The 53,576-nt window shown below is 40.9% G+C and overlaps 2 protein-coding genes across 2 annotated transcripts; one reads left to right on the forward strand and one right to left on the reverse strand.

The window, feature by feature from the left end:
- Nucleotides 1-529: 529 nt before the first annotated feature.
- On the reverse strand, nucleotides 530-7,784 carry SSMEM1 (serine rich single-pass membrane protein 1). The gene is made up of 3 exons (XM_019750136.2): nucleotides 7,602-7,784; nucleotides 2,800-2,854; nucleotides 530-1,258 (listed from the first exon to the last, which is right to left on the reverse strand). The coding sequence occupies exons 1-3, from the start codon at nucleotides 7,782-7,784 to the stop codon at nucleotides 765-767; spliced, it is 732 nt and encodes a 243-aa protein (XP_019605695.2). The 3' UTR covers nucleotides 530-764.
- A 2,219-nt stretch (nucleotides 7,785-10,003) lies between these two features.
- On the forward strand, nucleotides 10,004-35,708 carry TMEM209 (transmembrane protein 209). Its single transcript, XM_019751254.2, has 15 exons — nucleotides 10,004-10,107; nucleotides 11,063-11,199; nucleotides 11,327-11,385; nucleotides 12,282-12,413; nucleotides 12,895-13,133; nucleotides 14,044-14,245; nucleotides 20,645-20,820; nucleotides 21,448-21,519; nucleotides 23,555-23,651; nucleotides 26,358-26,483; nucleotides 28,511-28,608; nucleotides 29,437-29,551; nucleotides 29,647-29,744; nucleotides 31,481-31,554; nucleotides 33,984-35,708. Exons 1-15 carry the CDS (start codon nucleotides 10,105-10,107, stop codon nucleotides 34,036-34,038), a joined length of 1,683 nt encoding a protein of 560 aa, XP_019606813.1. The 5' UTR covers nucleotides 10,004-10,104; the 3' UTR covers nucleotides 34,039-35,708.
- The last annotated feature ends 17,868 nt before the right edge of the window (nucleotides 35,709-53,576 follow it).

Here is a 53,576-nt window from a genome sequence, read left to right on the forward strand (position 1 = left end):
TACTCTTTGGCTATAAATCATTGCTTGTCCTTGCTGTATTGGAAGTTGAGCTTGATTTCTCTCCTCCGGTGCAACAGATTTGACCCTTATTACAATAGTCTTGAATAAAGTTTTTAACAAATGTCAGAATAATTTTTACCCTTTTAACAAATGTCAGAATAATTTTTTCTTTAACATTTGCCATGCACTTTGCACAATAACCATGGACAGCCCCCTGGGTCTGCTTTCCTTCCGTGGTCTACTCTAGGAATAAGAGATCTTACTTCAGGCTCTTGAGCTCCTCTCCTCCTCACCAGCCTCTAGCTGAGACCTGTGCAGCAGCAATGCAGCTCAGGTAGTCAGTCACCTGGTAATATGAACCTGGAGAATATGGGCCAATTCTAACCAACTTTATCAGGTAATTGAAACATAGGAATAAATGTAAATGGTTTCTGAACATAAATATATTTTCAAAGAGCTTTCTTATTAGTATTACAGACATAAACGAAATACATACACTCAAGGAATAAAATATCTGTCTTGTGCTCTAGTGAACAAAAAAAAAAATCACAGTGGATGCAGTTCTCTGATGCTCCAGTGGTGCCATAAACAAATTCATTGGCCTGTTTCCAGACAAAGAATTATCTGCAATGGGTTCCAAGTATTTTTTGTTGTTAGTTGAGAGACTTTATTATAAAAGCCTCCTCACCTACAGATCTGGTGATTTTTCATGTTTTATTTATCTCTTTCATTTGGCTTCAAGTAAGGTAAGGACTTGAGGAAATTCAAAATTTACCATATTTTGTTTTAATATCAGGTACAGAATTTTCCTCTTGAATATCTCTCTTCATTAGGGCTGTTACTGAAGTGTTTTGAAGGAAATGACGTGTCAACCATTCATTGGTTCTCGAGGCTTTGCAGTGGAGGCAGGGCCTTTCCCTGACTTGATAACTTCCCACATTCTTTTGCCTCCAAGCTTTATTTTTTCTCTTAACATTGGTGGGGGATGGGGTTTCACTTTCACTTTCCTTCCATGAGGAGGTTCCCGAGTTAGATTCTTCACTGCAGTACTCAGTAGTATCACTGTCAGGTTGGGTCTGATTCACCTGGCTGAATTGAGAATGTTGCTTGGCTCGTCTGCGTTCAAGATAGGTATGGATCAAAGCCACTTCAGAGTCAGTTACAGGGGTCAATTGGTTCTGCTTTGGTTTTTTCATCATTTGTAAAGTGTCCCAGGTACCATGTTTGTTTGGCCACTTATAGGAAGTATCTTTGCTTGCTAACAACCAATGAAACAAATCAACAAGTTAGGCACATTGTTGGTTACTATACCTTCAGATTACCTATTAGCCTATGACATGTGTGGGCTTACTCTTAGTTGCCCTTTGCCAAGCCACTGCTTTTCTCCACTTATTTGCAAGTTTTGGCAGCTGACTGCATTTTCCAGTACAACACCAAACCCGCCAAAGACCAGAAATGTCAAATAGATGCTTGACGTATTACTTTTGAAGTTTCATGGACCCTGATATAAGATCAAGGGGAAAGTCTCCAAACTTTTCCAGAGAAGGACACTTTTTTCCTTTGCCCTGAAGTCTTAAAGATTCAAGTATGTATATGAATGTGATTTGGGTAGCAGGAAACGAAAAAGAATCTTTTCTTTATACAGTGGTGTCCTGGAGGTGGTTTGCAGCGGCCAGCTCGCAAGAGCTTGATTGTTAAGCTTCCAGGAATTTTGAGAGTTGTTAAACACAGCCATTAGTAAAAATTAAATTATCCAAATTTACCACTAAGTCAATTTATTACAAATAAACATAATGCTCAAAACATCACTTCCTAATTATTTATTATGACGTATGCTCTTGAAGTTATTTGTCTGCTGTTATCTGGATGTTGGAAATACCATGTAATGATGTGCTACTGGGCATCTCTTCCCAACTCCATGTTCAATAACATCATGTTGGTAACTTGAAATCAGTTTGTACGGGATAAAAATCAACACGCACTGAAAATCAGTGCTTGATTTATGGTTTGGTTGACTGTCTAGTCTTAAAGTGATGAAGCACATGTTACTGACATAGATGACCTTTTAAAATGTCATGTTTATAGAAACTACATTGTAAATAGCACCCAAAAATGAAGAAAAAAAAATTATTCCAGAGCATTCTAAAACTATTATCCAATTCAGCAAAGAAGTCACTCACATCACTGACAACTAAGTTAAGTTCCAACATACATCTTATTTCATCTTACTCTTTAACTTAAGGGAAAGTAGCATTCATATTGGAACTACACTTGTTCATTAATTGCAGCCATAGGTTGGCTCAGGCTGAAGAATCTGGCAAAAATCAAGGAAAGTATTTTGTGAAAATCAGTAGTCTCTATGGAATTTACCATAAAGAGTATTATATGTTTTATTATTTGCAAATTGTGCAATATACATGCTTCATATCAGTAATTTTTTTACAAAAATATGTACACACATTTTTGGAGAGCCAGTTGTTAACCATTTTCCAGCACACTGCTGCTTATATAGGTTATTGGAAAAGATGTCACTTACAGCTAGTAATACTGTAGAAACTCTAATCCTAAAGGTATGTAAAAGGGAAGCTGTGTGAAGAGAGAATGCTGAGGAATGAACAGAGAACTTGATCTTTATCTGCCAGTAATTTATAGCCTCTGCTAAAGGAGGTAAGTTATCCTGCCCTACAGCAAGGAGCTCATCCATTGGCCACCACAGGATGGGGAGGCCCTAGAACACTTTCCAGACTCAGCACATATTTCTCTCATCATAGTCCAATACTAATATGCACTTGCTCTCACCTTTACTTACGGAAGTGCTTGGCCCGGTGTCTTCATCCTTTTTCTTCTCAGACATCTATTTCAGAAATATAGATTAGTGATAGTGACCTTACATCATCCACACCCTCCTAGTCCCAGTTAGTACGTACGGATACAAAAATTGCACATGGAGAAGGCTGATAGGAAAAACATGGATTCGTTTAAACTATGGTGTGGGAGGAGAGTTCTACGGATACTGAGAAGCACCAGAAAGATGAACGAGCAGGTCCTACAGCAAATTAAGCCTGAAGCATTGCTGGAGACAAAAATGCAAAACTGAAACTGTCCTTCTTTCGGCACATCACAAGAAGGCAAGGTTTTTTGGAAAAGACACCACTGCTGAGAAAAACAGAAGGCAGCAGGAAAAGAGGAGAACCAAGTATGAGACGGATTGATTCCAGAAAAGAAGCCATAGGTCTGAGTCTATGAGCAGGGCTGTGAGGATGGGACATGGTGGACGTCACTCATTCAAGGAATTGGAGCCAACACAATGGCATGTAACACACACAATAGTTATTTCAGTTGGTTGTTTTTCACTCACATATATACTTGTTAAAAAATACTATTGCCTTAGGCCCTTTGACAATGACTAATTTTAATCATTCGGTGCAGTTCAGTAGATACTTATTGAGTTCCTATTATGGTGATCGCATTTCTACTGCATTAGGAAGACCATGCTTTGGTAGCAGAACCTACCAAAATGTGTTGAACCAAGCAAAATGGAAAAAGGCTTGGGAGAAAATAACACTGATAAGGAGCTATAGGTTATAAAGTTTTCCTGTACTCATATTATAGAAAAATATTGTTTAAATATCATTTAAAAAACAGATTTGACTGTAGTAGGATTAGTTTTAAATTACTTTTTAAATGACATTTTATCAGGTCATATTATCGATAATTATTTCAGAACTTTACCTGAATTCGTATACTTACTATCTCCCAAATCCTTCAAAAACTTTCCTCCAAAATGCAACCATAATATGTTATCTGTGAATATGGCAACCAGAATAAATGATTTCTCTGAATAGTTCCAATTTCAAATATTCTGCCCCAATACTCCGTAAATATATTTGTCTCATTTTTTTGGGTCAGTGTACCCCTTTCTGATGCTGAAAATGGTTTTGCCAAATGATATAAACATAAAGCACCTTTTCCAGAATGTATCAAAAACTTTAGAGGGCGGCAGGTTGGCTCAGTCGTTAGAGGACAGTACTCATAACACCAAGGTCGCCAGTTCAATTCCCTCATGGGCCAGTGAACTGCGCCCTCCACAACTAGATTGAAAACAATGACTTGACATGGAGCTGATGGGTCCTGGAAAAACACATTGTTCCCCAATATTCCCCAATTAAAAAAGGAAACAAAACACAAAACAAAACAAAAACACTTTAGGATAGAAAAAAATCATAACATTTTTGACAAATAATAATTCCTCTGCAAATGTATCAGGAAATAATTCCCAAAAGAGAGAAAGTTTTGTGTACAGAAATACTCATCACAGTGTAATTAGGATAATAGAAAATACAAAATTCAAAAGTAGACAGTAGGTTAATAAATTATGGTACAATTATACAATCATATAATATATATTTGTAAAAATTATTATAACAAAAGTATGTCATAACATGAGGAAATAAATATATTAAGTTAAAAAATGAGGTGTAAATTCATATAATCAGCATGATCACAGTTAGCTAAAAATATGGGGAAAAGAAGACTTTAAGGGATGTACATAAGTATTAGCAATGGCTAGCTTTGAGTGGTGAAAGTAATATTTTCTTTTCTTTTCTTTTAATTAAAGTTTATTGGGGTGACAATTGTTAGTAAAGTTACATGTTTTAAGTGATTTTTTTTCCTTTTAATATTCCTACAATAAGGAAAAAAATGAATTTATATAGAAAGTCAAACTTCCTTTGGGTTAAAAAGTGCCATACTTGTGCAAATCCTTCACCCATTCCTTTCTTAATATCTGATCTCTACAACGGTAGGCAAGTATCTTGAACGAGGTACCTCTTTGCTTTTTGGGTTACTGCAATCATTCCCTGAAAACCTTAAGAGTGGAATCCTCTTTTAAGGTACCTCTTTTTAAAAAATGTTTTTTGGGGGGACTTAGTTTAAATTTAATTTATATAAAGATCATTATTAAAAGATTAGACATTTGTAAACCTAAAAGTTAATAGTAGTTGGTTATGTCTATGTAATCTGGAGTGCTTTTTATTCATTTTTTTCTACTTTCTTATAATTTCCACATTTTCCATAATGCGTAGCTTTGTAATGGAGGGGGAAAGTGTTTAAAAACACTTATTAGGTTTACATCATTTTCAAGGAAACCTTCCATATTTGATTTGATGTCAAATCAAAATATAATCACAAAATCAAAAGAAAGATTTTGCATCCAGCTAAGAGGAATCACATGAACTGTGGTCACCGAAAGTGTTTTACTAACTGTCTTTTGTGACTCAGTGAGTGAAAAGAGCAGCAATGCCTGACCTAAGGGGTAGGTTAAAACAAAAGAGAAATCTGGGCTTTGGCTACGCCTTCGTGCCACTAACCAACTGTGTGACTTTTTTTTTTTTTAATTTTTATTGGGGAATATTGGGGAAGAGTGTGTTTCTCCAGGGCCCATCAGCTCCAAGCCATTGTCCTTCAATCTAGTTGTGGAAGGCGCAGCTCAGCTCCAAGTCCAGTCACCATTTTCAATCTTTAGTTGCATGGAGTGCAACCCACCGTCCCATGTGGGAATTGAACCAGAAACCCTCTGTTGTTAAGAGCTCTCTCTCTAACAAACTGAGCCATCCGGTTGCTCCAACTGTGTGATTTTACAAAGCCGCTTATCTCCTATTTCTTCCACTTAACAGCTCAATTTCCATATATGCAGAATGAGGAGCTTGAACTGGGTATTGTTTGGGAAAATTCCAGCACTAGCAGTCCGAATGAACACCAAAGAAATATATAAACTAAACAGTATACATAGTCTCTGAAGGCAAAAGGGTAAATGCATCTTTAAAAGTGGCAAATCCAGAGGCAATCAATGTGCTTCGTGTTTAAGGATAATTACCACCACATTTCCATCACGCTTTTACCATGACTTCAAGGGTTGTAAATAAAGGCTCAGAGTTTAGCAGAGAAAAGGAAGTTCAAAGTGAAGGGAAAATTCCATCCTCCTTGACTAGTTCTCATATGGTTCTCAGATTTCAAATCTGGGACCCTTCAGAAGAAGCAGTTCAGCCGATTTTAGCTGCCATAAGGGAACAAAGTGAAAGACGAAACCTCTAACATAATTAAGGTTTTAATCAGCACCGAATAGATTTAATTCAACATTTCAACTATGCTTTGAAGCAAACAAATGATATGGCAGGAAACTTGGGTCTCTTGCCCCCTCTGTCACTAACCACTTGTGTGAGATTGGACAAGTCACTTAATTTATTTGGGCCTTATCAATTAAAAACAGGAGAGATATTGCTATCTTACTTGCCTACAAACAGGAGACTGAACCATATGCTCTCTTGGGGTCCTTGAAGCTCAGAGCTCTATGATTCCATAGAGCTGATGCAAGCAAGGGAGCAAAAGAATAGCTTAGACCTCGTAAGTGGTCTTCATGATGAAATCGCCAGGAATCAATTTCAATTTTTTGTTAATTTTCTAAAGTAGCTTTTCTTGCCAGACCAGACAAATTCAATATACTTAGCTAGGGAGTCTAAGATATGTATAAGCTATCACTATTCTAAATCTCCTTTTGGCAGAGTATCTACCTTAGGAAGCATTTAGACTTAAGATGAAACTTCTTAGGGGGAGGAGATGGTGAAGGAAGAGTCTTCGAATAGTAGAACGGAATCCCACTGGCACAGACATAACATCCTTTCCATCTACAGCTGAGATAGCACTAAGTCTAGCTGACCATTGCAAGCCCAGTGCTCTGGCTATAATGCTAAACGGTGGTGGTTAGATTAATCATCAGCCAGGTATTAATGGCCAGCAAGGATTCCGCGTCAACGATTTATAAGCGCTTAGTTACTCATAACATGTTGGAGCACCACAGTCCTGAAAAAGCGGGCTGTCTCATTCCTAAGAGAATGGCATTTTCTTCTGCTACCAGGTGATCTAGAGTGGTGACTTCAGTTCTGTTTAGTTTAGTTCTGCAGCTTATTCTATGCGGAGAGTATATTGCCCCCTTCTAAAATCCCCAAAAGGCTACACCGTGTATCCTATAAATACAACATTTTTTTTTGTCTGTGATTAAAATTACATGGCTACAAAAGGAATTTGGAGGTCATTAACCAGTAGGGAAGTTTATCCCAGCATTACACAGCCTATGGACAAACTGCAAACAACCTAAATATCTCAAAATTACAGATTTGTTATAGTGCAACCACAAGAAAAAATCATGCAGTCACTAAGAGTGCTGCTGCGTGAAAGTAATTTGGAGAAGTGTTACACTATAATATTGTTTTAAAAAGCAGAATATGAAATATATACTATAATATATTGCCTATCATGTAAGATCAAAGATAGATATATTGGAATAGAGAAAAAGAAAAAAGAAAAAAAAGAACATACTCCAAAATGTTAACAGTGGTTATTTCAAAAAATAGGATTATAGTAGTTTAAGTTTTCTTCTCCAACTTTTTCTACATTCTTGGATTCTCTAGAATGAGATTACATTATTTTTAAAACTAGAAAACAAACTTTAAAAACTAGTTTCATCACATTGAGGTGAATTTATTTTATGGAAAACCCCTAGTATACAGTAAACACATTACTTTAAATGAAAAAGGATATCCTACCCAGCTAGAAGCCCGAGAGAAGAACATCAAGACCAATATAATGACAAAATACCAAAGCAGGAAGCTCCCTATTGCCCCACAAGAGTCATCCTTCTGGCACTGATAATCTTGATTTGGAATGGTAAAACTTAAAGGCATGGGAGGAGGATCCACCTCCCAAAATAAGGAAAAAAGATCTCCCATGATGGCTTCTTGCGTCAGAAATAAAACATGCTCCAAGGGATAAAGATGACTGGGAAGTACTTCACTCCATGTGTATGACAATTTCCTTGGCAACCTATTATGACATACACTTCAGCATCTGTAACAGGAACTGACAAACACTTCTTGGATTTCTAAGTTTTGGGGAAGATTTATCTGAATTACCTCTATGAAAGTTTATGGTCTTTCCCCCATAACTCAATATAGGGCGTTCTGCCTTAATCTTTTTTTCCCCTGAAATAGGTATCTATAGTAGACCGTCAAACAATATCAGTTTGAACTGCACAGGTCCACATGTACTAGGATTTTTCTCAATAAATATCTGTACTGTTTTTGATCCACATTTGGGAGCCCAAGGATGCAGAGCCGACTGTATGCATTGATTTACACCATTTTATCCAGGGGACTTGAGCATCAGAGGACTGGGTTATCCCTGGGAGTCCTGGGACCAAATCCCCACGGATACCAAAGGTAGTTAAGTTTTGGGGGAGTCAAAGTTATACTGGGATTTTCTACTGTGCAGGAGTTGATGCCCCTGTGTTCTTCAAGGATCAACTGTACTGTATTTTCCTTCAAGGCAGTATTTTAATGTCTTCAAAATCTACGCCTGAAGTATTCATTTTTTTCAGTCTCCTTTATATGTCTCATATCATTGTAAATTAACATACACAGTTCTAATGTGTTACAGACTGAACTTTGTCCCCCAAAATTCATATGTTGAAGCCCTATCCCTCAATTTGACTATAATTAGAGACAGGGCCTTTGAAAAGGTAATTAAAGTTAAATGAGGTCACAAGGATGGGGAACCAATCCAATATGACCAGTGACCTTGCAAGACAAGGAAGAGACACCAGGAATGTGCAAGCACAGAAAAAGAAAGCGATGTGAGGACACAGAGAGAAGGCAGCCATCTTCAAGCCAAAAGAGACAAGCCTTAGAAAAAGCCAATCCTGCTCCCTGGAAACTTGATCTTAGATTTTCAACCTCCAAAACTGTGAAAAAATTAATTTCTATTGTTTAAGCCACCCAGTCTGTGGTATTTTGTTATGGCAACTCTAGCAATCGAATACATAATGCCAAAGATAAATCTAATTTTGGTAGCAGTAGTGTTCCTTTTTAAGCTTTCAATAAATGCATACTAATTTATAGATCACATTAAGAGGAAAAATATCAACGTGTCTGTTGTGCATTACATCAAATCTATACCATTTCTTCTTAGGAAAGAGTCAGACATGGAGTGGTAGGAACCTGATATCCTCAACTTGTACATTGAACCCTTTCACTTTGAACAATTTTCAAGTCGTTTATCTCTAAAGCTAAAACTAGAAGGGAAACACCATTGCTGCTAAGGCAATCTAAACATAAAAATGCGTGTATGATGTTTTTATTAGGGGCACACTTCCCTGCATACCCGAGGGCAAATCCCCAGGCCCTGCGCATCCTGGCTGTTGCTTGCTGTTTGCCTTAGACCTGTGTAGCCTCCTCCAGGGAGCTCTCGGGGTGGCCCGAGCTGAGCCCACCGTGCTCACTGCGCCCCACCTCGCCTGCCCCACTAATGACCTGCCGGCCTTCCCTGGGGCTGAGCTCCTCCAGGCAGTAACCAGAGGTTTCACATCCCTGCATGGGCTCTGTGGCAGTGTAAGCGTTTGTAGTTGTTAAATACAACCAATCTAAACTCCATGATGAACCTTTCCTCGGGATTAGAAGTTCTTCCCCCCAAAATTCAGGGAAAGTAAAGATTGGGTTTCTTTTAAAACCTCAAAACCACTAGCAACTTGAAAACATTTTTGTTACTGCTTCACCCTCATTACACGGATATTTAAAAAATAACATCGGGTCAGAATACTTGATTTTTTTTTTTTTAACACAGGTGTGAGAAATGCTCTGTCATTGCTAATGGTGTCTGGACACATTACCACATACTCTATCCTACGATTAGCCACCCTGCTTAATAAAATCGGCTTTAAAATGTGGGTACATAAATGTCCTAAGGAAGCTCAAATTATATTAATACATAGAAATTCAGCTTGTTATAGTTATTACTTTTTACTGCGGGTTCAGAACCTGGTCTGAATTTTTGCAGCTCAGTTTTCTCCCCGCACCAGAGCCATAAATCCTAAAGCTGTCTCCTTGGTAACGTTCCTAGTGCCCGCCACTCCTCCACCCTCCTCTTCTCGCGAGAAGAAATAGCCGGTTTTTCCGGTAACTGTAGACTCGGAAGCCTGTCGCTTTCGCCCTAGCGATTGGCCTCGCGCATGTGCAGTAGAGAGTGGCGCGAGCCAGCGGCTTCCGGCCGAAGATCATGGTGCGTTTTGGGGGTCACTTTTGTGCTTCCTGCACGCGGAATCCAGGCGGGCTGTCAGCGTTCCGCGCCTGCGGATCTGCAGAGGGTTCAGCCACAGGGGGCTGTGGGCAGGCGTCCCGCCCCCCGTAGTGGAGCGGAGGAAAGAAGCCATAGGGGATGATGCTGAAGTTTGTACTGGGAGAGCCGGGGAGGGAAGCTCCCCGGACTGGGGAGTTGGACCCCGGCTGGTGGCGGGAAGGGCAGTGCTCTGTGCTCTGCGGGCTGCAACTCCGTGTAGCTACAACAAATCTTACAACTTGTCTGCAAGACATGAGGCCTAACAAGACAAAGGAAATACCCCAGTGTAGACCAAAACGGAATGCACGCTTCTTCCCCCTCGCTCTCAGCCCCTTCACACCGTGGGTACTCGCCCTTCTAAAACGCAAATCCTTACACTTTACCAAAAACACAAAACGGAGTTCTCTGGCGTGCTTGGGTCCGAGTGCAGAACTGTTTGAGATCGTAGGCAGTTAATGGTTTCTGCACAAGGCCGTCAGGAGGAGGGTCTTTAATGGCTTATAGCGTAAATGGAATGTTTTCCCCAAAAACTTAGTATTTCGAGTTTCATAAATTAGTCCTTGCGACATATCCTAAAACACAATACACAGTAATTGCAGACATAACTACCAACCCTTAAATGACAAAAGAAGACATTTTTATTTATTGGAAGTATTAAATTATTTTCTGAAGTGACCCACCACTTCTCTGTTGATTACAATATGATGCCAATGAATTTATAATTTAGGGTTCCCTTTTCATGTACTAATATTAAAATGTAAAAAAAAATTGGAAAGATATTTTAAAGATGAGGGAAAATGTGTGCAGTTTTTAGTTACCATTCTAAAGGACACAAGTGTGATTTCTTAAATGGAGTAGTTTCTTTTGATTGATTCTTGTGCTTTTTGTTTTTGACTAGATGCAAGGGGATCCAAACCTTAGTGCGTCCCTTATTGACAGAACCATCAAGATGAGAAAAGAAACAGAAGCTAGGAAAGTTGTTTTAGCCTGGGGACTCCTAAATGTATCTATGGCTGGAATGATATATACTGAAATGTAAGTTAATTAGCAAAAAAAAAGTGAAAATGTAAGAGGGCAACGATTGGTGCCACAGGTTTTTGTGTGTGTTTTGCTTTTTTAAAATTTTTTTAAGACAATTGAAAACCCTTTCTAATTTTTTCAGGACTGGAAAGTTGATTAGTTCATATTATAATGTGACATACTGGCCCCTCTGGTATATTGGTAAGTAATTAATTTTCTCTGTGATTTAGAGTTACTACCAATGAAAAACTGTATCAGTTTAGTTCAATTTAGTATTCATGCCTTCATTCAACAAATATTTGAGTGCCTACTATGTTCCAAAAATGAAATGCAACAGAAAGGGAAGGAGGTCCCTGCCCTCATGGAAGGAACATTGTACTAAAAGAGATGAACAAATTAAACAATGCATTCTAGGTGATAATAAGTTCTGTAAAAAAAAAAAAAAAGGTAAAGTTTGGGGGTGGTGAGATTTGTACTTGTTACTCTCTCTGAAATGCCTTCCCTACTTCTTCTCTACCTTTTCACCTTTCAAGAGCAACCAGATTTCTATTCCATTGATGCGTTCCTCAACCTCTTCGTGTCTTCCTGTCCTCTCTCTGCTCTTTAGTAGTCCTTGGGCATAAAGAGTCTTTATGGCAGCTTAAAGTAAATTCCATAGTCTAATACACACATTAATCTAAAGCCTGTGATAGAGGTGGTGTGTCAAGTAGAAGAGCAGGAAAAAGTTGTAGAATCTGCATACCTGACTTAGAATCATGGCTTTAATAACTGGGCTGTGTCTCTTACAAAACTCACTTGACTTCTCTACAACTGTTGATTGATCTTTAAAATGGACATGAAAGTGTTTATTGTACAAGTTGCAAGGATTAGTGATAATATTTTGAAACTCACTAGCAAGTGGCCTATACATAATAGACATTCATTAAATGGTAACTGTTATTAGGAATAAGATCGTTTTCAATTTTGTTGTTAATTTGCTAAAGTACGAAGAGTTTTGTTTCCCCCCTTTAACTGTTATACACACACACACACACACACACACACACACACACACACACACAGACCCTTATTTTAAATAAATTTTTGTTCTCTTACAGAGCTCGCCCTTGCATCTCTCTTCAGCCTAAATGCCTTATTTGATTTTTGGAGATATTTCAAATATACTGTGGCACCAACCAGTCTGGTTGTTAGCCCTGGACAGCAAACACTTTTAGGGTTGAAAACAGCTGGTAAGTGTTTTACATCTTTTGCAAAGGTGGGGGAAAGGTTGGCAATAAATCTTTCTCAATTTAATTTTCCCTTTTCATAGACTTAGCTGGAAGGGAGTTAGGCCATCTGGTTCAACTATATTAAACAAGTCTACAATAGTCTTTAAGACCAACGACTGTCATTCCTATTTGCACAAATTGAATGGAACTAGCATTCAACAGCCTCATGAAAGTTTGTTCCATTATTTTATTACAGTTAAAATTAAATTACTAACTCTTGCTGCATTGAAACTAATTTATTTTGCATTCTGTGAAAATGGTAAACAACTAATTTGTGTGTTTGGTTACAATACTTTATGTAACTTAACAACCAAGTCACTCTATTACATTCCCTTTTCCTGAAGAAAAAGATTCAGTTCATTAAATCTATTTTCGTAGAAATTTTATTTATACATACACATTTTTTTTATTTACTATTTATTTGTTTGTTACTTTCTTCTAGTTGTACAGACTACTCCTCCACACGATCTGGCAGCAACCCAAGTCCCTCCCTCTTCACCTTCTTCAATTCAGGGTCAGAGTGTGTTGAGTTATAGCCCATCTCGTTCACCCAGTACCAGCCCCAAGTTCACCACCGGCTGTATAACTGGATACAGCCCTCAGCTACAAGGTCTGTCATCAGGTGGCAGTGGTTCTTATAGTCCTGGAGTGACATACTCGCCCATCAGTGGATATAATAAGGTAATGACTCTTTTCTCTTGACCAGTCACATTATTTAAGAATTGGGAGATACTTTGAAAACCTAGTGAGTCGAAACTCCTCATTTTATCGATGAGAAAACCGGGGAACAGTGGGTAATTCACTTGCCCAAATCGCCCATTGAAGAGCCAAGAATATAACCCAGATTTCCTGACACCTAGTTATAAGTTCGTTATATCACATCTTAAAATGTATCCACCCATCATTATGGTATACAGAGTATTTTCCCTGCCCTAAAACATCCTTGCGCTCCACCTATTTATCACCTATTTATCCTACCCCCCAGTCCCACCCCAACCCCTGATAACAACGGATCTTTTCACTGTCTCCATAGTTTTGCCTTTTCCACAATATCATACAGCTGGAATTGTACTGCATGTAGCCTTTTCAGATTGGCTTCTTTCATTTAGTAGTATGTATTTAAGGTGCCTTCATGTCTTTTCATGGCTTGATAGCTCATTTCTTTTTAGCACTGATGTACATTGTCCAGATGTACCACAGTTTATCTGTTCACCTACTACAGGACACTTCAGTTGCTTCCAAGTTTTGGCAATTATGAATAAAGCCGCTATAAACATCTGTGCACAGGTTTTTGTGTGGACATACGTTTCAGCTCCTTTGGATAAATACCACGGAGCACGATTGCTAGATCAGATGGTACAAATGTTTAGTTTTATAAGATGCCAACCAACTGTCTACCAAAGTCGCTGTGCCATTTTGCATTCCCACCAACAATGCATGAGAGTTCCTGTCGCTCCACATCTTCCTCAGCGTTTGGTGTTGTCAGTGCCCTGGATTTCAGTCATTCTGATAGGTGTGTTACTTTTGGAAAGTCAAAAACCAAAACAAAAATAAATTCCAATTAAAAATAAAGTTATTTTATTTTGTATAGTTGGCGAGCTATAGTCCCTCTCCTTCTTCTGCATACCCTACCACTGTGGGCCCAGTGGAGAGCAGTGGACTGAGATCTCGCTACCGTTCTTCACCCACTGTCTATAACTCCCCTACTGACAAAAAAGACTACATGACAGACCTGCGAACATTGGATACTTTTCTTCGAAGTGAAGAAGAGAAGCAGCATAGAGTTAAGCTAGGTATGTATTTTACTTAGATTACATATATATGGTGTCACTTTACATTATCCTTAACCTATTTTCATTACTTTGATTACACCTGTACATAAATGTTTAAGTCCCTTTTACTAATATACTTGGTGTGGCTTAGGAGAGAAATAGGGTTTTGTTTTTATGTTATGCGGTTAGAATTAAGTTCACCAAATTTAAGAAGTAAATGTAGCTGGACTATCAGAAATTTTGACCCTTTCATCTCCATTAAGATTGAAAGCTTTTTCATACAATGTAAGTTATCATTTCTATTTAAAAGTTAAGGCTATCAAATGTTTTTGAAGTGGTGCATAGCAAAGCTCGTTGAAATGATAGTTGTCTCCTTTCCCGTGGTCCTTGGGAAGGTGAGTGTGGCCAGGAAGGATGAAAGACAGAGCATGGATTTCCTCTAGAAGTACTGCTGTTTTTCTGAACATTTTCGAACTTATCTTTCGTTTACCTTGGGAAACAATGTTAGCAAATCTTAATCTATTTGGGGTGGATTTGATTATTACAAAGTCAATTTGAACCAAATTGGGTTATTGAGCAGAGTAATGATTTTTCCCCCTTAGGAACTTTCACAGAAAGCACATGAGGTGCTAAAGCAAGGCCACAATGAGGAAGCCAGATATTGGACCTTGGCTCTTTGTGTCACTTTAAATCTGTCCATTGATTTTTAATGTAATTTTGCCTGAAGTGCCCCAAATGTCAAAGAAACAAATCAATATTATCTTGTTATTTGTCAATACATGCTTTTTCTTCTTTTTAAATTTTGAAATATTTCAAGTATACTGCAAATTATAGGGTATAACACAAAGAACAATCTATTTACCCTCTGCATGTCTTTGTCATATCTAGATTTTCTCTGACTTCCATTTTTATTTCTTCTTTGACTTACAGGAGTTATTTAGAAGTATTGTTATTATTGTTTGGAAGTATTATTGGTGATTGGTGTTACTTTTAATTTCCAATCATATGAAATGAAAGGCTTGGTTATCTTTTTTTTATTGTTACTATATTGTGCCTTGAGATTCAGATCTGTACCATATTAATTTGGGGTTGTTTTTTTTTTGAGAGTTGCATTTAGGCCTGCTATGTAATTAATGTTTATTAATGATTCTTGGTATATTGAAAAGAATGCATAATCTCTAAATATTGGTCTCTATATTTGTTCATTTAGTAAGCTTCTTGATAGTGTTTTTACATTATCTTATTAATTTTTGTCTACTTGATCGATTAGTTACTAAGAAAGTGTATTAAAAGCTCCCAGTGATTGCCTCCCATTGACTGTCTCCGCATAATTTTGTCGTATTTGCTAAATATCTGTGAGATTATGTAAAGTGCATGTAAATTCAGAATTGTTCATATCATTCTGGTCAGTTATTCTTTTTATCTTTATCTCTTAGGCTTTTTGCCTTCAAATCTATTTTGTCTGACATTAACACAGCTATGCTATTGTCTTTTCATTAGCATTTACCTGGTACATCTGTGTTTATCCCTATACTTACAATCCTCCTGTGCCCAGAGGTTTTAGGTAATTAATTCATATACATTAATTTGTAAATAATAAGTATTTTATGAGTCACTACTTTGCGACTGTATAAATAATCTCTTCTTCATCAGATTTTGACTTACTAGTTTTAACATCCTTTTGCGATTCTTTTCAAAATTAATTATCACTATGTTGGTTGTCATAGTGGCTTTCTAATTCCTCATTCCTTCTGTATTTCTTTTATGTTTAAACTTTTATTGTAAAATAGACACAAGATTTATCATTTTAACCATTTTTCAGCGTATAATTCAGTTGTATTAAGTATATTCATTCATGTTGTGCAGCCACCTTTTATATTTATTTGTTGGTGTTCTACTGTAAAATGGATCTTTTCAATTATGTCATTTATTTTGATGGTTGTTGGATTGTCTCAGATTTGGCTAGTGGGATCCTCTGGGTTCTGTGTTCTTTTGATACAACACTGTTATTCTTTGAGCACTTTTTTTTTTTAACCTTCTGGCACCACAAGATATTCCACACACCTTTCGTAGTTTCCCTGGTTAACCAGCTCTGGAGTCCATCTGTTTCTCCAAGGGGCCACAGTTGCTTTTAGTGGAAAATGATATTTAGAAATTAACTGGGCATTGGATATGCCATATTAATGAGGTATCATTACTCTAGGTCCTCTCAGCAGACAACTAGGAAGTATATGTATATACATACACACACTCATACATATACACACACATCTACATCTATATACTGTTGATTCTTAAACAACGAGTTTGAACTGCACAGGTCCACTTACATGTGAATTTCTTTTCAATAAATATATACAGTACTGTAAATATATTTTCCTTAGGAATTTCTTTATCTCACTTCCTATAGCTTATTTTATTGTAAGAATACAGTATAGATTACATATAATATACAAAATATGTTTTGATCTACTGTTCATATTATCGATAAAGAGTCCAGTCAACAATAGACTATTAGTAGTTAAGTTTTGACAGAGTTAAAAGATATACATGGATTTTTGACTGCACAGGTGGTGCCCCCAACCCCTACATTGTTCAAAGGTCAACTATATAACTATATTAAAAACCAGGAGTTAATACTGATACCTCCAATTCTAGTTCACCTATACTGGGTTTATTCCAGCCTCTCCTCTCTTTGTAACTCCTTTCTCCAATAGTGAGGACCCAGTCACTTACAGTCTTTCTCACACACCCACTTTTTTGATAGAGAACCACTTCATCACTAAATATTTCACACACATCTCCTAAGAACAAGGACATTTTCTTTTCTAACTACAATATGATTATCATACTTAAGTTACTAGTGTTATTCATATTCTCATTTCCTGCAATTGACACAATAATGACCTTTGTAGCTTTTGTTTTTTGTTGTTGTTTTTTTTTACTGATACAGGATCTAGTCAAGCATTATATATTGTATTTACCATGTTTCCCCGAAAATAAGACCTAACCGGAAAATAAGCCCTAGCATGATTTTTCAGGATGACATCCCCTGAACATAAGCCCCAATGTGTCCTTTGGAGCAAAAATTAATATAAGACCCCGTCTTATTTTTGGGAAAACACAGTAGTTGTTGTGCTTCTTTTGTCTACTTTAATCTAGAACATTTGTACTTTTTTGTTTGTTTTTGCCTTTTATTACATTTACGTTTTAAAGAGGTCAGGCTAGTTTTATCGCAAATTTGGATTTATGTGATCATTTTCTCATTATTAGATTCAGTTTACATATTATTTTTTGGCAAGAAAGCAGGTGGTGGTGTGTTCCTTTCAACATATCACATCAGGAAACATGATACCATTTTGTCTTTTATTGGTAACATTAAATGGGATCACTTGGTCAAGGTGATGGTAATCTGACTTCTTCAAAATAGCTTTTCCCTTTCATAATTAATAAATCTATAATGTGATTCCTTGAGACTTGTTCCCCCAGTGGCCTTTCACCCTATGGTTTTAGCATCCATTGATGATCCTATCCCGGGTAAGTTAATACAGTGGTGGTTTCAAAATGGAGACTTTCTAATACTTTCATTTCTTTTACATTTAGTAGTTTGGCATTTTCCGTAAAGAACTTTCTGTTTTACCTCTCACCCCACAGTTTGTTTGTTTTAGCCATTTTGGACTCATGGTTGGTTCTTTCTTAGCAATGTCTAAACTATTTAACTCATTGAGGTTTTTGTAATTTGTCTCTTATTTTCCAGAGTTTTATTTGGTTCTTTTTTGACATCTGCCTGATTTATTTTATAGTATCTTGTTTTGTTTCTGTTTTCAATTCCTTTTCATATCTCAGTCACTTTAAATATACTTTTTAAAAAGTTTTTGTCCAATAGTTCAGTTATTGAAAGTTCATGGAGATTAAACACTCACATTTTTGTCTTGTTGACTCATGCGTTGAGGCTTGTTTCATTGTGATTTGTGGTGTTTTTTTTCTTTTTGTTTTTTTTATGGTAAGCTCATCTTCAGTAGAGTTTTATCTGTGCTTTTTCTATCCTGGGCGGGCTGGATGGAAGTCTTGTCTCCTCCCAGCAGCTTTGTATTTGCCTCTGCTCGGTGCCTAAGGAGTATCAGTGGCTTTGAACTAACAAGTAATTTTTAGGTTTGAAGGTTCCTGGATGAATATCCCAACAACCTAAGCCACATGAGATTCCTTGTTAGCTCCCAGTGCCAGTGGACCGATTGTTTTCCTATCCGCTGAGAATGTGGCCCTTTGAGGTTCCTGGCCCTGTGCCAGGCACAAGGGATGGAGGTATGAGAAGGATTTCAGTCCAACTTTCCACCTCTCCTGGGCCTACATCTTCATTTCCAGTTCCCACCTGGGAACTGAAATACAAGCTGATAGGTTTGCCAAAGTTTACAGAATTATAAAGAGCCCCTACAGCATCAGCTTATATACACAGGCCACTGAGTTTTAATTCCCTCATCATTTCTAGCCACTGGCTATTCCTCTTACCTTTTTTGCAAGTTTCATTGCCCATTTAAATAAGGTGTTTCATGTAATAAACATTTTTCGATGCATATAATGGGAGATTTTTCAGGTTACCTGGTTTGTTATATTTCCAGAATTCCAGATCTCTTTGTGCTTTGATTCTTATGTCTTTGGAGTTCTCCAGCTACAGGTTTTGTACTGTTTTGTTGGTGGTCATGAGTATTACAGAGAAGCCCTCTTTTGTCACTGCTTGCTGTATATATTTTGGCTAATGCACAACAGATATTAAAACTTATTTCTGTCACCTTATTTCTACCATCTATGCAAAACTTTTGTCCTCTAAAGCCAGTCTTCCCTGAAATGTTTCTCAAGTTCAAGTTTTCTCGGAAAGCTTGATTATCATTTTTGAAGTTAATACTCAAAATGATTAGTCAAAAAAGAATAACCTTGTACTCTATCATAACCATGTCTTTTACCTTCCTTTTCTATTCCTTATTTATTAAATCATTTGTGTTGGTTTAAGACTTGCTTTCTCTCTCTCTCTCTTTTTTTTTTTTAATAAAATTTATTGGGGAACAGTGTGTTTCTCCAGGGCCCATCAGCTCCAAGTTGTTGTCCTATAATCTAGTTGTGGAGGGTGCAGCTCAGCTCCAAGTCCAGTCACCAGTCATTTTCAGTCTTTAGTTGCAGGGGGCACAGCCCACCACCGCATGCGGGAATTGAACTGGCAACTTTGTTGTTGAGAGCTTGCGCTCTAACCAACTGAGCCATCCGGCCGCCCAAGACTTGCTTTCTTGACATTAATTCATTCCTGTAAGTCAGCTTTGCCAGAAGTCCTCCCTGAAAACTTTATACCAAGTGTGATATTTCTTTACTGTACATAATTATTTTTATGCCAGCATGAAACATACTAGTATTAACCTAAGCTACTAGCATAACACTAGCTAACCTTCAGGGTTTTGATGCTGTGAATTGACATATTGCCACATATTCCTTTCATGATTTCTTATCCTTTGTACCTGTAAATTAACATTGTAAGAAAACCAGTTTTATTACTCACTTCTCCTAGAAATTCTGCTAAGATTTTTAAAAACTTGTTTCTATTTGTGATTTTTGTGTGGGTATGAAGTATTAATTGATATTTCGATATCAGTTAAACTCTAAAAAAATAAAACTATTTCCTAAATATCATACGAGTACAATTGTCTTTAAAAACTTGCAGTTTACTCAGAAGCTGTGCTAGATGCTAGGGAAACAAATACTTCCTGCCCTCAAGGAGCTCAAACTCTGTTTGGGAAAAGAGACAAACTCTGACCTTAAAATGGGATCATTTGTCTGATAGAGGCCACTATAGGTTTAAGTCCCTAAATGTAAGTGTTTGCATTTCCTAAATTTAAATTTATAAATTTAGGAGTGTAATCAGCAGAGAGAGTCTCTTTTAATGCAACAGAGGACTGACTTAGTGCAGGCTAGGACTAGAATACAGAGTACAGAGGGAAGACTGAGTTTAGCTGCTAGCCCGGAGTCATTTACTGGTGGGAGGGTGTAGTTACCCCATTCACAGAGAGCTAAACATTCAAGCAGGGAACTGCCTTAGCCTATTTATTTCCTGAAGAAATTTGTCTTTTGTTTCTCGCTGAGTCATTTGAAAGTCTTAGAGAATGAAACAAGCCTAATTTTACAACAAAAATAAACACTTTCCACCACATAGAGTTCATATGGCCCTTAACTTGATACTGCTCAGACATGTTAACTCTTGATGCAAATAGTCCATGTTCTCTAAAGGAAAGATACTGTTGGGGAGGAGAGAGGAGAGAGGCCCCTTGAGCTTTGTCTTCCTTGGTTGCCACTGCCTCGACCGCTTAGACCGCCGGTGTTGGCGCGCTAACTCTAGACGTCAAAATTTCTACAACACCCTGATACTCTGAATCATTGTAGGGAGCCCAGATTCTACCTCGCCTTCCACCAGCCCTACGTTCTGGAACTACAGTCGTTCTGTGGGGGACTATGCACAAACTTTAAAGAAGTTTCAGTATCAGCTTGCCTGTAGGTCTCAGGCGCCATGTGCTAACAAAGATGAAGCCGATCTCAGTTCTAAACAAGCTGCAGAGGAGGTAAATGGACAATAAAAATGACTTAATATTTATGATTTACAGGTTGTTAGAAACTCTTTTCCACTTCTGGAACAGTTTTTTTTCCATAACCTCCATTTTTACCAACTAGGAACATAAATCTGGCACACATTATACAGTGGGCAGGCTCCTGTCTAACTTTGTGTACCTAAGATGGAATTATATTGTATGTTTTATCTTTAGGACACCTAGTTTACCTGCGTGTCCTGCCTAAAACATTTTTCTTCATTCATTTATAAAAAGGTAGCTCAAGTATTAATTTGTACTTAATATATATAAGACGCTTGCTTTTAAAATATATTTGAATCAGAACACTTGATAGTCTGTAACTTCACCAGTTTAAGACTAAATACAAGATTTCAATTTTGTTCTTAAAAGCAAGAGGAATTCTTGAAACATACCAACATAAGGAATTTTAAAGATATGTCTGCATGAATAGCAACCTAGTACATAATAAGAAAATTAGTGCATAATAATTAAGTCATTATTGATGTTTGTGAAGTTTTTTTTCCAGAGTATTCCAAATATTTTTGAGGGTGGGGGAAGGAATGACTGATTTCTGGCAAGATGTTTTCCTCACTGACTATTCATTTTAAACATTTTTAATAGGTTTGGGCGAGAGTAACTATGAATAGACAACTTCTTGATCATATGGATTCATGGACAGCTAAGTTCAGAAATGTAAGTTTTACATTACTTTTTGGACAGCACAAGTGCCTTTTGATATGTAAAGTACATTGTTGGAATATAAGTTAGATGTTAATTAGATATCAGAATTATTAAAAGTGCAGTGTGGATGGCACATATATATAAGGATAAACATGACATTTACTTTATGGTGTCCATTTATATGGGATTTTTTTTTTCTCTCCATGTTTAGTAAATTAGCGTAATTTGAGTAAAGGAACAATATATTTAGTTATTAAGATCTTAATCGCTTTTCCAGCATCTCAATTTTATTTTTCAAACAGCTTTTATATCAGAGCACATTATGTGTCTAGAAATGTGAGGGAACCAAAAATGAGGTCCTTGCCCTAAAAAAACTTCAGTTAGAGAGAGAAGATAATATGTGCTTGAAGCTACGACAGAATATATCGATTTCTTTGATTCTTCTAAAGTAGAACCCTCTCTGTCTTTGGCCTGGAGGTTGGGAAGGCCAACTATTCATGTACAGAGTGAGTTAGTTCCCTGGTTTCAACCCTGCCTCTTCCTCTCGCGCTCTGTGGTACCTGTGCACCCAGATTCTAGTGGACAAGTTGGCCCCTCCGCCCCTACAGGTGGCACCACTTGGATTCTGTAGAGGCTGCAGCTTCTTCCCATTTCATCCTGCAACTGTCATCTATCCACTCTGTATCTTCTAGAGATAGGTTGCAATTATTTATACTCCTTTTTTAAAAAATTCTTTTACTATAATTTCAATAGGGTATCAAGAGGGAATGGTGAAAAATGGCAGCCTACTTTTTTGAACCAGAAGCCAGAATGGCTTTTAAAAATAAAAATTCTTGAGCCCAACCCTAGAACTACTCAATCAGACTTTCTGGGAACAGGGCCTACATCTCTCTCATAGACCCCTTAGATGATTTTGTTGCAGCCAAAGAATGGCTGGCAAGTCAGATGCATTTAATAAAGGTTGGAAGAATGAACGAGTGAAATGAAGTCCTAGAACTGTACTCTTTTTTTTTTTCCACTTATAGACTTGTCTAAATGCTAATATATTTAAAATACAAAGTCTTGGGCACATTTGAGAGCTTGTTCCCTGGCATGTGTCATCAGTTTGGCCTAAATAAACTTAACAAAAATTCAAAAAAAAATTATATATATATATATATATATATATATATACATACATATACATATATATGCATATATATGTATATACATATACGCATATATATATAAAGTCTTGATTAGGAGTATTAGCTTAGAAGAAATATAACACAATCCCTTATCCAAATTCCCTAAGCTACAGTGTTCTGAAATGTGTTTTTTTAAAGGAATTGGAGGCATAAGTATTTCATCTGAAACTTTTTTTCGTCCTTTCATTTTATAGTGAAACAGAAGCATGGAAACAGAAGTGGTGGAAGTTACCACAAACACACACATACAAAATATGTAACACACAAACAAACCCGATGGGGTATTTCCTTAAACAGTCTTTTCATTTCCCAGAATTAGTTTGATATTAGCCATGCAAAGTGGCATTTGAAATTCCTAGTCCTAAAGTAATATGGTAATATTCACAATCCAGTTTCAGATATCATCTATTTTCTACATGGTTAGGAAATTTGATGAGCCTGCTGAGAATTAATCAATTATGTTAGTTTGAAAAATTCTTACTAATGACAAACCAATATAAATGCTACATGAGTAAATGTGAATAATTACCCTAGAAACAAACTGAAGATTATCCTTTTAGCTAAGTATAATAATCATAGACCCATGTAAGAAAAACTTAACATATAACTGAAAGTTTTATATTTTCTTCAGAAAAAATAGGCATATGTGATTTCAGGCTATAACGTAGTTAACTTACGTTCCACTAGCATATTTACTTAATTCTCTCTAGATTTCAGGTAACTACTTCTTCCATCTCTTTCACATACTCGGTTAATATTCAAGTTCTAGACAGTAAAAAAAAATCTTAGTGTTTTATGAATAATTGTTTGAGAAATACTTTCGAATTATGTGTGTAAATATTTACCTCATTTCTTCCTAGTGGATCAATGAGACAATATTAGTTCCTCTTGTACAAGAAATTGAGTCTGTCAGCACACAGATGAGACGAATGGGTTGTCCAGAGCTGCAAATAGGAGGTATGTGAAAATAGAGCCCAGCATCTGACTTACTTTCAGTGAATCTACGAAGTGAAAAATGTCTTCTTGTAGTGGGCTATTTAACAACTTCCTTTGTTAAGGAAGGTGAAGAAAAAAAACTAAATATCTATAATACAGTTTAGATATTGAGGTGAAGAAAAAAGGTGAAGAAAAAAACTTGAGATGAAGAAAAAAAGCTAAATATCTATAATACAGTTTTTTTATATAACAGCTTTTTTGAAATGTAACTTACTTACCGTACAGTTCATCCATTGAAAGTCTACAGTTCAAAAGTTTGGGTTGTGCAGCCATCACCAGTCAATTTTAGAGTATTTTATCACCCAAAAAAGAAACCCAACATGCCCTTTAGCAGTCATCCCATTTCCCACCACCACTATCACCCATTCCCCAGCCCAAGGCAACTACCAGTCTACTTTCTGTCTCTATAAATAGGCCTGTTCTGAATATTTCATATAAATGGAATCATCTAATATTAGATTGGTGCAAAAGTAATTGCGGTTTTTGCCATTATTTTTAACCTTTTAAAATACAATTACCTTTGCACCAACCTAATACATTGTCCTTTGTGACTGGCTTCTTTCACTTAACATGTTTTAAGGGTTCATCTATGTGGTAGCATTATCAGTACTTTGTTCCTTTTTATTGCCAAATAATATTCCATTGTATGGCTCTACCATACCATATTTTCTTTACCCATTCATCAGTTGATTGACATTTGGGTGGTTTTCACTTTATGGCTGCTATGAGCTGTTGTGTACAAGTGTTTGTGTGAACATATGTTTTAATTTTTCTTGCATATTACCTAGGTGTAGAACTGCTATGCTGTATGGTAACTCCATGTTTAACCTTAAAAGGAACCGCCAGACTTTTTTCTAAAGCAGCTGTACCATTTCATATTCCCACCAGTGATATATGAGGATTCCAATTTCTACATCCTCCCCAATACTTGTTATTGTGGTTTTTTAAATTATATTTATCCTAATGGGTGTGAAATGGTATCTCACTGTGGTTTTGATTTGCATTTCCCTGATGGCTAATAATGTTGACTATCTTTTCATGTGCTTATGGGCCATTTGTATATCTTCTTAGGAGAAATATCTTTTCATGTCCTTTACCCATTTTTAAATTGAGTTAATTATTATTTTATTATTGAGCTGTAGGTGTTCTTTATATATTCTAAATGCAAGCCCCTTATCAGATATTAATTACAAAGTTGTACAAAGCATATAAAATATGTAACAGTGCTAATTTAAAGATCACCTATTTTCAGCTCTCTTATCTGCTAAAAATAAAACTGATAAGGTTCTGTATAATATAATTTTGCCTAAAATATGTATATACTGTTACCTTATTTAGTGTTAAGTAATTAGGTTTCAAAATAAGGAAGGAATATTGTAGTCAACCAGCTCTTTCTAGAAAATAAATTTCTCCTTGAAATACGTTAAGTGTTTTGGTTTGTACATTAGCACTTTCCACTTGTTTTGGTATCTTTTAATCAAACTTTATTCTCTGGACTAAGAATAGAATTATACATCCCTAAAGTGCTTATTTATTGAATGTCCAAATGTTTCATTTGTAATTTACACAGCCCTTACATTAACCGTGGAAGCTAGCTATTAGTGCCCATTTTATGGATGGGGCTAAGATTAAGAGGTTAAGAACTGGCCCAGTGTCACAGAGCAGTGATTTGAGGCCAGAGCTCTCTGACTCCAAAGTTAGAATGGTTACTTTCTGTGTCTTGGTAATGTTATTTGAACATCTGCTTATCCTTTTTGAGCTTTCTTTATAAGTTGTAAAAATATGTAGTTTTCACAGCATTTTACCAGTGTGATGTGCTTTTTAAAATAGCACAACATTGTTTCATGGCTACAAAAGTAATATTCATACATTTAAGTAGAAAACTTGGAAAGTACAGAAATACACAAAGAAGAATATTACCCATAATTCTGCTTCCAGATATAACCACTACCAATTTAGTCACAACCAGTTATTATTTGTGGAGAGAAAAGTACTATGATACTATCTATATCAAAATGGTATCAATTATAAGTTATACCATAATTTAAGAACATGAAAAGTGCATATTTAGGCATTGAGGAAATATAGTACATACATATGAATATATTTCTAATTAAATTGGGTCATACTATTTTGTTACCTGCTTTTTGCCCCCACCTTTTCTATTTTGTTAAGTATTCTCCAGTATTATTTTTATGGCTGTACTGTATTTTATACATATATATATTTTATAGATATATCTATAGGTAGCTCTCTCTCTTTCTCTCTCTCTCTCTCTTTCTCTTTCTCTCTCTCTCTCTCTGTGTGTATACACACATGTATACATATGTATGTCTTTTTTATATATATCATCATGTATTAGTTGTTTATAGATCTTCCAAAATGGATTTCGCTGCTTCTTTTGGAGAGAGAGAGAGAGAGAGAGAGAGAGAGAGAAAATCTGGCCACATTGCCAGAAATGTGTGTGTGTGTGTGTGTGTAAATCTGGCCGCATTGCCAGAAATGATAAAATAAATTGTAGGTAAAAGTAAACAATGCAAGTTGTTAAGATAAACTGTTATCGTTGTCACATGTTCCTTCAACATCTATTGAGGAAAACGCATTTTACGTTCTCTTAGAGACCCACATAAATAATAATCTGTGTGCTGTGTGTTTTATTTTGAACAGAGGCTAGTATCACTAGCTTGAAACAAGCAGCTCTGGTCAAAGCACCTCTCATCCCAACTCTGAATACAATCGTGCAGTACCTAGACCTTACCCCAAATCAGGAGTACTTGTTTGAAAGGATCAAAGGTAACTATTGATTTGAAGAGGGGAAAAAAGGAGAGCTTTTTCACTACTTTAAGGTTTAATAAATAAAGGTAACAAGGAAAAAAATTTTTGAAAAATTAAGTGTTACTAAGTATGATCTTGTTTTATAAATATGTATTTAATTATAGCTTGACTAAAGCTTATACTTTAGTATACTTTTTGAGTTTTATACTTTATATGCTTAGGAATTGTCAAAATAATATACTTAGTCTTGAATATGTTAATTAATAATTTTATTCTATATAGGGAAGTTTAAATAAGAGCTAAATGGGCTCAAGTGAGAATGCCACTCTGATTTCTTTATAATTTCAGCATGTTGATTCTCATTTCTCTCAATTCTTATATGTCACATTCATTATATTGCTTTTTACATTTCTGTTATATTCTGATTATTTAGGGGGAAATGTGATCTTCTGAGGAGGCTGACTTAAAAATCAGGAAATGTAGCCTCCCTGATACTCCTATACACTCTCTTTTTGCCTCTCTACTTTTATTTGGATAAACTCTGTAGACTGTTCTCATCACTAAAACAATTTTTAGAAATAATTATTTCACTCTTTAGATTTATCATAAATCAATTTGAAAATGTTATGGTGCCCCCTCTCTCCCCTTGGTTTGGTCTGGGGTTCAGGAATAAGCATTTATCATGACTTGAAAAACTTTTTATATAAGAAGAATTCAAGCATACATAAAACTAGACACAAGAGTATGGTATACTCAACCTGGTCAGTCCTGGGCAACCTTTGCCACACCCATAGCCTCATCTACCTCCTCCCTTCCTGTATCAGTTGAAGCAAATCCTACATATCATCACTTCATCTGTAGATATCTCCGTATATACCTCTCTAAGATAAGACCTTTAAAAAACATAACCATAATATAATTATCACACCAAATGTTTTTTATTGTAATAATTTCTTTATATTATGAAATATACAGTCTACATACAAATTTCCAACCATTTCATAAGATGTATAACTACTTGTTTTTATTTGTGTATATTTGAATTGCAATTCAAATATTATGACGTTATGATTGGTTGATGTATATATAAGTTTCTTGTAAGCTATAGGTTTCCCGTACATTCTTTTTTTCCTTTGCAATTTGTTGAAAGAACTGGATTGTTTGGCCTGTAGTGTTGTCCATGGTGTGGATTTTGCTGAATGCGTTCCCATGGTGTAGTTTTACATGATCTAGTGTTTTCTGTATTTCCTGAAAATTCAGGTTACAATTTTTTGTCAAGATTGCCTAATAGGTAGCAAGGTATTTGTATATCCAAGAAAAATATGTGTGTGTGCATATGTAGATACAAAGTATACATAAAGTATTATTATATATCAAATATACAAAAAAGTTAAATAGTACAGAACCCTGTATGGACCTTCTAGATTAAATAGTAATCAGCATTTTCCACATTTGATTCTCTCTCTCTCTACATACACACACACACACACACACACACACACACACACACACACACACTTTTTAGTTCTGCCATTTGAAAGTACATTGCGGACATCATTATTTTTCAGCACATGAATTCCTGAAAAAATAGCATTCTCCTACATTCCCACAATTATCAGACCTTAAAAATTATTTCTATAATATTATCTAATATACAGTTCATATTCAAATTTCTCCATTGTCCAAAGAATGTTATAGACCCTTTTTTTCCCCTAACCATGATAAAGTCTTAGGTTCACATGTTACATGTGTTATTTCATTTTTTCTTTGGTCTCTTTGTCTAGAACAGTTCTACCACCTTTTCTCGCCACATGACATTGACTTTTTAAAGGATCCAGAATCGTAGTCTTGTCTCATATTTTGGCTTTATTTGATTCTTCATGGTGATGTTTAAATTAATCTTTTATATCTTATTATTTCTTTACGTTTGGGTCTTTTGATCAGATGTTTAAGATGATGTGCGTCTCTTACTGTAAACTCTTAGCCTTTTTTCCTTCTTTTTTTGCGTATTCTTAGCTTTTATTATTTCTCCTTTGTTGCTATAGAACTTTCTCAAGGAGGCTGTATGAGCTCGTTTCGATGGAATAGAGGTGGAGACTTCAAAGGACGCAAGTGGGATACAGACTTGCCCACTGATTCTGCTGTAAGTCTCTAGTTTTGTTACTGGATTTATATTTTTATTTTTCAATTATGAAAATAAGTATTAAAAAGAATTTAGAAACTAAAGTAGAAATAAAAAATTAAAATTGTACCAGGATCTTAACCCAACCACTGTTTATATTTTCATATATTTTTTCTTTACTTGCTTTTTTTTTTCATGTTTTTATCAGAATTGTAATCATTCAGTATGTAAAATTTTGTATCCTGCTTTTTTTCACTTTTGCGATGTTTAAGTATTTTTCATTATGACTTACTGTCATTGAACTGTTCTCCTATATTGGACCTAAACATTTGAGAAATGTAGTTGGGGGAAGGATTTTTATTTTTCCATCTTAAATAATGTTGCAAGGAATATCATGATGCATATTTCTTTCTTATTTGGTCTTTTGACTTTAAGAAAGATTCCTAGAATTAGATTTATAAGATCAAAGAGTATAAAGTTTTGGGGCATTTAAAAGTTTTTCAAAATCATGTTCTTCATTTTTTTATAGTGACTATAATGTGTGAAAATGAAGTTTTAATTGCTGATACTCAAATTGAGAATTGAAAGTATGTGTATTTTATCTTGGTTCTGCTGTTAATTAACTCTGGGTGTGAATGATTCACTTAACAGAAAACTAGGAATGTCTTTTATCTTTTCATTTTAATAGATTTCATCTTATAAATATAACCACTTGAAAGCATTTTTGCTAATTCTCTCTCTAGGGAAAAATTTAAAAATTGGAGTCATTATAAACACAGATGTTTTTAAAGGGCTACATCCATGATAGATTTTCACGCTGACTTTGAAATACTGTTTCCTCGTTTTTAGATCATCATGCACGTATTCTGCACCTACCTTGATTCCAGATTACCTCCACATCCTAAATACCCTGATGGAAAAACATTTACTTCTCAGCACTTTGTTCAGACACCAAATAAACCAGGTATTAGCCTCGCCTAAAAGAATGAGTTGAGCTCTTCACATGAAATACATCGAGTGGTTTCGTTTGTTTTTTCATGTAGCCTATTTCCTTTACAGATGTGACAAATGAGAATGTTTTCTGCATTTATCAGAGTGCCGTCAACCCTCCCCATTACGAGCTAATCTACCAGCGTCACGTTTACAATCTTCCAAAGGTACTTCTAAACATAGAAGTTGCTCTTATAGAACGTCAGGGATGACTTGCTTTGATGATATTTTTAAAATAGATTCTCTTATTGATGGACTAGGTAAACTTTTTAAATTAGGGAAAATGTGTATAGCTCCCCCCTCTTTTTGTCACTATACAAGTATTATAGGCTTAATTTGAAAACACATAAAGAAAAATCACTCATTATTCCATTACTTAGAGGTAGCTATTGTTAACATTTTGGTGTATTGCCTTTTGGTAGATTTCATTTTGGATTTTCTCTGTACTTTTTCGTGGGTTGAAATCATTTATGTAGTTTTATATCCTTTAAAAAATTAACTGTAATATAATTTTCCGTGCCATTAAATATCTTCATGAAAATACTTTTTAATGGCTATACAAAAAACTTCATCATAAGATTGTAACATAATTTATACAGCTATTCCCCTACTATTGGACATTTTGGATATTTCTAATTCTTCATTATCATAAATAATATTCTGAATATTCTCCTGAATATTCATCCTTATTTATATAGCTACCTGCATTTTGAGTAATTTCTTTAGCCCAAAGCCCAAAAGTGGAATTCTAGGTTACAGAATATTTTCAAATCTTTTAAAATATATTATCAAACTACTTTATAAAGCTGGTAATTGTACCAATTTACACTTCTGTCCAGGTACATCACTCTCGATGGCAAACACCAGTTCTGCTGATGACATTTGTAGTCATTTCTGTTACCAGCGTCTTTACTAAGAAATTTTACATTGACTATAATCATAAATTGTGTTCTCCATTCAGCAGATTCCCAGGAAAGAATATTAATTTCATTTTTTTCAAGTTTAATATTTCAACTTTGTAAGTGTAAATAGTTGGGGTCACTGAAGTTCCTCTAAGTACCCATGCAAATGCTTTTTTTTTTAAAGAAACACTACCTTTTAAGATATACCCTCAGATTCTTGAGTGAAAACACTAAATGAATAAGCATGTACAAGTTAATCAGTGAATTGAAAATCTAAGTTAGGGGCTAGTTTACAGACTAGAAATTACATACAACAGTATGATTTTAGGGCTAGCAAAACACTGCCTTGTAGTCCCTTATAGATAAAATAAATTTATATTTAACATGCTGCTTATATTGTTATTAACATAGACTGTAACGTATTTTGAAGTGTGATTAAAAGTTTTTTAATCCCCATGCATGTATTTATGCTGTTAATTTTGGGGATAGAGCACTTTTTGTGTGTAGTATACAGGGGCACCAGCCTCAGAGTAGCTCCCTTCCAGGCCTTCGTAAATGTGGCTCCCCGCGTGTGGAAACTGCCTAGTCTTTTTACTTTCTGCTCATCTGTCAGGTCTCCACTTAGAAATCTTTCCCTTGGGAAGGCATTCCCCGCCTTACCAGTCTGGGTCAGATGCCCGTGTGTGTTCCCGTGGAACCCTCCACCTCCCCTCTCAACATTCATCGCTTCACAAAATTAATTCCAGAATTACTTCTTGTAATTCTGAATTTACTGCCTGCTTTTTTTTACTAGACTTTAAGTTCCTTGATTACATGGATCCTTTCTGTCTTATTCACCACAGTGTTCCCTCATCCCAGCACTTTGTTTAGTGAATGAGGGAAAGTCTGAATTACATGGAATTCTGAGTTAGTAGCATTGGTAGGATCTCCATTTACCTATCAGACTGACTCTTTTGTTCAGTTTGGTTTAAACCCTGCTGTCTTTTTTGTCTTTGTTCCAGGGCCGAAATAACATGTTTCATACATTATTAATGTTCCTCTACATCATAAAGACCAAAGAGTCAGGAATGCTTGGGTAGGTATTTATGCTTTAGAAACACAAGTACTTAATGTATTTACTGTTTTTCTTCCTGTGTTAAGAGTCTGCGGAAGGCAGTATCACATACTAAAAAGATTTAGGGACTGAGCACTAAGAAATCTGGCCTCTAGTCCTAGATCAACCCTGTCACTAACCAGCTCTGCTGTCTTGGGCAAGTCCATGAATCCCTCCGAAGTTCCGTTTCCCCATTGGGTAAAAAGGTAGTGGGACAACAGTTTGTCTTACAATTTGTGTCCCTAGAAGAACAACTCTGACATCTGCATCAGGGTCTTGCCACATTCAAAACCAAACCAAACAAAACTGGATTCTAATTTTATTCAAGCCATGCCATTTCAGACTCAAAGCCCTCTGCAAAGTGTTTACACTTCGAGAGAGACTGAGTCAGTACCCATTTCGTAATATTATTAACTAGGATGGAACCATTGCAAAATTGGAGTTGTTTACTTTGTTCTAAATACATAGTAATGAAGCTCACACACTAGTACAATAAATTTAAAATTTCTGTATTGTTATTTTGGTGATGTGAAATTTTAGTGTATCAAATAACATTTGAAGTAAGCAGACCCCAGCTAATGCTGAAGGAATCTGGTACCAGAAGATCTAGGAGTCTGAAAACCTGGGTTCTGGGTCCAGCTCTGCCTGGACTAAGTAACCTGAAGCTAAGAAAATGTAAAGGGAAGTGCTTGGAGTAAAAAACAGCTGGAGTCCATTCTCGTTCTGATCTAATGCCTCTTCTCAGTTTTGTGTAGGGGTCTATCCTGGAGTATATACAGAGGGTGCCAAAAAACTATACACATTTTAAGAAAGGAAAAAAATCTATTAAAATTGTAATACTCAAGATATACCGATAACAAAAGATGAATACAAGTCATGTGTGTACATTTTGTTGGCACCCCCAGTATGTTCTAGAGCTACATTGTCCAATACAGCAGCCACCACGTGGCATCGAGCATTTGAAACATAACTAGCCCAAATTGAGATGTGCTGTAAGTGTAAAAGGCTAGAAATCAAAGACGTACCAAAAAAAAAAAAAAACCCAAGTGAAATATCTCATTAATAAGTTTGTACATTGATTATATATTGAAATAACATGTTGGCTATATTAGATTAAATGAAATATATAATTAAAATTAATTTCACCTGTTTCTTTTTACTTTTCTCTTTAACTTTTTAAAGGTATTTATTAGAAAATTTAAAATTATGTGTGTGGTTTGCATTTGTGATTCACATTACATTATATTTCTGTTGAACAGCATTGCTCTAGAGAAAGACAAGGTCCTGTTAAACATTAGATGCAAAGATATAAACAGAAATTTATAAACTATATATCAGCTTCATTTATATGTTTAATGTAAGAAAGATTAAGTAGTAAACGCACTTTTGTGAGGCATCTAAACATCTAAATATCCTTCTGTATTTTTTTAATTACAAAAATAATGCATGCTCAGTATAGAAATATTTAAACAGTACAGCAGTGATAAACTAGAAATTGAAAATTCCCTTCTCATCGGCTTCTCTCACTCTTCTTCCCAGTCTCTCGAAGTACCCAGTGTTAACAGTTTCAGGTGTATTTTTCCAGACTACTTTCTGGGAATATGTTGATTTTGCTTAAAAATATATTGTACCCTTAACATATTACTCTGTGATTTGCTTTATAATCTCATGGTATATCTTGAACATTCTTCTGTGTCAGTCAATACAGATTTTTTTCTAAAATTTCTAGCTACGAATAGTCATACATATATATATTAGAAAGGTGGAGCATATGGTTTCACATAATAGAGATGCAGCTCTCTCTTGATTTCTCAGTGTTGGACATTGTTGGTTGATTTCTTATTTTGTTAGATGAGTAATTTATCTCCCTTACAGTCCTCTTCTCTTCCCCTCATACTCTGAGTACAGTTATATTACTCTCTGGAGTAGAAGTAGACTTTTTTTGTTACTTACAATATGGTTGGGTTTAAGCTATATTAGTAATACCCATATGCGAATCCACTAAAGCATCTCTAATAATTAGAAAATTCCTAATTCAAGTGACACAGATACAATTCTCTGAGTCCTATCATCTCTATAGCCTCCATTTTAAAAAATTTAATTGACACTTTTATTTTGATCTGACTTGCTAAAATTACCCTGTTAACTTTCTCTGTCTGATGAAGTTCTTGGCATCCACTGAAAAATTAATTTTCAACACACTATAAATCCTTTTTTTCTAAATTTGGGTTTTAAACAAGAAAGAAATTAACTGTTACTAGAATTCACCGATAAACCACGTGTAACATATCTTATTGCAGAATAGCATTAAATGTTATCAATTAAATATGTATTCCTTCTTTTAGTTATTTGAGAAAAGACCTTCAATGCTTGGCAATCAATTCCACTAAAACTTTTTTTTCTTTTTATAGGAGAGTTAATCTTGGTCTATCTGGTGTGAATATTTTGTGGATTTTTGGCGAGTAGTAGGCCATTTCATTCTAAACATTTGGACTTTTATTTGACTGAATCAGAAGTTGAACCGAAGCATCTCTGGTCACCATCTCTTTTGTTTTAAGACACATGTGTATGTTACAGATTCTTTAGATTTAATGAAAAATTAGATTTTATAAAACTTCCTTGTGTAAATATGTCCCATATCTTCTACACCAAGAGACATTGCCCTCAGTTTTTTATCGCATTTCAGGTTTTTTAGTTGCCTACAAAACTGCAATCCTTCAGATTGTTGTTACCAAAAACAATGCAATTCCCCCTTAATTAAATAAATGAGTCCTTTTTTCATTGTAACTTCCAAATAAGAATCATCTACCTGATTCTTCCCCACAAAAATTGATTTTTCAATCACATTACTTAATATAAATACTTAAAAAGAAACAAGCAAATTGCTAAACTATTATTTTTTGTATCTGTCTTTCCCCAGTGTTTGACAAATCAGTGCAAGGCCCATATTTAAAGAAATGAGAAAAACTCCTGAGTAATGTATAGTTCATGTATATTTTTAAATATTATTGAAAGAGGTTGACAGTATTAGTGTTTAAAAAGTCAACCTTTGGAATAAGTTTAGCTGATAGAATTAAACTATTTGGGTCTTTGTTTAAGAGGCTAAGGACTGCTTTGGTTTTAATAACTCAATTTCACTATCCCATAATATTGTATTATATTAAGAGTTCCCTTTAAGATCATATGATACCTATACTTAAATTGTTTAGGTATGTTCAAAATACCTGAAGAAGAAGAAGTTACCAAGTTTGTAAGTTTTGCTTGACTCTCCACATTTATTTTCTCATGTATGTATACAGTATCTCTAAGGCTAGCTAGCAATTGCATGCATTTTCTGGACTGACATATTATTTGACTGCTTCCATCACCTGGAAACAACCAAAACCAGTATCTTCTGAATAACTGCATGTCAGTGTTATATATGCAACCCATTTTGTATAATTTGTAAATTCTCTTTTTCAGAACGTTGTTCCTGTTTTTTAAGTCATATGTCCACAGGAAAGGATATTTCTATCTTTTAACTGCTTTTGATACATGTTAAAGATGTTTGCTATGATATTTTAGAAGAAAATATCAAATATATTTTAATAAAAATACATTAAATATAAAAACATGTTAAGATCTAAGTCTGTTATTTCAACAGTTATTAAGGATGTTATAACAGTTGAACAGGTGAATAACAGTTGCTTTACTGTTAGACTATTCAGTTGCATATTGTTTATTAAAAACAATAAGGAGAAAAATTTTAGCAATAAATACATTTTTTATAGGACTTAAGGCAGCTGTTAGTCCAAAAATTCAAATCTTTAATATTTTATTTTTTAAGTGACTGTCAAAAAATACAATATGCAGTAAATATACATGTAAAAAGACTCGGCATACATATTAAAAAAGAAAAAATGTTTTGTTCCCATACTAAGCCTCGTGGGGGTTACTATACTCTGGGTATCTTTCTTATGTTAACTTGTCTTCACAAATGTTTGGGCCAGCTTATGCTTTAATATTGCCTTTATTAAAAATTTACACTTCAGGAAGATGGTGCACTGCGAATATGGTAAATTTTTTGGTCCTTGTGTTAAATGAGTAAATATCTACTTTTCTCTAATTAAATGTTATTGATAGGATATTTTTCACAAGTTTTTATTGCTTGACTCATTCTTGTGGGATCAAATCCGCTGATCTTCTAGGTTATGTTCACCATATCATTTACCCTCCTTTTCTCTCCGATTATCAGCCTTTCCTTCAGCCACATGTGTTGTAGGGGCATAGTAGGTGTTTATAATTGAGTTACTACAAGACATAAAAATGCTGTGTTGCTTGGCTTTCTCAAACTGATGTGCACTTTCCACTGATACTTGAATGGTGAAGGCATGTAGCATATGGAGGGCACTTCTAAACTCAGCCTTGTCCCGTAACTCCTTCCAGTGTGGGCACCCCTCAGAGGTCAGCCTTTGGTCCTGTTTCACTGTGCTGAGCTCTTCCCTAGAGATCTTCATTCCTCAGCTTCATGTGTCACCTCTGCACTCGATTCCCAAGTTGCTCACCAACCATAACGTCTCTCTTGCGCTCTCGTGTTACATTTCCTGTGACCTGTCAGACATTTCCACTTAGATATCCTGCAGACTCTGTGTCTGGAACTGAATTCACATCTTCTGAAAGCAGCTCCCTCTTCTAACATGCCTTTTTCTGTTCACTGTACTACCAGTTGCCCACGCTCAAAACTCTGGTGTTATCTTTGATTCCTTGAGCTCCCCGGGTCCCCAATCCAATCAGGCAGCCAGCCTCATCCATTCTTTCTTAACAATGTCTCTTGCAGCTGTCCCTTTCCATTGCTGCTGCCACGATGCTCATTTACACCCTTATCAACTCACACAGGACTACTACCACAGCCTAATTAATCTCACAGCGTCCTAATTGTCGCCATGCCTCCAGATTTTCCAATTCATCCTGCACATTCTCTTCAAATTCATCTTCCTAAAACACCTGTTTGAACATTTCATTCCCCTGGTAAATTCCTTGGCGTGACATTTAAAGCCCTCCACAATCTGGCCCCACACTGGCCTTATCACCCAGATCCTTGGTGGCAGCCGGTGCAGGCTGCTCCTTGCTGGGCTCCCGACGTGCTCCTTCCTGTCCATCCCAACCACTGTCAGGTGAGACCCCCACCCCGCCTTGAGACATCACTAATTAAACCTTTACTTTTTGGAGCTGGTCCCGACTACTCCAGCTGGCAGTCATTTCTCCCCCAGGGTGATGAGATCTATGCCCCCTTTTTGGCACGCAGCAGCCATGTGCATGGATTCAAAAGGGACTTCTAGTCTGTCTAACAGTGTGTCCTCATATCCTGCCTCATCCTCGCAAAAGAACTGAGTTTTTTACTAGTCCGAGCTGTACTGCTGTTCAGGAAAACCTAGTGAAGACTTAAAGCTACTTTTTGGGAAAGCTTGCATTCTCCTCTTTGAAGGACACTTTTGAACAGCCAAACACCCGGCTTTCCTTTCGTGGCTCCTGGCTCGGAGGCAGAAGAGGGCGCATTCCCAGGGGGACTGCGCCGAAAGGGAAAGGTGTTAGGAAAGTGGCGGAACCGATTCCATGTACTCGTGGGGGTCTTCCCTAGTGAGCTGGGGTAAGGCTATTGCACTTAGCAGCAACACATTGTCCCTGATGCTAAGGGTCCACTGGGAGGGACCAGGAGAGGCTATTGGTCCACCTAGCCTTCCAGGTGGCTGCAGGCACAGCTGCCCCCAGACTGGGTAGCAGGGGCGGGGGTGGGGGGGGGCGGTATGTGAAGATAAGCAGCAAAGCGCTGAGGCTTGTCTGCCCACTTAGGTGAGAGGGCTTTGCACAGTCGGCGCCTGTGCTTCTCGGGCCCAGAGGCTTCCTGCCCTTACTGGGTATGCCAGTGGCTTTCTGCTGAGTCTGCTGGGTTATTGGGCGTTAACTCTGAGCTACATCTCTAATTTGATCCCTGGATGGCTGTCGGTCGTTTCATTTCCACAGCGAATGAGCCACACTGACCTGGGGGACAGGTTATGGATTCTGCAGGGGACGGCACCTCAGTTGGAGTTAGGAAGAAGAGTCCGGTTTCGCAGGATGGGGTGGAGAACAGCCTTGTGTGCCCCCAGGACCGTATCCATCTAGGACTGCAGTGACCCCAACAATAGCTCATAGCAAAGTCCCGCACAGACAACCCCAGGCACTTCTGCCGATGAAATGTAAAGCTATATGTAAATTTTTTCACGCCCCTAAAGCAAAATGAATATTCCAAAGTCAGGCTGGCTAAAAGCCAGTGGCCTGAATGGCCTGTGACTTGGGAGGACAGCTTTGTCATTGATTGGGGCAGCTCAATTAACCTTTTACACTGTGATTTTTGATTAAGATAAAGATACTCTTCATACCTCAGAGATCAATGCAAAGCTAAAAGTGAAAATAATGGATGACAGTGCTTTTAGGTAGTGAAAAAAAAAAACGGCTTTAGAAAGTCTTAAAGGAACAGTGTACAATTAGGAAATGGCCCCTTGGGCATTGTAAAGCAGCTCTTTCTTTCTTGGGTCACGCTGAGCCACCGACCTTCATGGCCCTTAACACCCTCACACCCAACCCCAACCTTTGTCCCAGCTCAGCTATATCTGCCTCCTCCCTTCTTCCTTTCCCCACCCAGACCTGGCCATTCCCCAGTCATAGACAGAGCTACCCTTGTATCCTGAAGGCTGGCCTTTCTGGTCTACCAAGAAAACACATTCTTCCTTTCTCCTTTCTAAACTAGAAGGGAAAAATAACAACCCTGAATCAGACTCTGCTTTCATGAACTGCGACCCATAGGAAGAGAGTCAGAAGGTGGTGATCTGCTCTGTTGGGGGCAAAACTTGTTTTTTCAGGAGCCGCAGCCAGCCATGATTCTCCTCAAACACATGGTGTGTAAACTGGAATCGGGCAGCTCTGTGATAGTTTTGGCCCAGAATACAGGCATTAGCTTACTGAGCTCCAACTCCAAAGAAAGGCCCCTTGTGTTCCTCATGGGGAGGGGTATCAGCCACTGGACAGCCCGAGGGGCAGACGAGGAGTCCAGCTAACTCGGAAGAGTGAGACTTGGCAGAAGGCGTTCTGAACTAAAGCCATCAGCCCCCAAACCTGGTGCTTTGAAAAAAGTGTTACATGGCGTCCATCTCAAGTTAGTTAACCACACTGAAAAATAAATTCAGTACAATGTTCCAATGCAGTTAAATGTCCTGCATGAGTTCTTTAAAGTTATTTTTATGCCATCTTGAAAATTCCTGGAGTTAACTGCCTTCAAGGGGTGGTTAGACAGCACTCAGACCAAGTGCAGGGTGTAGAAAACTTGGAGGCAAAATCCACATCCTACAATACGGGGTCTCTTAAATAGGACACTAGGTATTTCCTGTATAACCGGAGAAGTTCTCTTCCTTTCACCTTCTTGTATCTCTCCGCCTAGGCTGCTACTTTTTCCCACCTCACAACTCTGTTTCCCCCATACGTACACCCTCCCCACTCACCCACTCCCAGTAGTTTCTGTTAATGAGAGATCTGCAGCTGTTGCTGGCTGACCCTTCTGACCCCGTCCTGGCAGGTGCCATCGTGGGGCAATGCAGGCACAAATACCCAAGGAAAACGTCAGGTCTCTCATGTTTCTTCCACTGAATTCTGTTGATCAAGGCAGCCACAAAGAATTCACCTATTTCAAAGGGAGGGGACGTAGACCCCACTTCTCAATGGAAGGATGTCCCACTCACAGCATATGGGATAGAACATATATCGATGTAGCTATTTTTGGAAAATACAGTCTGCCACAATGTACAATGCCCTCCACAGAAAAAATATTGATATGCTGGCTCACAGAACCCAGGAAAATAGATCGTAGGAAAATAATCAACAAACAGTTGTGCTTAAAGATGTCCGTTGTGTGCATTTCTTCATTTATCTATTCATCGAATAAATACTAATTGAAGTAGTTTGCTAGGTGCTAGGAATACAGAGATGACTTATATCCTTTCCCCCTCAAATAGCTTTTAGTCTATAATAGATAAAAACAAAAGCCATCCAAATGTCTAGGGATAGAACAGTTAATAAATTACAGTCCATCAACTCTGAGATACATCCTGGAATGAGGCACATACAGACTTGTTTTGACCTCTTTTCAAAACTCCCATAACTTTGGAAAGATGGGGGCAATGCAAGGTTATCTGTCTGCTGTGACGACCATTACGTAAAACTGCATGCAGATCGTCAAGGACTAGGGAAAAAAAAGCATTTTTTCACTCACTATCCCCCTTCCCCCACTCAAACGTGAACTCACTTGTGGAAATGGGAAATACAGATGATTTTTCATTTTCAATTCTTTTCTCAATGTTACATTGCTTTTACAACTAAAAAGGTGAAGAAAAAAAAGGGGTGCGAATGGAATTTTACAGGTCCAAGGAAGAGAAAGCTCTGCTGAGTAAGAAGCTGAGGAGAAATTTCCTGAGAGAGGTGGCAATTGGATTTCAGTAGGAGGAGGGAGCAGCAGGAATTGAGACAGGAAGACAGGAGGGGAAGAGTTGTGTTTGGAAAACTGGACTGAATCCAAGTTGAGACGTAGGGGAGCCTGGGAAGACCGGACTGGATGGAGAGGTGGACCTTCACGGGGCTGAGGATGGCAGGCTTTCCTTGGAGAGACTCTGAAGCTTTCTGAGAAGGGAATTAAGTCAGAGCTTAGGGAAGATGACTGACCACAGTCCGGAAGATGGGCACAGCTGCAGCAGCGACAGACCGCGAGACCTCTGAGGAGCCGCTCGTGTAACCCAGGGCCTGGACTCCGGAGGTGACAGGAAAGATGGGAGAGCACTTGTGGGAGGAAACGGCCACCCCTTAGGAACTTGCTGCACACAACGCCAAGATTTCAGTTTAGGTGATTAGGAAAATAGTGGCACTAATAACAGAAATAGAGACAGGAGGAAGAGGAACTGGTTTGGAGCAGAAATTTTCAACACGTTAAATTTGAGCTGCCACTGGGACATCCAGCTGGAGATGACAATATACGTCTGCATCTTAACTAAGATCCCCACTTTGGGCAAAACAATTTAAACGTATCCCTCTTCCTGGAATGCTCCTCCCCCAGCTCTCTGTGACAGCCACTTCCCGTCTTCATTATGACTCTGCTCATGTCACTTCCTCAGACCTTGTTTTGCCACCCGAAAAGGGCACCACGGTCACTCACCGTCCCCCTACCCTACTCTTCATTGCACATACCTGAGATTACTATTTGCTCCCAGTCCCCAGTACGCCCTTTGGAGATGGAACACTAGTCTCATCTTCCTGTTTGAAGAACTGAATATTCAAGGGCCATTATGTGCCAGTTCACCCTTCCATAAATTTCTATGTGAAATAACAAGGAGGATCTGTTTTTCTGACTCCTTCAGATTGTAGTCTAAGGGTTTAAAATGTTCCTGCGATGTTATAGTTCAAAAATACAACTCAGAAGAAAGGGCACACACCCTTTCTTAAGGAAGGGTCCTGGATGACGGCACACACTTCCAGGTACAGCCCAGTGCCCAGCATTTAATCACATGGCTACATCTAGCTGCAAAGGATTCTGGGCAAAGTAGTTTGTTCCCCGTGGCCATGGCCAGCTAACAATCCTAGCACGATGGAGGAAGGAGAGGATGGATATTAGCAGCAGCAGCAGCAGCAGTCAGTTGCTGCAGGCGATGTCCGAATAAACCCACAGAGCCTTGGGTGTGCCTGACTCCAAAGACTGGATATAGGATCCACTGCTGTGGATATAAATAGGATCATGGTACCCTTGAACAATTAACTCGCACCAAACACTTCCTTAATTGGCTCACCTTCTCCCCCTTCCCCTGAAAATGAGGAAATGGCCAACATTTCTGTATGCCAGATGCCAAAATACTATAGAACAAAGTATTGCGGACACATCCACGCTGCTTCTCCTTGACCAACATTCTAAGTATTTTCAGGTGGCACCAGTGGCCTGATTTGCGGGACCCAGTGCAAAATGAAAATATGGGGCCCCTTGTTCAAACATTATCAAGAATTTAAAAATAGCCACAGCAGAGCATTAAACTAAGCACGGGCCCTTCTAAGTGCAGGTCCTGTATGACTGCCCCGGTGGCAGGTCCGGGAAGCCAATTCTATACTTAGCCTGACAAAACAAAGGAGCTGTTTATATTGGGAGACACTGCATGCCAGCAGTGTTGGCTTTTCAAACGGCTTCAGCTTTCAGGTGAGATTTTTTTTCCTTGTCATGGCTCAGAAAACTAAGAAGTGGCCTTGGGGATCAAACAGCTGAATTACCTCATTTTACAGAAGCCCAGAGGGGCCTCCTTGCTGCTGGTGTCATAGCAGCTGACACATGCAGCCCTGGCTGCCCTGCAGGAGTCCATGTTTTCCCCATCAGGCTGGCTCTGGGGTGCCAGATCAGCATTCTTGACACTCCTGGGGCCTCCCATTGCCAACTTGGGCTGGTTTCTTCTTCCAGCGTCTGGTCAAAGCAGAGACAAAACCAGGAACCACCTTGTTCTTTCTCTGTTAGGGGAGGTGCCACTGGCATGGAAAGACTGAGGTAACCTGAGAAGGGAGCCCTCGGCCACCGTGCCCTGATACGCTCTCTCCACACACACCGCCAGGCTGGGGGACTGTGCCCCTCAGTGTGGAGATGAGCGGGAGGATGCCGGACACAGCCTGCCTGCCTGTTGCCAAGCTCCCCCTGACAGCACTGGATGGGGTGGGGAACTGGCACGGGGGACAGTCATGCCGCTGGTGGTTGGAGCAGGAGGCATGGGTTACACAGAGCAGGGGCAGCGGCCAGGACAGATGAATGTGTCACAGGGAGCAGGCAGGCGAGGTGTCAGATGGGCGCACTTTTCTCTGGGAAAGGAAGCTGGTGTGAGATGCCAGACGGAAGAGGGGAGGGATTCGCAAGCAGGGTATGAGTCTCGCATCCAGTCCCCTGGGCAGCTGCCTGTGCCACAAGCTCCCCTGGGTGTGGGACTTGGTGCCAGGCCGCACAGCTGGCGCTGGGAAAGGTGCCAGATTTCCTGCAGGGACCTTGCAAGGTGGGGGCCAGGAGCCTGGGATCTAATGGCCACCTGCTCCTGGCTTGAATCCAGAGACCGCTGGCATCTCTGCCTCTGGGCCTTGCTGACTTAGCAGGCCTGACTCCTCCCCTGTCCCCTCAGGGCCTTACCCCATCCAGTCCCCCCCTCCGCCCTTCCCCCCACCACACACTGAAGAACTCGGGTTTCTAAAGAGCTTGGAGCTGTGAGAGAAGCAGAAGTATCCAGGGTGTGCCCTTTTCTCCCTCATCTCCCTCCCAGCAGTGCCCTCACTTGGGGGGTGACCTTTACCTGGAAGACAAACTTGGGCCTTCATGGGGGCCGAAGTCCAGGCAGTACCACCAGCGTGTGCCCTGCACCCCAAAGGAGGAAAGGACGCGCTTGCCCAACATGCTGAGGTGCTCTCAGCCATGACAGCTGTTGTCCCTGCCTCTCCATGATCCTAGGCTGGTGACCAACCACTATCTGGTGACATGGGCAGTTGTGGGCAAAAGAAACCCAACTCTTTTTCAGCCCCTAGCTTCGGGTCAAGAGCTGCAAGGAGTTTGCCAAGCCCTCAGGCCCCTCATCCTGCAGGCGCCTGGGTCCCCATAGCCACCCAAATGCACACTGGCCCATGTTTCTAGGAGACCCCTTCCCAGGGTCCACTGGCCCTTCCTCTTCCTCCCCCACATGGAAACTCACTGGGTGCCTCTCACTGAGCTCTGAGTCTTGGAAAAGCATCAGAGGGCCCTGGGGGTGGGGTGGCCATGGGAAGAGGGCCGTTGCTGTGGGTGAGAGGGAGCCTGCCGCAGGGTGGGAGAGACGTAGTAGCACGTCCCAGGAGCTGTAGGGGACCCAGCTGGGGGGGGGGGGGCGCGGGAATAGAAGAGCTTCTGTTCCTCACTTCTGCCCTCCACATAGGCTGTTGCTGACAAGTGTCTGATCCCAGGCGTCTGATCCCAGGCAGGGAGAGGGAGGAAGGTAAAAATGGCCTCTCCTTCCAGTCCTTGTGGCTATTCAAGCACCAGTTCCACTGGCTTTTCCGAGCTGCTCTCTGGATCCAGGAGTTTCCTCAGGGTGCTACGTGCCAGATATGAGCCTTTGGACAGCTGTGCCAATGGCTCCTGGAGAGAGGGAGGTTTTCACACCCCTTCAGTGGTCACTTAGGTCTGCCCCTCTCCTGCCAGAGGCTTCTCTGCCCTAGTTGGGGAGGCAGGTGGGGCGCACCGACCAGTGTCCAGGAAGCTGGAGGGGAAAGAGCCCATCCAGTCTGGCCCCGGCCTCTGGCCCCTGCTGGACCACCGCTCAGGGCCTCGGAAGAAAGGCTGCAGCTACAGCGCTTCAGCATCATTTCCCGTCTTCCTCATTCGTCAGCGAACTCATTGAACACTTCATATGCTCAGGGCCTAGCTCTTTCACCTTTGGCTAATTACTCCTACCATGTATCTAATTTCTCCGTCTGCAACATGAGATCAATAAACCTCAGCGCCGAGGTGAGAGGCTGTTTCACAGCGGAGCGCTCAAAAAGCGACTGCCAGGGGACGTCACCTTTCCTGCCAGCATGAGGCAGTGACGCAGTTCGTCTCTAACAGTCCGAGTGTGCAGTGAACCCTCGTCCATTCCCTGCTCGCTGCCTCACCGCCTCAGCACACTTGCCCTGCTTTGCGTCAGAGATTAAGGCTGAGGACAGGGGTGAATGGACCCCTGGTATATTTGTGGGGTGCGTGTGTGTGTTTTGGTGTGTATATGTGGTGTGTGTGTTTGTGAGGCTTGTCTGTGTGGTGTGGTGCATGGTATGTGCGTGGGGAGGGATCTCACACAGTGGAAAATCGCTCCTTAATGTTCTCTTCCTGAGGTTTACAGGGAAGGAAGGGCCTCGGTGTGAGCTCTTAAAAGAGGGGTCCCCAAAGTGTGGTTCACTGCAGCTCTTACTACAGAACCATCCGTGGACCTTACTGAGAATGCAGATTTGGGCCCATCCCAGTTTACCGAAGCAGAACCTCTAGGGTTGGGGCCTCATAATCTGCACTTTGTAACCAGGTTCTCAGATAAGTCTTCTGCAGAGTCAAGTCTGAGAGCGGCAGGCCCAGCCAGGTGAGTGGACACGAACACCCACCTGCGGGAAGCACCGCGTCCGCAGGCTTCCTTCATGCTTGCTGGGGGCTCTGGAAGATGTGGCCCCTCTTTAGCTTAGAAGCAAATATCTCCCTGGGTCACAGTTGTCCCCTGCATGCTAGTGTTCTTGAACTTTTAATGTCACCTCTGATTAGCCTCCTCTGCCCCGTCTTTTGACACCTCATGGTTTATGCACTGTAAATAGGCACGGTTGCTGGGCTGGTTTTGTTCTGAAGTCATTTTTGTGGGTAGATTTGTATTTCCTGACCATTTTAGAATATCCTTGACAGCTGAAACGTTTCCTGTTTCTTTTGTTTCCTCTTGGCTCCCCAGGGTTTTATGTGGGGGTCTGTACGCACCTCCTGCTAAACTGCTAGCTAAATAAAATGGTGACAACTCAGGGAAAGACCCTAAGAGGCTCCGCGGGAGGTATTGGAGTGGTGATGCACCCCTCTCTGCAAATCCCACATACCTGCGGCTGTCTCCTGGTGTGGCTGTGTGTGGGGGGGGTCACCTGCCTGGCCCGACCGCCCTCCCTCACCCCTTTCACTAGAGGAACATGAGGAGGAGATAACTCCGGGCAGATGATGAGGGTGCGGCTGAGGCAGTGCAGTAGGTGGCCATCCTAAGTCCACTTGGTTGAGAGTAGGTAGCGTGGGGAGGGGGTCGGGTGGGGTGGGAGTGGGGGGCCTTCCAGCCAGCAGAGCCAGGAGCACCCCGCTGTTGGGCTGTTCAATGCTCCTCTGAAGAGAACAGGACCTGAAGCTGGGGAGGGTGCCCCCTCCACGCTCATATGCCAAGTGGTCCCCCACCCCCTGTGGGGCAGGTCTTGGGAGCTTTCAGGATCAAATGCCCTGACCAGCCTCTTAGTCTCCCCACTCCACAAGCTTGGTCAATTTTTTTTTTTTTTTTAAGGAGGGAGCAGCTCACAGTGGCCTATGAGGGGATCGAACTGGCAACCTTGGTGCTACCAGCACCACGCTCTAACCAACTGAGCTAAATGGCCAACCCCAAGCTCTGTCAAATTTTAATTGAAGCCTGTGAAACGCAAAGTCCTACAGACACCATGACAAGAGTCTTCTGGAAAATAGGGACTGACCACACTCCCTGCGGTGAAGAGACTGAAAGTAATTCAAGGGTTACCAAGCCCACTGGTCAAGGAGTCCCCAGGTCCCCAGCTGAGCGTCCCATCCCTGATGTAGCTGATTCCTCTCTCGATCCTGATCTCATTAAGAGGAAACCAAAAGGGTTATATTATTTGGCTTCTATCCGGCCTCTTGAGATTTAAGGACTTGAATGAGTAGAAAGTTAAACAATAAAATAACTGCAGTAACAAGAAAGCCACCAGCTGGCCCTTCCAGTGACCTTGCCAGCGTGCGTGGGACCATCTGGGCTTGACTTCCCTCCCAGGGAAGAGTGAGCAAGCACACCATTTTAGGATCCGACTTTACAAAAATTTACTTCCCAAATCAATAAAAGTTGTGCCCTGACATGGCTTATATCTAAAATATCATGTGCTTCCTGCATGCCGCTCTCCCCACCCTAAAGCAGCCATTATCTGTTCCCTATTCCAGGTCAAAAACCCCCAAACATGGAATTGGATGGCTCTGAGTGAAGAAACATGGAAAAGTCTAAAAGCAGGAAATAAATTACACTGTCTGGGAAGACAAGAAGAGGGCTCGGATTCTTCCTCCAAGCCCAAGTCTGGGATTCACCAGCCTTCTCCCTGAAGCCATCTCGCTCTCAAGGAGGCGACCTCAACCTCAATCTGCGAAGGCTAGATGGAGAGCAGGCAAACTGCCCAGCAGGTGACAGCGCAGGAGGGGTGATTGGTGGTTCACGTTGACCTTCCTTGTTTTCAATGAGCTGCTGAGAAGGAGCCTAAGTTTCTAGACGTGGAGGCAGCCCCTAAATTCCCACACACCTTCCTCTGGCAATGGCTGACTAGCCCCTGCCCCAGCTGGTGTCCCTGGGGAAAAAGAGGCAAAAGGGAGCTGGGAAGACTCTGCAGGATTGAAGCTGGAGCTGGGGCTGGGTTCTGCTCTCTGAAGGGCTGTGAGGAAGAGTCTGGGGCTCTTCTTCCCCAAGAGGGACGTGGACCAAGAGGCAGCTTGAGAAAAATCTCCACTGAAGGATCCTCTTGCAGCTGTGAGCCCTGCTGGCTCTCCCGCTCACCTTGCCACCCCTCCACAGACTCCTTTTCCTCCGCCCGTATAAGCCTGTAGAAGCTTCTTCCACAGCCGTGGAAGCTTCACCCCGTTGTACTGTTCAGGCATCACAGACAACGCTGGAGGTCGCCAGCATCTTGGCCATTGGTGCCCTTTCTAAAAAAACTGGTCGTTATCCCCCCAGAGGGCAAGCACCCCAGACTACAAAAGGTTGGGGGAAGCGAACCCCAGAGAGAGACCCTCAGAAGGTGTGGGGACAAAGCCAGGAGTGCAGTTTCCAGGCTCTCGGCCTCACATAGAAAGGTGCTGGCTCAGGTAGTAAACGGCCATCAACTGAGATTGGATGGCCGTCAGCTGTAACCAGTGAGCCATTGGCCACTAATATAACTGCCGTGGCTACGCTAGCAGAAAATGGGGGCTAGCAAGAAGATGGTGGCTGGGCTGGCAAGTGAGGATTGCAGTTAGCACAGCGGAGTGTGGGTTGCAGATTGCAGAGAAGTGGACAGCAGGTTGCAGATTGCAGAGAAGTGGACAGCAGGTTGCAGACAGTGTGGCTCCTGCTTCCTGTGTCTCCAACCTAGCTGCCAGCGAGACTATAGTGATATGACTCCCCTACCTATGGCTCCGTGGGTGTTCCTTTTTGGCCTCACCACATCCTGTGTTCTTATGTGGGGAGCGGGACCAGAGACCCCGCAGGCCGCCACGCACAACAGAAGGTCAGCAAGGACTTGAGGTTGGACGAGAGCTGGTGGGTAGCACCTGGGGGCAGGTGCTGCTCCCATTGCTGGGACCACAGCTGCTCCTGCGCTGTATTCTGTGGCATCAGTTGCCCAGGGAGCATCTAACCAGATACCTCCTGACTTGCTGGCACGCTCCAGGTCACCCCAGCTTTAGACTTCTGCTTGATCCTTATAACCTTTTGAGGCCAGATTTTCTCATTTTCAAGGAGAGGAAGGCAAGGCCCAGAAGATCACATTCTAAGTAGAATTGCTGGGACTCAAAGCCATGGATTGTTTGAAGCTCCTGTAACCAAAACAGCTGACAGGCTGGGTCCAGGTGCACACACAGCAGCAGAGCCCCTCGCTGGTTTGCTCTCTTCAGGGCAGGCTCTCCCCAAGCGGAGGCCACTGGCTCAGAGCTGATCCAGTCAGCGCCCCAGGGGGAAGAAGAGAGTCTTAAATTCTACATGAAAAAGTATTGAGAAGACTCTTTTACTTACCACCCAGATTTGTCGTATCTTTCCATTCTATCTATCCTGTCGCTGTTAAAAAAAAAAGTTTTTTTAAAAAGAATAATATAGAAATGGATAAACTGTGGTACATCTCGATGGAATGTTATTCGATGCTAAAAAGACATGAGCTATGAAGCCATGAAAAGACGTGGAGGAAACTTCAATGCATATTATTAGGAAGTGAAAGAAGCCAACCTGAAAAGGCGACATACTATACGATCCCAACCATATGACATTCTGGAAAAGGCCAAACTAGGGAGCCAGTAAAAAGATTAGTGGTTACCAGCGTTAGAGAGAGGGGAGATGAATAGGGGGAACCCAGAGGATGTATAGGGCAGTGAAAATACTCTGCATAATGGTGGACACATGTCCTTATATATTTGTCCAGACCCACACAGTGTACAACACCAGGAGTGAACCCTGATGGAGCCTGTGGACTCTGGGTGATAATGATGTGTCAGTGTTCATCGATTGTAACAAATGGACCCCTCTGGTGCCGACTGTTGATAGTAGGGGAGGCTGTGTCTATGTCGGGGGGCAGGGAGCATATGGGAAAGCTCTGTAGTTTCCTCTCAATTTTGCTGTGAACCCTCACCGCAGCTCCTCTACAAATGATGAAGTCCTTAAAAAAAATACAGGAACATTAAAAACAATGACACCCAAGTCTCCACAATATCCCACTGGATGAGTTTCATATGTCAGCCGTAACAAAGTACACAAACTGGGTGGCTTACACAACAGAATTTATTGTCACACAGTTCCTGGAGGCCAGACGTCCGAGCTCAAGCTGTAGGCAGGGGCAGTTCATTTTGAGGGCTCTGAGGGAGAGTCCGTCCCAGGTCTCTCTCCTAGCTCAGGTGGTATGCTGGCAGGCTTTGGGGTTCCTTGGCTTGGAAAAGCATCACCCTGATCTCTGTCTTCATATTCATATGCTATTTTCCCTGGGTGTGTGTTTTGGGGGCGGGGTACTCAAATGTCCCTATTTTATAGGGGCATCAGTCATCCATTTTTATTTCATTACCTCTGTAGAGACCTTCTCTCCAAATAAGGTCACATTCTGAGGTCCTGGGGGTTAGGATGTCAACTTATCTCTTTTGGGGGTGACACAATGCACTCTATGACACCCACTGAGGACACAGCTTTGCTCCAACATGTGGAGGCTGACTGAGTGCTCTGTTGCTATGGAACCCTTCAGACTGTTTAGAAGTAGCCCCAGCCAAGCTGATTTTATTCCATCTCAGAGTTCTCACAGGTAATTTCACATGCAGGCTGCAGCTCACACCTGGCTCTCCCATCAGAATGGCTTGTCAACACTCAGTGTGGTTAGACACATTTTCCAGGTGTTGAAGGACAATTCAACATGTGGCAGGTCAGCCTTCGCTCAGCAGGTACAGACAAGCCTCCACCAGTCACATCCAAAGGATCTCTGAGAGACGTGGGCGCTCCCAGAGCGTTTCACTTTCTTATTATTGTGTCTGTGCCATGGATTCCGTGCCAGACATTCCAGCGGGGTAATTCCAATGAGAATTCTCCCAAGATCTATTGCCCCAAACATACTTACTATCCTACACAGCCATTTTTAATACCTTTTAGAGTGAGTCCCTTTTTGCATTGCCGACTCTAAGAAAGCTAATTAATTATTTTAGACACGGCTATTAAATTGACACAGTGATTAATCTGATAATCCTTTTTATGAAATTACCTCTGAAATGCTAACTTTTCATCTTTTGAAACTCACTGTGTAAATTACTCTAAAGATTACATTGTCCCAGCTTTTGGCTCTGTAAATCTTAACGGCAGTTTTTTTGCCAAAAGCAATAAAAGCTGTCCTGAATTTATCAGGTCAATCAGGAAAGAGGCAGGCAGGCAGGAAATTGAAGGTGACTCAAGCTGCAAGTGGGAGTTTTGACTGACTGACGGATTGTTAGAACCTGTTGTTGCTGGTTAGCACAGCAACAGGGGACCTCAAACCAACGGGAGAACAGTGGTGGCGTCATGAAGCAGAGGGATACGTGGAGCCCCTGCTTGCAGGTGTCAAGGCTCCCTATCTGAGAGAAGAGCTAGTGTGGTTCTAAGCGGTCCTCCCTTCATCCTCCCCTCGCCCCGTCCCCACCATCTCCTCCCAATGCACTAGCTGAGACTAGTCCCATTTGGGTTCAAAGCCCACTGAGCACTGCCTCAGTCACCTACCCTGAGCCCTCCCCAAAGTCCTTGGCATGGAGAAAAGGCAGCAGCACACCTTGGCTATTGCCCTCTACCCTGCTTTACCCAGTGGGCAGGCTCCTGGGCCTCAAGGTGACTTTAGTCACTCCAATCATGCTATAGGGCTGTTGCATAGAAGGAATCTTACAGCCTGATGGGGCGACCAGGCCTGGTAGAAACAGCAGCATCCATCTTCATTCTCTTTTTTTAAGCTACTTTTTTTTATTTTTTTATTTTTAATAGTAAGTCCTGTGCATCCCATGTGTACCTAATCAGGATAGTGTTAGATTGTTCTGACATCCTCTCCTACGGCTGCAGCACACCTCTTACTTGGTTTGAGACCAGTGAAGGGCAAAACCTATTGAACCTGTGGCCTCATTTATCCATCCATTCATCCCTTCACACCTCCCCCCTCTGCCCGTCTATCCATCCACCCATCCACCAATCCATCCATCTGCTCATCCAACCATCCACCTATCCATTCATTCATCCACCCATCCATCCATCCATCCATTCAAAAGTGTCTGTTGAACACGTACTATATGCCAGGCTCTGTTCCAGGCTCCAGGGAAAACAGGCAAAACAAGAACATGATAGAGATGATTCCTGCCCTCATGGCACTTCCATTCGAGGTAATAAAGGAAGTCAGACAATAAACAAGAGAAATCCTGCGATGGTGCTCCATTCTTTGGCAAGAGGGTAGGAAGTACTGGGGTGGGGGTGGAGCATCTAAGGGTCCATGCTAAGAGAAAGATGTGGGGTGGAGAGCATGTGGGTGAACGTTTCCTGGGCCCTGAAGGCCCCCGCCCCCAGGTTCACTACACAGCCTGGGGAAACTGAGGTTCGAGGGCACCTCCAGCCTCCTGTGTAGTGTCTCCGCTGCTTCTCTGGGCTGAAGCTGGCCAGGTTCTTCCTGCTTTGCTGGGGCAGGAAGCTTACCATCTACCACCTCCCTCTGTCCAGGGTTTCCTCCCATCCCTGCGTACAGAGGTAAGAGGTAAAAGCAAGACAAAGGTCCCTCCCAGGAGCTGCTGGGATGATTCCTGTAGTGGGATGATTCCTAATGAATCAAATATGGGGTCTTGAAACAGAAGAGGTTTCAGATGTCCTTGCATTGCTCGCGAGAGAAGACCCCAGTGTGTGGAGAGCTCCAGTCAGCAGCTGGAGAGTGACAAGGTGAAAAACAGAAGGTTCTTGTCCTCTGGAGGTGTGATGGGGACACCCCTCTGGGATTCCATGGCCATAATGCTGTGCACAAGGTAGCACACTCATCCCTTCAGGCAAAGGATGACTTTTCCAGTCATGATGCCACATTGAGTGTAAGCCTTCCAAGGGTCTAACAGAGGGACAGGGAGAGCACAGAAGAGGCAGCAGTGAGCGTCCACCAGCTCATCCCACAGCTGGAGGCCAGTGGGCTTCTCTGTTTCAGACAAAACCTGTATTTATTTGGCCCTGGGGTTCTGGATTCAACCTCTGTGGCTGCGCCTGGGCTGAGCTGTCCCAAGGAAGGATTTGCTGGAAAGGGACAACCAGGTGTGAGTCTGGGGAGGCTGAGAGCTCTGGCAACTGTTTCTCCTCCCTGGGGGTGAGGTTTAAGCGACCAGTGGATATCTGTCATAGAAGCAGGGGTTGTTGCATTTTTGGTGTGTCCTCAGCCCTCCTGCTCATCCCCGTTCCTCTGAGGGTGCCTGCCTCCATGCCTCCCCTCTTCCCCTCCCCCGTCCAGGCCCACAACGTGTTCCAGAACAACCCCCCATCGTGTGCATGGTGAAGTGGCCGTCCTCCCTGTTGTTTTTCTAGCGAGCCTTTTCTTCCCTGCTGAAGTCACACTGACATCCGAGAGCACAGCGGCTGCCCTCAAGGTTGCCATGGAAACAGAGCATTCTTTCCCTTCTCCCTCCTCTCTGTTTACCTTGGTCGGGGACTGCGGCAAAAAGCAGCCTGTCGCTGAAGAAGGGAGGGCGGTGGGCGGGGGAGAGGGAGGAGGGAAAGCCAGCGCTCCAAACCGGATCATTCCGGTTCAGAGTGGCTCGCTCCCCTCCATCCTGAGAACCTCTGGAGCTAGGCGTGGTGGGCTGCAGGGGCAGGCTCTGGCTAGCCCCCCCCCCTCCCCACAAGTTCCACATCAGCCTCCCTCCCTCTCTGGCCGTCTTCCTCCCTGCCGGTGCTGGGTGTTAGCAAAGCCTTTGTGACGCGGCCCCAGGTTGCTGGGCCTCTGCTCACAGCGGGGCTGCACCAGGGCGTCCTGCTGGGGGCGGGGTTGGGGGGTGAAGAGTGATGGGAGCTGAAATCCAGCCCTGCTCTGTGCCCCGGCCCAAAGTGCCCTCACCGTGCCTGGACAATCGCCAGGTCCTCCGAACAGATGCCTGCTTCTCTTTCGCCCTCCCTGCGGCAGCCAGAGGGATCCCTTTGTTTTCTCTCTGGCTTACAGCTTCCCACTGCTCTTAGGATAAAAGCCAAACTATCTGCTACATCTTCTGTCCGGCCTGCGTCTCCGTCCTCGCCTCCCAGGCTCTTCCCCTGGGTCCCCCTTGCTCCGGCCACATGGCTCCTTTCCCTTCCAGAAGACACCAGGAGTTTCTGTAATGCTCTGGTCCCTGATGTGATAATATTCTTCACCAGGCGCTTTCTAGCTCCTCGTGCACATTCACTGGATGCTCAGAAAGGCGTTTCCCTATCGTGTCTTTGTAAAGCAGCTCCCAGTTTTTCTGGTTTCCTTCCCTGTGCGTTGGGTCCCCTGCTCCCCATCAGATCGAAGCTCCCTGAAGGCAGGGCCCTAAACTGCCGCGTCCTGGGCACCGGGCACGGCGCTGGCGCGTACTAGATGCTGTTCCTCACCGGCCCAGAGTGGTGAGCGCCAGCCCCGGGCTCCCCAGCCGGACCCCCCACCTTCCCCAGGACAGGCGCAGCCCTGCGGGCGGGCAGGCGGGAGCCCGGGAGCCGGGCGCGGTCGCCCCCTCCTGGCGGAGCTCCGCTGGTCCCCCACGCCCCGCTAGGGGGAGGCAGAGAAGCCACTGGGCCGGCACTTCGCGACGCTTGGATACAAGCCCCAGGCCATCGTGCTGCTGTTGGACAAACTCGACTCTGACAGGCCAGCCATGTACGAGCAGCGGATGTCCGGCCCCGGTCCAACCGGGCCAGGGCCGGGGCGGATGGCTGTGCTCACTCCCGGAGGAGAGGCGGCGTTTCGGGGACCCCACTCGGCAACTGTAGCCCCAGCGCCCCCTCCCCGCC

This window comes from Rhinolophus sinicus, linkage group LG11 (assembly GCF_036562045.2).
Source record: "Rhinolophus sinicus isolate RSC01 linkage group LG11, ASM3656204v1, whole genome shotgun sequence".
NCBI lineage: Eukaryota > Metazoa > Chordata > Mammalia > Chiroptera > Rhinolophidae > Rhinolophus > Rhinolophus sinicus.

Bases quoted from the DNA above. Each gene is read 5' to 3' on its own strand.
- TMEM209 (XM_019751254.2), top strand. The intron at 13,134-14,043 runs GTAATGACTCTT...TATTTTGTATAG, and splicing joins CCATCAGTGGATATAATAAG to TTGGCGAGCTATAGTCCCTC. The intron at 14,246-20,644 runs GTATGTATTTTA...GAATCATTGTAG, and splicing joins GCAGCATAGAGTTAAGCTAG to GGAGCCCAGATTCTACCTCG.
- SSMEM1 (XM_019750136.2), bottom strand. From the start codon at position 7,784: ATGGGAGATCTTTTTTCCTTATTTTGGGAGGTGGATCCTCCTCCCATG. The intron at 2,855-7,601 runs GTAGGATATCCT...TTTCTGAAATAG, and splicing joins TCTCTCGGGCTTCTAGCTGG to ATGTCTGAGAAGAAAAAGGA. The intron at 1,259-2,799 runs GTGAGAGCAAGT...ATTGGTTGTTAG, and splicing joins AAGCACTTCCGTAAGTAAAG to CAAGCAAAGATACTTCCTAT.